Genomic DNA, 72,089 nt, shown 5'->3' with positions numbered 1-72,089 from the left:
GGGAAGAAAGAGAAGTCCTTGTCTTAAGGTTGGACAAACAGACACATTAACCAATATATATATATATATTCTACTAATCATCCATATTGCAACAGTGATTCTAATTATATACAAATAAAGAAAGAGGGATTGAGTATGTATATTTAATTTTATAGGTTTAGATCCATTCGATTCACATCAAAAAATATTTGAATGGAATAAATAATTTTTTGTGTAGAAAAATATTTTTTCCAATTTTTCTTAAAAAAATTCCCATGTTGTTCCTCACAAATTTATTGTAAATAAGGAAGAGTTAGAAAAGCCTCCATCAAGATTTCACAATCAACACTTGGGTATTTCCTGTTCTTTGTCTTTCCATTCCTAACACTTCTTACTGTCTTTGCTTTTATCTTTGTTGTTTTCTTATAAATTTAATAAAATGCCTTGCAAATAAGAAAGAGGGATCCTTGTCTCTAGGACAAACCCTAGAGAGGTCCTTGTCAATAGGCATCGAAACATTATTTGTCTTTGATTAGTTCGGACATAGCCTATGTTTTTTTGCCTACAATGTATCGTTGTTGATTTTTCGCTTGCCTATATATGTTAGGATCCCTGCACCATTCACATGCCACCATTCTGTGTCTCTTGTTCCTTGTCTTCTCATTCCTAACTTTTTCCCCCTTTTTTTATTCTTATTTTCCTTGTTTTATTTTCAAACTTCATAGCCTCATGTGTAGGAAAGAAAGATATGTCCTTACCTCATGGTCAAATAAACCCACACATTAACCAATATAATATATATATATATATACTATTAATCATCCAAGATGCAATAGTGATTCTAATTATATACAAATAAACAAAGAGGAATTGAGTGTGTATATATATATAATTTTATAAGTTTTAGATCCATTTAGTTCACATAAAAAAATATTTTGAATCAAATAATTTTTTTTTTTTGCATAGAAGAATATATTTTCTAATTTTCCTTAAAAAAATTCCCATGTTTTTCTCACAAATTTAGGGGTTTTTTTTTTAAGAAAAGGAGAGAGAAAGAAAAGCCTCCATCAAGATTTCACAATCAACACTTGTGTATCTCTTGTTCCTTGTCTTTCCATTCCTAACACTTCTTACTCTTTGTTTTTTTCTTCAATGGTTTGTTTATAGATTTAATAAAATATCTTGCAAATAAGAAAGAGGGGTCTTTGTCTCCATGACAAACCTTGGAGAGCTCCTTCTCAATAGGCATGGAAACATTACTTGTCTTTGATTAGTTAGGACATAGCCTATGTTTTTTTTACTACAATGTATAGTTGTTTTGTTTTCCCTTGGCTTATATGTTAGGATCCCTGCACCATTCACATGTCATCCTTGTGTATCTCTTGTTCCTTGTCTTCTCATTCCTACTTGTCTTTTTCTTTGTTTTGTTTTCAAACTTGATAGCCTTATGTGCAGGAAAGAAAGAGATGTCCTTATCTCAAGGTCAAACAAACCCACACGTTAACCAATATAATATATATAAATATATATACTAGTAATTATCCATGACGCAACAATGATTCTAATTATATACAAATACACAAAGAGGGATTAAGTATATACATTTAATTTTTATAGTTTTAGATCCATTCAATTCACATCGAAAAATACTTGAATGGAGTAAATAAATTTTTGCATAGAAGAATATATTTTAAAATTTTCTTAAAAAAATCACATGTTTTCCATCACAAATTTAGTGTTTTTTATCATAATGTTGAATAATTAATCCATTATAACTGTAAAGAAGAAAGCAATATATTCACCAATAGAATGTATAGTATCAACTTTGTATTAAGTGCAATATTACATAAGAGCTACAAATGAGAGGAAGCTGAATAGAAAGCCTATTTTTTTTCTCTAATTTTCAATATCTTATTCCTATCAATGTCCATAGTGCAACCTTTCAAAGTTCCATTCTTCTAATCTCCGGTATATGGCTAGAATTTAAATGAAATCGCTCCATGTAAATTTTTTTCATTTCTGACGCTACTATAGAGCTAAAGTCATGGGTATTTATGCTCACTGCTAAATAACTCAGTGCACATACACATGAAGAATAGGTTGGTCATGAATATTAAGCTCTGCATTAGACTGACTTACCGACGATGAGGAAAGGGATGCTTTTGTGGTAGCTTGGTTGTCAAGCTCTGTATTAGGTAGACTTGCTAACGGTGAGGTAAATAATGTTTTACAAAAAGCTTGGGCTTCCATTGCCTCTCCCCTTCTCAACTCTTCCAAAAAATACATGTCTACTTTCTTTGGATTATGCCTTAGAGAAGTTACATCACCAAGTGGACACATTGAAGTTGTGAGAGTGTGAGTAAGAGATGGGAGGACTTTCATGCTAGAGGGGTATTTAATTAAGGACATCTAATCTAGTGATTAGAATGTTCTCACTCTGCACGGACCACCTAAGAACTAAACAAATAATGCAATCATTCAACTTCAAGTAGTTACAAATTTCCAAAAAATAAAATAAAATAAAATAAAACTCAATGCCGAGGGAGGAAATGGCCGGTGAGAAGAAAAGGGAAGCGGCAAGGGAGTTTTTATATAGCCGATGGTGGAAAGGAGAGTGATGGAGGAGATATATATAGCCGATGGTGGAGAGGATAGAAAAAGAGAGGCGGTGGTGGCTGGAGAACAAGGAGAGGAAGAGAATGATGTCGGTGCCAAAAGGAAGGTCAACAAGAGGGGCTGGGTTTGGGTTTGGATTTGGAATTGGATGGGCAACCAAGAGAATGGTGAGAGGGATTTGATTGATGTTTGCTCTCAAAAGTCATGAGCATTATGTTGGAAATTTCTCATCACAATCAACGACTTTTGATTGACAACTAAGCCAAGGATCAACGGAAAACATCCATAATATATGAAGTATATTGTATATCGATATAATGAATGGAGTTACCTCGCACAGATGGCGAAATAGGGATGGAAACCGTTAGAGACTAATCTTTGTTCCTCCCACGTGGAACTAGAATCTTTGCCATCGGAGGTATCCTGCAATAAAAACAAGAAAGGCGGAGCTAAGGTTCATTGAATCCTTTCTCTCCAACTTTTCACACGCACACACGCATCCCACCACAAACACATCATAAGCATATATTAATATGCCCCATTTTGGGTGGACCCAAGCCCAATGGGCTGACTTGGGAAAGTTTGGAGAGTGGATCCAAGGGTCCATAGCATGGTTAAATAGAAAAGCATTCATCCCATAAATGACCCAATATGTCACATGCATTCAACAACGATGTTAATTGTCTTTTAGATTATGTTGGTCCATAAAATAATCCAACACATTAAACATATAACCAATTATAAAACGCCAAATTTGATGTTTGCTCTCAAAAATCATGAACATTAAACATGTAACTAATTATAAAATACCAAATGGCCTTTCAAAATAAAAACTTTAGAAACAAATCTTTTTAGGAGATAGAATTAAGAGTAAGTATATATTATTTCTACTTCTTCCAAGTTATTCACCTAAAGAAAACAATTTTATACAAGAATAGATATCTTTACAAAATTTAATTAAAAAAATATTAATATTACCTAAACTTATATAAATCATTAATGATAACTTAATTTTCAATAAAATATGAATTGAAATTTTTTGGTTTAGTTAGTATTAAAAAGATAAATTTTTTTATTTATATAAATTTATTATCAAAACATTTCTTTGAATTATTCAAACATGAATCAGTCATACATAATGAGGCTCGAAGACTATAAAATATTAATATTGTCATTAACTAAATATAAATCAAAACATTGATTATAAATTAGTATTAATTATTTAGGTTAATAAAACATGAATTAAAATTATTAAATGTACTTATTACTTAAACAATAGTATTTTTTTATATTTATCTATATTTAAAAACATTTCTTTGAATTTATTCCAACATATTCAAACTATAATTAAAAATACCAAAGTGAGGATTGAAGAATATGAATTAATGCACCTACAAATTTGCTAAGCTTTTAAAATTCAAAATAAAGCTCCCAATAGTCAAAATTATGTTCTAAAAGAATATTTATAATAATCTTGAATACTTGATGAGTTTTCTAAAAAACCTAAGCTTCTCCAACCTTGACTAGGAATGCATCCAAATGGCTTGGAAAGGGGGCTACCATATCAATCAAAACCATGATGATTTACAATAGCTAGTGTTTTTTATCTTCTGCATAATATATTTTTTGTTTAAAAAAATTCAATGTCACACACACAAATTTAATATGGTAAAATAAATTTGGTATTTTGATTATTAAAAAAAAATATGTTAAAGCAATCCGAACAAAATACTGATAGCTCCATTAAAAAAAAAACATAAACCTCTTCATATTAATTTAAGCAATTCAAGTCACTGTAACTTAATGTGTTGATGCCCAATGTTATAATATATATATTCTTTTGCATAATTTACTTATTTTAAACATAAAAATTAAAGGGTAAATGGGATAAAAGGATATTATATTATTAGTGAATGGTTGGATGTAAATTGTTGGAACAGTTGTTCAGCTTTTGGATGACTTCAAGGAAGAATAGAAAAGTAATCCAGGGAGTCCTTGTTGTACTTTTGTCGGTGCGTAATGACGTGTGATCATGGACACTCCAAAAATAAGATTTGAATGAGCGTTAGAAGGAAAAGTATTACTTAGCCTGTGAGTTGTTGGAGGACATTTGCTAAGCTGTCACCACGTGTTGTTTCTTTTCTTTAGATGTTGGGACACAAAAATAAATTAATAAATAAAAAGTTAAAATTTTAATTTAAATTAAAAATAAATAGAAAATAGTTATATATATATTTTTACATAGAAAAAAACAAAGATTAAAAAAAATGAAGGAAAAGATTGAGATTTTCTAGAGGTATATATAACAACAAATATTTCAAAAAATATAAAAAGACAGATTTTTTTTTGTGATTTATACATATTGAGAGACGACAAAAATAAAAGAAGAAGAACACACTGAGATTTTTTTTCCCCACTTTATATTTATGATGTTTTGTAAAAAATATCATGAAACAATAATTGATAAAATATTTTTTTAAAAATTTACCTTGAGTCCAAAATTCCAAATATGTTTTGGACAAATCATTTTAAACTGGTGTTAGATTTTTATTTTTTTATTTTTATCTTTTTATTTTTAGCTATCAGTTTTGTCTTTACAAGAAACAAGATATTAAAAATTTTATAAAAGATAAACCTCTTCTAATATTGAAAGTTTTAGAAAAGGTTTATATTATATAGAATCCTAACTCTCGCCAATTTCACAATTAAAAATTGTAATATCCAAAATGCCATTGACACTTATATTTTATGCCATAAAACTTCTTATACAGTAAACCATTTTTTAATCAGTTGTGATTTTTACGAACGTATCTAGAGATTCTTCAAGGCCAATCTAAATCTTCAATATCTCCCAGTTTCCCTCATTGCGGTTTGGACAACCTAAATTCCTTGTGTCATTTCGGATCTTCTTTCCAGAGTGCTTTTCTAGAACATTTGGTTGGAAAAACATAATCGTATTCTTAACTTCAATATTCTTTAGCCCGTTATCTTAATGTTTAAAATTATTCATATGCTTATTACTTTGGATTTCCATAGCTAAAGATCAATACCAACTTCCCAATGAACTTTTTGAGCGCTAGATCAACAGATCTGGGAGTGATCTCGACTTGACCGTCGAGTCGACCTATAAATTAAATGAATTATTTTTATTTTTACATTAATAAAGGATTTAATAATAATAGAGTGATTTTTAAGAGGCAATTTTGGAATGTACGTTTCAATCAGCGACAAAATCAGGGAAAATCCTATCCATAGTTAATTGGAAGTTCTAAGGATTGAAGAATAAAATTTTTGAAGGATGATTATATATATAAATATATAATTATTTTATAAAACATTACATGTTTTGAAAGGTTCAAAATGGGAATTTTTTATGACATGATATTAGAGTTTGACAATTATCAAACAATGTTTGTCTCTTTTGTTTTTTACCAAAAAAATAAAAAAATAAAAAAATTCAAAAAGCAGTGTCAAAACCATAAACCAAATATACTTGTCAGAAAAAATCAACCAAGAAAATGTCCATTCAACTCTGAAAAACATCCAAAGGACAGAAATAAATAAAACATAGTGCTGTGGAAGAACAAGTTTATCTTCCAAAACAACAGATTCAACAACTAAACTTTTCACCAATGTGCAGCAACAAATTTTGTATTTTCATATCAGTGAAAATTTTGATAAGTATATATTAGAGAGGTTCAATGACAAAGAGGTGCTCCACATAAACAGGCACCAATGAAAGGCAAAACCTCCAATTTCAATTTTAAACACAATGTTTAAAGGTAATATGTCAGCATTTTCATTTTCAAGCCCTGTGATACAAAGAGTAGATTACTTATTTATGTATTCATTGGACTGAATGATCCTAAAAAGTTCATTCAGATTGGGCAACACATGCCGTGGTCCCAAACTTTCTGCGCCAATGTAATTTAAAAGCTGCTCTAAATCCTGCATGGAAATAAAAAAATTCATGCCAGGTAATGAAGGTGTCAAGAAAGTGAGATGATTTGAGCTAAAATCTTAAATACAGAAGTTTATAAACAATTGTAAAAGTTAGTGCAGGTTCATTTTGTGTTTCATCACTCAAGTACCACAAATGTGCATAGATCACTCCTGGCACAGCACTGTGTTCCTTAGTAATTTAAGGACCTATCAGAACTAAAAAGTATGATTGTAAATCACACCAGCATCAATGAGAATGATCAACATTTAATTTACTATTTAATATAATCTAAAACAAAACTTAGAAAAGCTCTGAAATCAGGCAATCAATTGAACTTAGCAAGCAGTTTAACGTTATTAACAATGAAAATCATGTTAAATACACAATACACATCTTGATCCAGAGTCAAATTTACGTGCTTTTTCTGGTTAAATCAAAACTCTCTTATAGCAGTAAGATCCACACAGGAATATCTAAAGTTTTCATGCGCGCATGCACACACACATCCTTGTAAAAACACTAAAATGACGTGTATGCCCTTGTAAAATTACTCTTTTCATATACACCATGCAGACTTGAGATTTTTACGCATATATCTCTCTCTCATGATTTAGCCATGGCACATGGCTTATCTGTCAGACAGTCATTTATCAGCCTGAGTCAATGAACCTTGTGTCCTTTAATATGATACTAATACCTAAACTTAAAATTCCAATGTCTCAAACATCTTTAAATAGGTAATATTGTATGTATAGTGATATATTGTTATAATGTAATTAGTCCATAAGTGGCTAAAACTTAAAATATAAAAAGTCCACGTAAAGAACAAAATATCAGAGAAATAAAATAATATGATATATCCCGAAACTACTCATATTGTCTTGCACATGTGGGTTGAGGGGAGCAATTTTTTAAGGCAACAAGAGAAAATGAAAAGAGCACATGAAAGGCAGACCTTGTTCAACAAAAACACAGCATAAGCTGCCCTTGTGGTATCCTGGCCCTCAAGAAATAGTGGAAACTCCATAGGCTTTCCATTGAGGCCCACAGTCGAACTAAATACCAAGTCAGATGATGCAGTCTCAACTAAAGGCGCATAATCAAGAACATATGATCGTGAGCCTCCAAGACGAACAGGATAACGAAGAGGAACATCCAAGTATGACGCAATAAGCAATACAGCCTAAAATGTCCCAAATGTACAAATCAAACATGAGTAACAAAATCAACAGTACTCAAAACCCAAGAAAGAAAATTACGTAAGTTAGTGATTAAGACTCTAGTCTAAGTTATCGCAATAATTGCTGAGAAGAAAAAGACATGAGGGAAGAAATCAAAAGTCACAGAATATGAAATTCTACTGCTGTGAATTAAAAGGTGTAATACACACTTACATGGGCAACATATCCCAAAACAGTTGCAGACCTCTGAATTTCTTTCTTGTCCCCAAAAAAGCTTAATTTTTTCATGGGAAACACTGTTAATTGCTGACCTAAAATTGTCAAAGATGACTTCCTTGACTGCGAGTCCACAAGATCTTCTGAAAATGAAAAAGTGCTCCTCCTATTAGGTTAAATGAGATCACAAATCATAGTAAAAATAATAATAAATATAAAAAGATACTTCACCACAAAGTAACAGGATAAAAATGGTGCCCATTGAGTTATTTGTTGTCAGGAACACAAATTGTGCGCGTCATTTACATAACTCAGTTCAAGCATGAGTAGAACCAAATCAAATGCACCAAACAACGGAAAGGTTGGCATAACAAGCTGATGATTAATTATAGTAAACACGAAGCTATCTTGTTGTAAATGTAATTATAAACAATGCACATGGGAATACTATTCAAAGGATGACAATATGTAAGTTTGATTCATTGAAGCTATCCAACAATCAATCATATCTAATAGAAAATTAGGGCCTTGTTTGGATTGGCTTAAGAAAAAAGTGCTTTTTTTCCAATTTGGTAGGACTTTAAAAATTGCTTTTCAGAGTAAGTTAAATGTTTTTCTGTATTTTATGTTTAGATAAGTTAATTCAGAAGTACTTTTATACGTGTAAAGTTGTTTGGATGTGCATTCTTAAAAGGACTTTCTTCAATGTCAAATTACTAAAATAGGCCTTCATTGAGTTATTATAATAAACACTAATACTAATACTAATATACTAATAATAATACAAACACAAATATAAATAGCAATATACTAGTACTAATATACTAACATATTAATACTAACACTAATACACTAATATTAATACTAATAATAATACTAACACAAATACAAATATACTAATACTAATACTAATCTAATATACTATTAGTAATACTAATACTAACACAAAGAGTAATACTAATAGTAATTGTAATATAATACTAATACAAATACACAAATGTACTAATACACTAATACACTACTACTAATACTAATACTATCTAATAATAATAATAATATACTAACACTAATAAACAATAAGTATAAAAACATAGTCATTCCTCTATTTGATAAGGATAACTTAGTAATTTAACAACCTCCATAATAGCTTTACACTGCTAGCTTTTGAAAAAAGCTGTTTTTAAAGCTTTTTTATCGGCCTTTCCTTCTGCCAAAAGCCCAAACAAACATGTTTTTTAAAACCCAGAAGTGCTTAACTTATAAAAAACACTTCTCGGCATAAAATAAGCCCATCCAAACAACCCCTAGATGCCAGATGTTAATTAAGGTGTCGCAGCAAACAAAAGGATGTACATTACCACTCTAAATTCCTACAATTATGTTGGCTATCCAGTTCAACCTAGGCTAGATGTTACTTAAGGTATCGCAGGAAATAAAAGGATGTGCATTACCACTCTAAATTCCTACAATTATGTGGGCTATCTAGTTCAACCTAGGTCTTTTCCACAACAAAAGCAAGAACGGGAGCTAGAAACAATATTCAAAATAGGCATGATTCCTAAGAGGAATTCCTTCTTAAGCAAAAAATTAGAAAATACCCAATGTTATACGTGAAAGTTGGCTAAATTACGTGATATAATCTAAGTTAAATCTCCAAGTTGGATAAATGTAAATGAAACATTCTAGTTTAATATAACAAAACTGTTGAAGGTTCTTTGATCCATATTTTTTAATATATAACTTCTGGAGACCAGAAACAAGATTTTCCATGTTTCATGAAAATTCCCCCACTAAATTGTAGTCCAAAAATGGTATAACTTCCTATTGGTCTGCAAATCCTTCATTCTACCCCCCATTCAACGAGGCATGATCAAAATTTTAATAGTTAAGTTCTAGCAATTTGATTCCTTTTACTCTTTGTTTTGGTTTTTTGTTAGAACAACATTCTACAATTTGCTTTATTGGAGTTTCTGAAGCACCTCCTTACATTATTTTCTTCATCCAATAGTATATTGAAGTTTCTTTCATCAAGCCTTCAAGTTTCTATTATTTGCTAGAGATTTTTTTTCCCTATATACCTTCGCAAATTCACCTAATAGCATGTATACCTCCCAACAAAATCAAACGCAAAGTATACTCCTTAAAATTTGATTTGTTTACATATATTCCCCTCTACGTCCACATACATCATTTAAATATATTATTACATGTTAAATGACCAAAATACTTGTGCACATGTACCCTAAAATTTCTAATGCTCATTAAATTAATATTTTTACCATATACATCTAAAAAAATCAACTCATTTTATTTATTACATCTAAATTCTAAAAACTTCTAAACTTGATTAAGTCAATATTTTTAATCCTAAAAAAGATTTAAACTAATCTTATTCATTACATCTAAATAAAAGTTATTATTGGCATGATAAAGTTTGAGGATTTAAATAAAGTTCAATATTTATATTATAAAAAATCAATATTTAAATAATTTATAGTGTATATGGGAATAGAGGGGTATATATGGAAATAAATCAAATTTCAAGGGTACACATGGCATTTGGTTTTATTGAGGAATATACACTCAATTTCACGAATTTTGAGGGGTATACAAGAAGGGAAAAATACATACATGATATTATCAATAGTAAATATGAAGAAAAGAAGATGCGTACCAGATTTGCCTCCATCAGATTGGGGATCAAGCTTATCCCTGGAAATAATATCATTTGATGCCTTCACAGGATAAAGAGTACAAACTTGGCTTATCATATATTGCTCTCTCATTCTTAGCATCTTTTGAAGATATTTAAGACGACCACAACCCTTTTTCCCACTTAGCAATTTATTAGCATCCTGGAATAAAACAGTAAATAAACATGTATACCAACTCATAAACAAGACTAGATACATTAAAAAAGAATGTTCTCCATCAAGAGGCCTGTTTGCAGGACTTTTACAAAATTACAATACATGATCTAGATACAAATATCATGTCCTATAAACATAGTGAGAAAAAGATCAGTTTAAATGTATTAAAAGTAAACCATTAGAAAATATTCCAACCATCTAACATAAGGGAGTACAGAACATACAGGTGATCAACTACTGACTACAAATAGCAGCCAGTTTTATGGGGCTCAAAAGAATATGTCAATAACATAGGGAGCTTTCTATTAGGCCAAGCGATGCCATCCATGTAATATCAAGGGCACAGATGCAGCCTTCAACCAACTAGACCGCCCAACTCTCCATGTTGGAAACCATAAATGCATACTAAAGGAGGACAACTAGGCCTTAAAATTGCAAAAATAAATAAAATAAAATCTTAACGCTGACGATAAAGTGCACTTCAGAATGAACTTATGAAGAATGTATAAGAGACCACAGATGAAACTTGTTTGACTTAACCCGTATAGGGAACCAATAGTTTTAGGATTTACCCACTAACCTCTTCTAGCATTTCCAATTGCTCATTATTCCTCACCTCGCACAACCATTGCTTTTGTTTTTTGTGCCACCCATTAGGTTGCATTCTCATATCTCAACCATTAGATGGATCAAGACAACCTTTACAACTTCCAGTTACCCCTCAAGGTATTGTGTGTTTTGAAAAATGCAATACTGTCATTCTGAGATTCAGTAAACAGCATGAAATCTCCTATTTCATTAAATTTTGTTCAAGATCAATCTCATCGGTTTGTTCAGAACTCCAATGAAATCTTTCAATTATTGCATATACTGATTGTGAAACACCCTCTGCAACGTTAGGCCCATATTAGGTAGCTAGATGTATCTTAAAAGTAAGCATCTTTATAATGTATGATTTATTCAAGAGTATTTGTTGATCATGTACATTAACATTATTCTAGTCAAGAGTTCTGCTTAATTACTCCACTTTGTACAAATTGAAGAGAAAAGAATGATTGTGCATTGTTACAAACACAGATCTTCCAATTAGTTGACCAATATATACATGAAGAATGAATAAAGAAGGGCATGAAATACCTGAAGTTGTTGATCAGCTGCTGAAAGGGTCTTGCCTGCAAGCAACAATGATCTGATCTCAAGGCCAAGTTGCTCTCGTTTTCTCTTAACATCCTCCAATGATCTCTTTGCATGCATTGACAGATCACTGAGTGCAAGCTTCCGAGACTCCAATTTCTGCTTCATCTCCTCCAGCTCATTAGATTGAGCTAGTGACTCTGTCCTAACCTGTCCCCCCACTAACCAGTGAATTAATCAATTAAAAGCTCAGAATAACATAATTTTGACAAAAACCAAAACAGAAGCAAATCAATGCCAAACAGTAGCCATTTGAGAAGAGGTGTGTAAGGATTAGAACAAAGAGAACAAGGAAAAGAAATCCCAATCAGTAAGTGCTTCTTCCATTTACTTATCCTTCTTATTTTCCTCATTCAAGCAAACACAAGAAAACACATTTCTTTCTTGTTTTCTTCCCCTTTTCCATCTATTGCCTAAACCAATTTACATACCTGGAATCGAGAAAAATGAAACAAATAGACATTCAAACACAAAACAGGAGCTTGATTTTTCAATAAATCATACAAAATGAGACCTTAAACATGGATATGAATTCCTCAAGCATTTATAGGAAACCCCAGTTTCCAAGTACTCCAAGCCTAAGGAATTAAAACTGAAAGTCATTAATCTTAATCCAAAATAACAACATCACATACTCAAAAAGCATAAAAAGCAGCAAAACATCAAATTTTGGAGACAGTGCGAACATCAAACTTATCCTTAACGAAATCTCAATCAAAGACCTAAACATCATAATCAAATTACAAAACAAATCCCCAACGAAACCCTAGAGCTCATCAAGCCCTTACCTTGATTACGGATTCCAAGCGTTGGGCAAGCGCCTCCTTGCGCTCCTTAGCACTGTTGAGCTCCGAAGTGAGGCTCCAGAGCCGAGCGAGCTCCTGCTGAAGATCATCCCACTCGATGACTTTGGGGTTGTCCAAGCCATTAATCCCCTTGTCGACTACATAAAGCACCCACTCTTCCCCTTGCATCGGATTCGGTGCGGACGGCGAAGGATCTGGTGCAGCGGCGGCTGTTTCGAGGTCCATGGATCGGCATCATCGTCTGCGAGAGACTTGGAAGGACCCGTGAGAGCTCATGGACGCGTGGCCATGGCGGGAGAGATGCCAAGCCGATGAAGGGAAGCAAAATCACGACGAACGCCGATGAATTCTTCGACCAAATCGCGTGTGGACGCTCTCGCTCGCTCTCTCTCTCTCTCTTCAAACGAGGGGTGAAGATCGATGGCAACCGATAGACACTTCTCTTTATTTTTTTTATTTTTATTTTTTTAATTTTTATGTTGTTCTTTGAAAATTTTTATTTTTGTTTATCAGATTTCATGGAGTTATTAGACATTATCTGAATTATTTTTGTTTGTTGGCAATGTATCTGAATTATTTTTAGAATTATTTAGGCATTATCTAGATTTTTTTTATGTTTTTTTGGAGTTATTTAGAATTATAAACCATTAATTTGTTTCATGTTATTTAAAAATTTGTCTAATTTGTGTTTAGACATATACCTAAAGCAAGAACATGGAAGAAGTGGTACTTGGGTGTTATGAGCAAGGAAAAGATAATGTAGAAGTTGGATGTTCAAGTTATGAAATACATGCCAAAGAAAAAATTTGTAGATTTGGATTTAGTTGAAAATATTGTGCCGGAGGCCGGTATGTATAAATTGTATGTCCAGTATGCGTGGCATGAAGGGATTGGCATCACCAAAAAAAGCACGAGATTAGGTGATGATGGAAAATGGAAATATTGCATGCTAGTATGTCCAAGAGGTGGCAAAATGAATATCTACTTCAAAAAACTCCTTCAACCCAAGACTATCCACCAAAGTAAATTGTCCGGCAAAGATTAATGACATTGTTAGCAATGATGGACGATTTACCATTTCTAGTGTTAATTTGGAGCATAATCATGCACTTAGCCCACAAAAAGCTCGTTTCCAAAAGTGCAATAAAAAAATTGATGTATATGTCAAAAGAAGGCTTGAATTAAACGACCAAGCAGGGATAAGCCTAAGCAAAAAATTTTCATTCCCTAGCGGTTGAAAGTGGGGGTTATGAAAATTTGATATCTACATAACAATCACAGTCACTGAAAAGGCAACAGAACAGAATTCTACAAGAATTCCAGATTGCAGTGCTCAAACTACCTCTCAGCTCTGTCCATCTATTAGATAAATTTGATATGTGCAACTGTTTACAAAAATTCCATCTAATCCTCAATCTGATTTAAGGTTGAGTGCTTTTGCCACTTGCACCATGTTAATATGAATCAACTGAAGTCTTCTGATTTCCAACTGTGTAAATTCAACCGGCAATCAGGATTCCAATTGTGTAAATAATAATGCAGTGATTGTAGAAATCAATCAAACATAAAAATTAAAATACATAAATAAAGAAATATAACAAATACGAGAAGACCTATAATCAATTAGTTCTGATTATAATGTAATTGGTCTTACACATATGGCAAGCATTGTAGTAAAAGAAAAAGACGTCGGACCTTTGTGGAAAATTTCATGGCTTCCACTTGCATCAACCTTCTCATAAGAGGTTAAACAACCCTGAACATAGATCATGTCATTAGGTTTCAAGTGTTTCAGTGATATTTCTGCCAACTTCTCTTTGAACTCCATTAAAATCCTATCAAAGCACATCAAATCCATCTAATTACTTCATGCAAAGTTAGCTAGTACATAATACCAAATATCAAATAATAATAAGATAAACCCTCCTCAACCCTGTTATGCCATGCATTAGATTATAGCATCAGACAAACTTCAGCATAAAACCCTAAGACATAATCAATGAAATCCCTTGCAATGAATGCTTATTCTAATTTTAAAAAAAACCACCTTTACATCTAGAACCAATTCTTCATAGTGAATCAATGATTGTAGATAATCAACATCTAATTCCAAATACCATATTTGCATATTCAAAGCACAAAACACTAGGGAGAAATGCAATTCCAAATGGTGAACATATTCTATCCTCATGATGATCCATAATTCGATGATGAACTTGAGATTTGGATGTGTCTAATGCAGGCTGTGATATTTCCAATCCTTCCTTTTCAATGATGGATAAATAACTTGCAAGAGTTAAAAGTTGCCTTTAAAGTTCTGTTAATAAGATATAGATCATGATAAAAAGAAATATATATACAAATAGAAATTTTTCAACATAACCATATGTGTTCATAAGTTCTACAGAAACTTAAACAACAAAACTAATTTTTCCAACATTTAGTTTGCCAATAAACCCAGAAATTCTAACAACTCTTAATTCTAGCCCTTGAATCAATTGCACAAAATCCAATAGAGAAACACATTTCATATCTTCTGCACAAATAATTTCATGAATTAAAATGAAATGGCAAAGCACATCAAAGGGGGAAACCTGAAATCCTAGAAATTGCTTTATTTCCTCCAATGCACAAACTTGAATTAAGGGCTACAACCAAATAGGGCCATATGTATAATTCACATTTCAGAAAAAATTCAAAGAACAAATTTATGTTTCATCAAAGGTGTAGATCGTGCCCCTTTATTCTTTCGCATGGATAAACATGAATCAAGGCTGCAACTAAAGTTGCTACGTCACCTAATCTCTATACTCTTTTATAGGGTAAATCATCATGGCCGCAAGAACATCATTACTAAAGAGTAATGCTATATAGAGCGAACCAAATACATAAACCAGCCACGTCAACAGAAAGAAATACATGATGCACCAAAATGATTCATGTTGAATATACATAAAATATTAAGCAACAAAATCAAAAAAGAGGCTTAAATTCAACAGTTATGATTTTCTCCCACCCTTCTCCCTCCCTCTACAACAATAGGAGTAGCGGTTTCCTACTAGGCCATCCAAGCTACTACGCCATTGTTGTAGAGAGACGAGGGCACGAGAGAAATTTTTAAGACATCATCATTGTCTCTATACCTGATTTCAAGGAGAGGAGAGCGGCGGCCGGGCTTTTTTCCCAAGAACCAGCCACACGAGAGAGAGATAGGGGAAGTGGAAGCTATCGCATGAGAGAGGAGAGAGGAGCGGCGGCCAGTCTTTTGTCTCTCTCTCTCTCTCTCTTTTCTCCCCTAGCTTCTCGTGCACCACCAATCCGCCCGCCGCTCCCCTCTCTTGTGCACCACGGACCTGTGCCCTAGCTTCTCTTCCAATCCAAACGAGAGAGAAGCGACGGTCGAGAGCGGGAGAGGGAAGCGGCGGCCGGGAGCACAGACACAAACAAGTGAGAGATAAAACCACAGGAGAGAGACGATAAGAGAGAGAGAGAGAGAGACAAAAGGCTCTTTTACTTTACTAATTTTTTTAAATATATAAAAAAATTAAAATCATTTGCCACGTCACCAGCCACATCAGTCGTGTGGCTAGTTCGTGTGGTTACTTCGCTCTATATAGCATTACTCTATATACTAATAAGGTGGCCTATGCTAATGCTAGGGTATATTTAAATATATAAATATATATATATAATATTTTTTTTCATAAATTAGATTCAATAAATATAAATAATGTCTAACAATAATAAAATTTAGTATGTATTGTATTGTATTTCAAAATAAATACATATATAATTTTTTTTTTTTTGACAAAGGCGACAAGCGCCATCGTACAATGGGGTGTCAAGGGACAGACAGGTACGGTGGTGCACCAGCTATGATAACTTAACGACCCCCTAAAGATTTATTAACTCGGCTAGACATCACATGGGGCAATTAGATCTCTACCATGTGCACATCTAGAAGATATTTCAAAAACCAAACCAAGTTAATAAATTCCCCTTGCCTTGCAAATATGGAGGGGAGGAAAACGACATCCTCCGACATGTGACCTATGAACAGTGAATGAACATTGTCGCTATAGTGTTTTTGTACATTATCTTCAGTATATGTATAGTACTGTAGCAATACTGCCGACCTAGAGATTCGACCTTGGGTGAGCTCATTTCACTATCCAAGTAACATACTACTACACTAAGTAATGGTTGTTATATATAAAATTCAAACACTGTAATATATAAAGTTTTTACATAAATAGGTTTTAAGATAATATTGGAGAAGAAAATTCAAACATTGTAATAATTGACAAAATACTGCATAAAAAACCATATTTGCATTTTTCATGAAGAAAATCAAACAAAAAAAAATTAAAATTCCTCTTCACACATAGCTTTTAATATTCTTCTTCTCTTCATCTAAATAGTACAAACAAAACACTAAAAAACTCAAATTTTAGATCAAAATTTAAGCAAACATATGTAAATTTTTTTAAAAAAAAAAATAGTCCTGCAACTCTTCTTCTCTAAAATCTAATACTTGTCAACAAAAACAAAACAACAATATCAAATATTGAATTCAAATTCAATTTGGAGAAAAAAAAATTGAACTCTTATATTATCTAGTCTCAGACCTCTTATTAAAAAAATTTTAAATAAACAATCAATGGAAATTAATGAAAGAAAATATCAACTTCTCCCTAATATTTTTCCTATTCTTACACTTATATCTTCTTGAAATAAATTTTCTACTTCTCCCTTTCCTTATCCCTTAAGATATTTTTCCACTATTAATAAATAAAAAAAACACATATTTGTTATCTTCAAATGCACCACACTAACATACTTACTGGTGAGCCTAAATATGTTCGAGCTCAAACTCAAGATTTGATTCTAGCTTTGATTGATGTATTGATTCTAGCTTGAAGTCTACATAGGCTATAGGATCTTTTGTGATGATGATAATGATGAAAGTGGAGAGAGTGGTGATGCCAAGGTAGGCGGCTGATCTAAAGAAGTCAAGGTTGGAGGAGAAGATATCAGAGACATCGAATGTATGGACACCATCAGTGATGGCGAAGCCGACTCTCAGGGGAAGGATGATGTTCCCAGTGGCAGAACCGAGGGGACGAGCGGGGGCTTCAACCCCCTTCTTGGAGCCGGAAAAGTCATTGTTAAGCTAGCCTCACCGAAGTTTGAAGGAGAAAGAAGCCTCCCCATCTGAGAAGAAACTCCATTGCATAGTCTGCACTTCTTGAAGTTAGTTGAGTCACCGACGCGATGACGACGAACTGCCAGAGTCACCGGACTGCCGGAGTTTAAAGAGGAGAATGAAAAGTGACTGAGTGAGGAGGTGGACCTCTAGACAAGGCTTTAGGCTATGGTTGCAAAGTAGAAGCCAGTCAAAGTATAAAGAATTAAAAAGCTCAAGTTAAAGAGAGACGAATGGCAAAATGGGATCAGTCTTCTCTTGTGAATCTGTGATATCATGGCTTCATTGGCTTGGTCTGGCTTGGGTGTTTAAGTTTAGAACCAATAAGATACACACGTGACACATGTGATAAATTCGAATCCACTCATTCTCATTGAGTTATTGTTATCAAGTTATTGGATTTAAATTAAGATCCGAATCCAATACCCTAACTTTTCATTGGTTGCCCTCAACAACTCAAATTTAGCCTGTTACCCTTGCTCAAGAGACAAATCAATAGATCAAGATTTCTCCTCTTGCTAGTTGTTGTCCAGCCTATCCCCCAGTTAAAGTTTCATTGAAGCCTCAATTGACAAGATCTTGGATCCTTGAGTCTTGAATCCTTGATTCTTGGTGTTTCTCCAAACTCCAAAGTGTAAGCATTATGTGTCAGTGTGTATAATTTTTTTTTTGTTTGAATTGACTTTTATAGTTTTGAATCTTTTGATCATCATTTATCAAATTCATGAATTAGCATTATGTTTTTTTTCAGAAAATCTCATACCCAAAGAATTCGGCTTTGACTCTTTGAGGATTGAATTTAAAACTTGAGAGCCATTTTTGTAAGTATTTGTTCATTTACTTTAGAATTTCATGAGCTTATGACTTTTGTTGACATGTACTTAATTTAGCAATTAACGTGTAGATTTCTGTAAGACAAGTCCATGGAGATGCTATAAAAATCGGTCAAATTAAGATACATGATTAATGTGAATGATTAACTGATTGATCATTGATAGTTACTTGAGTTTAATATATGAACAAAGCACTTAACAACACCATAATTTTATATTCTCCAACTTAATAAGACAGAATTCATTATATATTGCAAGTATGCATCTGCATCTAAACACTTTAACAGGAAAAAGAAACATAAATGTTCAGATTTTCAGACTATGAGATATAATAAAGATCAAGGATTGATATTTGATAATAACCAATAATTGAATTGAAAATTTTTCATTTAATAACATCTGAGCATGTCACAGTAACAATTGAATTGAAAATTTTTCATTTGATAATATCTGAGCATGTCACAGAAATAATTGAATTGAAAATTTTTCATTTGAATAACAAGGACCAAGTCTGAGTTGATAATGAAATCTTCAAATCTCATACAATGAACAAAATATATGGTGTTCAATCAACATACAAAAAGAAATGTTCAAAAATCTAAGAACAAGATACAAGATCCAAAAAGAAAATTTATGTCTCACTTTTCATATATCTGAGAAGAAAATATATTTGTCTTAGAATATTTATATCAAACTTTTTCATAGATCCAAAGTAGTTAGCTTGAACTTGTGATATACTAGGCTAATGTCTAATGTTCATTTAGCCCATCATGCTCATTCGTTTTCAACATTATGCTTTTATTGAATGTGGTGGTCAACTGGTCATGATAAATATTTAATTCCTATCACAAAGGACTTTCCAAGTTCATCCATAAAAATTCTTTTCTTATTATTTTTTATTAATTAAATTTCCTTATTTGTTTGATCTAAATTAATTATAAAAGCTGATTAATCCTAATCATCACATTATCTTAATCCTATGCTTTGAAATGAATAACAAATATTATTGCCTTTGAATATTTAGCTACTATTTTCTTATCAATTGTATTTAGGGAAAATTTCAAAAAAAAACCTTGTGGTTTCCCACTTTTGCAATTTAGGGACAGAGAATTTTGATACCTTATGGTTTCCCCAGCTAGCAAAAAGAAAAAAATCCGTCAACTCCGTTAACAGCTGCTTACGTAGGAAGGGTATAATAGTCAAATCCCATAAGTATGGCTGACGTGGCGAAAAAAACTATTTTTTTTATCATATCTTCATCTTCTCCGATTGAATTATATCTTTTTCTTTTCTTTTTTTTTTCTTGTCTTTCCTCCCTTAATCTTTACAATTTTGGTTTTTGAATATAAACCTCAAATTTCTATCCAGAAAGAGCTAACAAGAAGAGATGGCCTTAACAACAAGAGTTTAACCCCTTTATCAAGTACTTGATTTTCTTTTGATATGCTCATTGGTAAGCAAAACAAGAATTGAATGGGGTTTTTAATTTCTTTGTGTTCCCATAACTGGTGATTTCTTCCACTTTTGTGAATGCATGTGGTACAAGACATTTGGTGGATGGGGCAAATATTTGTCATTCTTGTAACAACCATAATACCAAAGAATGAAAGTTTGTAATTATGGCAAATTGTAATTCTAAACTATATCTTCTTTAGGTTCAACTTGTAGTCTTGTATGATATGAACTGTAATGACATTGAAAATTGAAGAAAATGGTGAGTAAATTTTTTGCTTGAAAGGTGTTTGTGAAAATGTCTTTTGTTCATCAGGGAATATTTCTCTAGATTTCTATTTTAAAAGGCATAAACAATTTAATTGAGCATGGTCATTGCATTTTATTTACATTAGCTACCAAATCTTAAGCAGTTTAAATAAGCATACACCACCTAATAGATCATAAGCAATTTAAAACCATATGAAAGATTATATAAAATTCTCTAAGATCAAACACTATTTAACATAGCAAAAAAAAATCCCAAATAATTTGCTCATCTATGTACAAAAACAACATAAAAAATGACACAAGATCTTGCCCAATTAAAAAGATCAAAAACTAATTAAAGAGCATCAACATTGCTCTAATGTATATTAAATCCCAAATATTTTAGTCAACTATGTACAAAAGATCATGCCCAATTAAAAAAAATCAAAAACTTGGTAAAGGAGCATCAACATTGCTCATCTTTACATTCAATCCCAAATAATTTGTCCATCTGTGTACAAGAACAAAAAGCAACAGGACATACATAATCCACCAAGCAAAAAAATAAATAAAAAATAAGAGAGCATCAACATTGCTCTATTTACTGACAACAACTTATAGTATTACATTTCAAAAGAAAGCCACATTTGACAATCATATTAAAAAAGTCTTAAAATTCATCCCAAAATACATTGATCTACATTACATCCCAGGGTACCATACAGAACATATGAATGAACTAAGTTGTCTTTCTCTTGTGCATATGTTCATCTCCATGTTGGACTGCAAAAACTGGGAGTTGTCTAGGCCTTTTAAAATTGTTTGAGCTTGATGGTGGGTTAGGTGGCCCTTGTGCCCTGTTAATGACCATTTTCTGTACACTTGACACAGTATGTGCATGATATGTTGAGGTTCTGCTTGCCATAGATGCTTCATTACCTGTTGGCTGCAGTGAAAGGATAAAGGATCAATTTTTTTTAGAAGTGCAAGAACAATTCACAAGCACCATCCTCCAATCATGCAACAAAAATAAATTAATGATAAAAACAAAACAATATATATATAATAAGTATATATGTATAAAATCATACTCTGTCCACTCCAAAGTCTGTTCTGAGAGGTGGCTGGGCCATTGGATTAGCTTCTCTGCTTCGTATTGAATTAGATGTTGTGTTTTGTTTACTCACTGGGTTTGTGTTCTTCCTTGGTCTTCCTCTTTTTTGTGGTAGACTCTAAAATGAAATACAACAAAAGTAGATTGTAAACTAAAAATTTGAATAAAGAGGATGCAAGGAAAAAAATTTGAATAAAGTTAACTGAGAAATAATTTGATTTGTTATAAGAACATTCTATTGAAAAATTAAAACAACAAATAATCTTAGCCTTTGTTTACTTAAATAAATTCATCAACCAATCATTTTTTGCATCTTATACATGAATGTTCTCCTAATACATTAGCACTAGCATTATATGTGTTCATATTAATTTTACACTATCATTAATTATGATGATCTTATATGATTTGCTAGAAGAACATTCTATAGAAAAATTAAAACAACAAATAATCTTAGCCTTTGTTTACTTAAATAAATTCATCAACCAATCAACCAATCATTTACTACATCTTATACATGAATGCTCTCCTAATACATTAGCACTAGCATTATATGTGTTCATATTAATTTTACACTAGCATTAATTATGATGATCTTATATGATTTGTTTTTAGCTTGTACATATACCAAACACTAACATAGTCAAGTAAACAAAATCTACATGGCATTCATGCCTTTTGATTAATAGGTTCACATGGACTTTGATGAGTCAAATTTGGAAATAAATTGGGATTGTGCTAACCAAAAAAATAACAAGTGTTTCATCTTGAATGCATTCAAAAGAGGCCAAAATTAAAATTCATAGAAAAATAGAACATTATATGGGCAAGATAGTTAAACAACTAAAATTGAGACAAAGTGTTTTATTAAGGTGTAGACTAAGTAAGCCTGGTTTCTTTGGAAAGAATTAAAGACCCAGATACGTTCAGTCTTATTTCTATAAAAGCATTGCAATGAAATTGGTTTAATCCCCACTTAATTAAGAGAGATGATCCTTTCAAATAGGAATATATCAGGGTGCTACGGACATTTGGGTTTAAAGAGAAGTTATACCGAACAAAACTTAAACAAAAAAGAAATATCCCATTGTCTACATGCAACTTAGATTTTTTCACCAACCTTCTATAAACAAAAATTAAATTTTCCTAAACAAATCAATATTAATTTTTTTTTTGTTTTACAAAACAAGGCATATACACAAGAAGGAAGACATAATTTAGCACTAGAAGATCCCCGCACAAAAATCACAAGTACTATATATAACAGTATTTACAAGTAAATGAGAATATGTGTATCCAAAAGAGAGGGAAAACTAACAAAATATAAGCTCAAAGTTTAAAGTTTGACAAACCAGGGAAGTAAAAGCACCAAATAGATACCTCCACCAAAATATAGTTTGTTATTTTAAGGAATAAGAAGAATGAAATGCATTAGAATCATAATAAAAAATAAAAATTTTGTTAGAATAACTTCATCTGCAAAGGCACTACAACAATAAACAATTCACTAATCCAAAGCCTGAAAAAGAAAAGCTCCGGACATGAAGCCTGAAAAGCTAAGGGAAAAAAATGGGTGCAAGCTAATAGAAAAAAAAGCAAATGATGAAGCGAAGAACCCAATATTGTTTGTTCAGCTTCAAGCATAATTCATCAGAAACAAGGATCTAGATTTTTGAAACCAAACATCAAAGCATCTGGATTCTATAGGGTTTAAGAGAAATTAAAAAAAAATTGAGAAAAAATAACTGAGAAGGAGATCAATACTCAATGATTCATACCTCTTTTTCTGAGAAAATTGGAGTGCTAGTGGCTCAATTCAACAATTCCTTATCCGAAGAGGATGCAAAACCCTAGCAATATTTGTCCAAAGAGGGCAATCTTAGTTGTCTAAACATTGATGCAATCGAGGCAAACCACATTGACAAAAAGGGAATTGGGTTTAATTAATAGGTTGATCTCTTATAATTAATATGATAGGCACATAATATGATAAAAAATAGTTTTTTTTCTCCACGTCAGCCATACTTATGGGATTTGACTATTATACCCTTGCTACGTAAGCAGCTGTTAACGGAGTTGACGGATTTTTCTTTTTTGCTAACTGGGGAAACCACAAGGTATCAAAACAAAAAAAAAATTTCTCTATCCCTAAATTGCAAAAGTGAGAAACCACAAGGTTTTTTTTTTTGAAATTTTCCCTTGTATTTATACATGTTTACTTTGGCCTTTTGGATAATGGATAGCATTATACACTTTCATAGCCAATCGGACATGAATAAATTTTTAATTAAACGACCATGGAGTGAAGAGTCATCCAATTGTCCGAAAGCACCACCGAGCTCCGGATCAAGCGAGAAAAACAATGATGTGAATTTCCATTCAAATGACATCGTTAGTGATCCGAAAACTACGAAAGCCTATTGAAAGACTTTGATATTGGGATTAGAGATCAAGTACGAAGGAAATATTTAACTAGAGGCCCCTGTCAACCAACTAGCTACAGTTTTCCACAAAAGGAGCACAACAAACAAAGGAGGAGTTTTCAAGATGCATGGTTTAAACAATATCCATGTTTGGAGTACAGTGTGACCAAAGATGCAACACTTTGTTTTTGGTATTACCTTTCCACACCAAGTAAGGGAAATTGGAAGATACATTCACTAAAAAAGGATTCAATAATTGGAAAAAAGAATTAGAAAAATTTTGTAGAGCATGTTGGTGTTGTGAACAGTGTGTATATCAGAGTCAGAGCGTGTCACACCAATTGGCTACACATTCACAAGAGATGGAGGTTAAATACCGTACTCATTTAACAACTATTTTAGATGTGATGTGTTTTCTATTGAAGCAAGGTTTGCCTTTCCGTGGACATGATGAGTCCTTGAGCCCATTGAACAAGGACAATTTCCTTGAGCTACTTGAGTGGTATAATCTCCGAAATGATAAGTTTTTCAAGGTAGTCAATCAAAATGCTCATGCAAATAATTAAATGACTTCTCGAAATTCGGAGGAGTTAGCAAATGCTTGTGCAGCAGAGATTACATGTGCTACTGTTGATGATATTGGAGATAAGTATTTTTCTCTTATGATTGGTGAAACCCAGGATGTATCAGTGAAGGATCAAATGGGAGTTGTTCTGCGATATGTGAGTAAGAATGGGTATGTGATAGAGCGGTTCCTTTGCTATGGTTTATGTGCCACATACATCATCTATTTCATTGAAGAATGCCATTGATTATCTATTTGTCAAACATGAGTTATCTCTTTTTCAGAATGAGGGGACAAGGATATGATGGGGCTTCAAATATGTTGAGGAGAATTCAATGGTTTGAAGGTACTAGTCCTAAAAGAAAATCCATACACAAGGTATATCTATTGTTTTGATCATCAGCTCCAATTAGTGATTGTTGTTGTTGCTAAAGACAAATCAAATTGTGAGAGATTTTTTCTAATAAGTTACTATGATTGTTAACATGGTGGGAGTATCGTGCAAAAGAAAAGACCAACTTCGGCAACATCACCATGATAGGTTGGCTAAGCAATTGGAGGGGGTAAAGATAGCCAGTGGTAGAGAAGAAAATCAAGAATCCAGCTTAGCAAAACCGAGTGATACTTGTTGGGGATCACATTACACTACCATTCTCCGGCTAATCTCAATGTGGACTTCAGTGTTAGATATCCTTCAAAATGTTCATGATGATGGTGCGTCTAATGATAATAGAGGCATAGCGGCAAGTTTGATTGAAAAAATGAGGAATTATCAATTTGTGTTTGTGATGTATTTGGTGAGGCGTTAGTTGGGAATAATAAATAAGCTATCACTTGCCTTACAACAAAAAGATCAAAATATTGTTCAAGCAATGCGTTTGATTGAAGTTGTAAAGGCTCGGCTTCAAGACTTGAGGGAGATGGGATGGGAGGCATTTTTGGAGGAAGTTAGATTTTTTTTGTGAAGGAAACTCTATCCTGGTGCCTAATATGGAGGATAATATGTGAATTCGTGGTCGTTACTCATTTTTTTTGTGAAGGAAACTCTATCAAGGTGCCTAATATGGAGGATAATATGCGAGGTTAGTATTCTTTATATTTATTATGTTTTTGTAAATCTCATTAATTTAGTTTTTTTAGAAATATTTGTAATTTTATCATTGTTGCAATGTTAGGTTATTGATTTGATTGCACAAGAAATGCAAAACTGCTTACTAGAAACTAGCACAGAGTTTACCTCTTCTTCTGTCATGCCTTGATCCAAGGGACTCATTCTCCAAATTCAACATCCACAAGCTACTTCATCTTGCAGAACTTTATCCCGAAGATTTCAGAATGACTGAGCGCATTATGCTTGAGGATCAACTTGCTACTTTTACTTATGATGTGTGGCATAATGCAGATTTTATAAATGTTGGGGACTTAGGAGGTTTTGCTAGGAAGATGGTTGAGAGAGGAAAAACGTATTATTTTTCCACTCATTTATCACCTTATCGAGTTGGCATTGGTTTTACCAGTTGTGACAGCTAGTGTTGAGAGGGTGTTTTCCGCGATGTATATTGTGAAAACTGACTTACGCAATAAAATGGGAGACGAGTGGATGAATGATAGCCTGGTTGTCTATATTAAGTGGGAGGTTTTTGCAACTATAGACAATGAAGTGATTCTACAACATTTTCAAAAATGCAAACTCGGCGGATGCAATTACCTCCTCTTAGTCTCAGCCACATGCCTCACAATTCTAGCACTAACGCTAGTATCGATTCAAGTTCAAGCATGCATAAATAGCTATTGTATGCTTTTTCCTAATTATGTTTTCAAAGTGTGGTTGTTTTAATCAAAAAATTTATTATCTCATTATTTACATTTCAGACAAATGCTTATTTAGATTTATTTATATATATATTTTTTTTGAATTAGCCCCCTTACTATTAAATCCTGGTTCCTCCACTAGAAATTCTAATGGAGTTTCTTACATTTGTTCTCATGTTTACATTTTTTTTCCCAGGTGTATTTTTATTTAAAATTATGAACAATAGTGTCAGCATCATCTCATGCATTAATTGTATTATCATGTATTTTTATTTTCTTCAGCATTACTTTAATTACACAATAACAATGACATGATTTCGATATTCCATTTTCTTTAATTTTTACCTGCATATAAATCCAACTATCACAATGTTATAACTATTATAAATGAAAATAAATAATAATAATGTAAAAATATTTAGGTTTTTAACATTAAAAAATAAAGAAAATATCTCCATTTTAAACTATTTAGTTTAAAAAAATAAAAATTATTTATAAAAAAGTATCTAAATATAAAATCATGTTTTATAAATTGAAAATTTTAAACTAACTAAGAATATATGCAAACATGCCTTAGTATTGTTTTTTAATTTGTTGCAAAATGATGAATGGATTCCTTGATTATATATATAGAAAGATTTGATAAGTATTTAATCATTAAGTTTTTAAATAGTATCACTATTTAATCACATGTATACATTTGTGTTAAATTATTCAGAATAGTCATCTTGTGTTACATAACTGATGACTTTTGTAACGTATATTAGTAAAGCCAAAAAAAAATAAAGAAAATATGTCCATGATTAAACTATTTAGTTTACAAAAAAATATAAAAATAAAAATATTCCAAACAAAAATATATCCAAATATAACATAGGTTTTATAAATGGCTTAGTAATGTTTTTTAGTTTGTAGTAAAGTGATGAATGGATTTCTTGATTATATATATAGAAAGGTTTGGTAAGTTTTTAATCATTAATTTTGTTAAATAGCATCATTGTTTAATCACGTGTGTACGTTTGTGTTAAATTATTCAAATATAGTCATCTTGTGTTACATAACTGTTGACTTTTGTAACCTATATTAATTAATCCAAAAATAAAGAAAAATACGTCAATGTTTAAACTATTTAGTTTACAAAAAAAACAATAAAAATATTTTTTTAAAAAAATCCATCTATAACATTAGGTTTTATATATGGAAAAATTTTAAACTAACTAAGAGAATATATGCATACCTGACTTGGTATTGGGTTTCAGTTTGTTGCAAAGTGATGAATGGATTCCTTGATTATATATACATATATATAACAGGAAAGTACTCAAAAATCCCTCCACAGTTTATACAATCCCAATAAATCCTTGCAACTATTGGGTTTCCTTATAGGTCCCTTCTTTTTGTTATATTTATTTTTTAGTCCATTTGCACTTACCGGAGACAATGGAGACGTTATGTGGGATAAAAAATTAAAACAATGCCCTTGACCTCAGGCACATGAAACCGTGGCTTCTCCCATCCTGTCAACATGTTGAAATGATGAAAATAACCCTATAATTTATTGTTATTATTTATTTATTAATTTATTTATTTATTTATTATTATTATTATTATCTTGTTAAAAATTTGAATTTGAAACTTTGGTTTTTTTTTATTTTGAAGATAATAAATTTAAAATTTTATTTTTATAAATTTATAATATTTTAATTTTCTTTAAAGATTAAGATAGTTTTAAATAATATTTAATTATAATTTTATAAGTAATTAATGGAATGGTTTTTAAGTTGTTAACAAAACTTATCTTATTTTGTAAGAATACCAATTACTATTAATGATCTATCCCAATTTCTTTACTTCTTTCTTGTCATGCTACCTTGTTGTTTTTTTTGTAATTTTTTATTAATAAAACTATGATTTACTCAACTTCATAAAAAAAAAAAACTTCATTGCATACCAAACAGTTATTCATAAAAAATCCAAAATATATATTAAGCTTTTCTACAATTTTGAAGAATTATTGAATTTGTAATTTGGTTTTTATTTTTTTATAATTTTGAAAAATTAGTCTATGCAAATATATATATATATATATATGTTTACTAACTGTATAAATTAGGTTTTACTTAATTTTAATGGTGTGTTATACATGATGGAGGAGACAGTTGTAGACTTAAACACCGAACCTGAGATAAATCAGTACGTAATGTAAACATTAACATTGCAAGAACTTCAGTATCCATATTATTACTTGTCATTTTTTTTGTTTTTGTAAGTGACTAATATTGTTGTTTTTAATTACAAAATCGGTCGTAAATCCGAAATATACTCAGCATATGATGCACATCAAATGAAATGCATAACAGGAAAAATACAAACAATACATAGGAAACATAAATAATACACACCAAGAGAAGGTAATACACAGGAAATAGACTCAATACACAGTAAACAGAAATAACACACACCAAACGGAAATAATACATAGAAAACAAAACTACTGCACGCTCAATATAAATAATACACAAGAAATGAAATTACTACACACAAAATGGAAACAATACACAAGAAAGGGAATTAATACACAGGTACCCAGTCAACTATACAACAACATCAAAACATACACAATTCGTGGCAAAAATAAAAACAAATAACATCCACTCACATTATGGATAGCCCACTTAGTCCACTATAACTGCATTACATGATCTACGGTTATGACCTGGTTGATGGCACCGGCTACAATATAAATTGCGGACATCGAAGGTTTGTGAAATCGATTCTCTTCCTTCTTGGACGCCCAGGGCGTTTCTTTGAAATTGGCAGCCGAATTCGTTGCTCACGCTTGTCGTCAAATGGCTTGTCACTATCTAGAATTGGGTATATTGGGTTGGCATACGCACACCGATACCATTCGACAATGAAGTTTTTACGTAACAATGCACATTCGTGTTCTGTTTGCATGATCGCAGCACATGCATGCTTGCTTGGTAGACCATGTACTTCCTATCTTCTGCAAGAGCAACCCCAGAACTGAAGACTGACTGCACTGTTGTGGTTGTCAACGACTTGGTACTTGTCTTTAGCAGATCGACCCATCCTCAGAAAATGATTGTCCTCAACAATTTGTTTAACATTCTTAAGTATCTCAGAGCAGAGGTGTGTATCCCACCTGTTTGATTGTTCGCGCCTGTCGGCAAACATATTCATAAGTTTAAACTTGCGGATGAACACAATACACATCAAATTTAATACACAGTAATGCATATCATACACAAGAACAAAATATATTTATATAGGAACGTAAAAAAAGTACACGCAAACACATATAAATACACAGCAATGAACGACACTACACGGAAAATATTTGTAGGTGTATATGGAGAACAACCTTATGGAGCATGCAGTCACCATTGGCATTTCGAAGCTGAGGACTCCGTACATGGCAATAAATAGAAATTACACAAAATACACAGGAACATTAATTAATACATAGTAACAACTAATAATACACAAGAAACAAATTTAATACACAGGAAACAATAATAATACATAGGGAATGATTGTAATGCACGGGAAAAATGTCTAATATACAAGAACACATAAATGAAAAGTAACCAGTAATTCTAGTCATTGTTGTTTTACGATGAGAACAAGAAGCTTGAGTTTCCATCCGCGGACCAACTCACATCCTCGATGGTGATGCCCATGACAAATTTGTTGAAAGTATGGTATATATGGTACATGCATTGAAGCCCGCGTCAGACTCAATTGAGCAAAACGTTTCCATGAGTCAGGCATCACGAACTTCACTCTCACTTGAGAAACATCTAGGGCCCAACACACGCATATCTCACCCATGACTGTCTCCTATGAGTTTAAGACCATGAATTGAATCACATGTCCTTCTCCTTTGTATCACGCAACAGCATAGGAAGTTTTCATTGTTGATGACACCTACATGAAATTTCAAATAGTTTGTAAGATTCCACAACTACGAAAGAATGAAGAAGAAGAAGAAGAAACAAAATAACAAACTTACATGTTGAAAAAGAAGATGAAAAAGAAGAAGTTGAAGTGTTGATATTCTTCACCGGCAACCCAAACAAGATGAAAAGAAGAAGTTCAAGAGTTGATATTCTCCACCGACAACCCAAACAAGATGAAAAAGAAGTTCAAGAAGAATGAGAAGAAGAAAGAGTGAAAAAGGCAAAATTCTGACAAAGAAGCTTTAAACAAGACACGACCACACATCACATTTAATGTGACAAGCTTGGAGAGAAACTCCATCTACTTTTTGTTTTTTCATCTCACATTGGCATTTGTAGCATCTCCCACTCACTTAACTGACGGAATTAACACTAGGGACTAAAAAGAATTTGACTTAAAAAAAGACGGACCTAATAGAATATGGAAAAGTCAGAAGGACTAAATGAGAAGTTTGAAACTTCACAGAGACTTATAAGTAATTTCCCTTATAACAGGAAAGTAATAAGAGGGACCTAATGGAATATGGAAAAGTCAGAATGACTAAACGAGAAGTTTGAAACTTCATAGGGACTTATAAGTAATTTTCTCTATATATAAAGATTTCGAAGGTTTTTAATTATTACTTTTTAAAATAGTATCGCTCTTTAATCGTGTGTGTACCTTTGTGCTAAATAATTCAAAAATAATTATCTTGTGTTAAATAGTTGTTGACTTTTGTTACCTATATTAATAAAACCACCCTAACCCATATTAAGTAGCCTCTATCATTATTTTGCCATAAATGCATCCTTAGTCATTTATAGATTTGATCATGCTATGCATGTAAATGTGACACTCCATTATATATATATATATATAAAGCCATCCTAACCCATATTAATTAGCCTCTATTATTACTTTGGCATGAATACATCCATGGACATGTATAGATTGGACCATGCTTTTGACACTAATACATTATATACAATAATAAACTTACAATTCTAAATGCATCCTTGACCTTTGTTTAGACTATGCTTTGATATGTGAATGTCATACTTCATTATATATATATATATATATATATATATATAATAATTCTTCAGTCCTGCAAAAAGAAAGAAAAACTAGGTGTCAATCATTGGGATTATTATTAGGGGATATGATTAACATAACCGTATAGATATTAGGTTAATAATTATTTTTAATTTAGTATTTATTTTAAATATAATATTTGGTTTTTTTCAAGGGTAAATTGTGGGTTCTATTTTATACCTAGACTCGAAGATAGCTTGACTGATGATAATAAATCCATTTGTAGATAAATTGAGTAATTGTAATGATTGTAAGTGAATTAACCCCTTTAGTCCTACATCGGCTATGAGATGACCCATCTATGCGCATATAAGTGGGGCAACCTTCCCTACTAAGCTCGGGTCTTTGGAGTCCGCCTCCCTCCACTTGTGTGCATTACATCGTGCCTTTGCGTAGTCGATGTGGGGCACGACTCGTCGAGGTTTGATCGGCGACCGCCACGTAGGTTCTCGACCAGGGCCGGGCTGCACTACCGGGTCCGAGTGAAGTATCGCTGGTCGCGCCCTAGATTAACCTGGACCGACGGAGCGCCAGTTGTCTCGATCGGTGAGAATGTAATGACATAAATGAACTAACCCTTTTGACTCCCACATCGAGCCATGGATGGACCCTATCAGGTGCATATAAGTGGAGGGCAACTTTCCCTACTAGGCCGGTCTTTTGGGGTCCGCTCTCCCCTCCACTTGTGTGCATTACAGTAATACAATACTTATTATATCCGACCTTGTTTTTATTTTAAGAGAGACAAATCATAGATTCTACAACAAATGATCACCCTGACAACTTATCTTTCACAAATTAGGGAGGATAAATTCAAAGCATTCTTGAATTTTGAAAGAAACCACTTATTTCTATTAAAATATATCTTTTGCTGTTAAAAATTAAAAACAAATATTTTTTACTTTTAAAATCAAAGTATATATTAAGATGCACTCTAGCAACCAAAAGTACTCTTATGCCTAATTTTATCAGGTAAATGAAAATAAACTGAAATTACTAGTTAACGCAAACGTATATAAAGGGACACTTGAAGCATCAACGCCTGAGGATAACAACAAAGATGAACACAATCTTCTTCAAGTCCAGATATCTGTCAACAAATATCTGTCTCCTCTTTAATAATATAACACCACATGATCACCCCAAGTTCAGGCCTAACTGTTAATTTCACAGACAATCTAAAAATGTTTCTCTGCTGAAGGGAAAAAAAAAATGGAAAAACAAGTTAGGGCATTGAAAACAAGTCTCTTCAAATATTTTTTTTATCCTCAATTGGTAGCATGCACTTGACTGCACAAGAGTTCTGTTTAAGATCTAACTCTTTAGCCCTCAAATGTTCAAAAAAGTACTTATCTCCATAGCCTGCCAAATAATCCTTTCTTGTCTTTCTTCATTCTGTTTTCGAGAGATGGGAACTCAATTGAACTGAAGACATTGTCCAAAATGATTGGATTGCAGGGTACTGACTGGAAAGGCGGAGGGAAGCGTTCAATGTGAGGCGGTGCTTTTGAGTTGGCCTCGCTAATTGCAGATTCGTATACATCAAGCAAATCCACAAGGAACTTCTCTTCCTGCAGAATGTGAATAAGAAACATTATGTTACATTTCTAAATGCATGCACATGCAAGTCATCCAAACGTTTACAATAACTGCATCTATTCAAAGTATTTTTGCAAGTAATTACGAATCTGCTGCCATTATACCTTCTTTTGTTGTCCAGTCAATGATATGGTGGAGACACCCTTTGAAAGTCGTTCTGGAATCTTCTCCTCCTCCATAATCCCTGTTGCATGCTCTATACAGCTATTTGATCGGCAGTTGTAGGATAAAGCTTTCAAATCTTTAACCAATGCCTGTTGGAAAAATGGCACAAACATTGTACCAATTGCATGATCAGGGCTTAAATCAAATATATTTTCCTTCTCCATTAAGTTATTTCAAATTCCATTACACCCACACTCTAACAGCTTGATAATTCAAAAGGTTAAGAAACAAATGGCCTACAACGTCAGTATGCAAACTTAATGCTTGACCTTACAGTTTTTCCTTCTCCATACAATGTTTCAGTTAAGATAATTCCCTGATTTGATTTTTAAACCCATATTTCCTATTTTTGTGCCCATTTCAAACTGAGGCAAAAAGCCATCTTTCCTACTTTTTGCCTCTTCTTGAGCAATTGGTTTTGCATCTCTCATACTGACAAATTTCAACGCACCTCTAAACAATCTGCCTCATTAAGTTAGAAGATTGAGTTAGCCCTCCCATAAACATCAGATTACAAGTTCTCCACTGGGACCAACAATTGAGCAAAAAATAGACAGATTTTAGCGGGTGGACTGATCTACGCTAAATATGGTATACCAAATGAAACCAATAAGTTCTTATTTATCATTGTTATTTTCATTATAGCGAAAAAAGAAAAAGTAATTTATACACTAGAAAAATTATTGTCAGATTATAACTTACAAATATTCATTGATTTCCTAAAACCTTAGGTAATTTGCAAGTTTCTGGACAAATTACAAAGCATAAAAAGTACAGGTCACAGAAGACAGAAAAGATGAAAGGTACATAATAAAAAGAATTTCTGCCCCAGACCTGCAACATAGCTGAAAATAAGATATATGTACTAGAAAGGCATAAAAGATCATAAATACCTCATCAGCATTATTAGCCAATTGTAATTTTTGAATTGCAGTATCAGCAAGGGAGCGAGCATGGCAAAAAAGTACATAAGCTTCAGCTCTTTTACCAGCTGAACTGTATGATTTAGCCAAATAGAAACACCTGCATCACAATATGAAAAAAATCAGTTAGAAGTTATCAAGAATAATTCACCAGGGATGACGAAACTAGCCATATCTTCTAGATCACAGCCAATCAATGAGAACAGAGTGAGCAAGAAAACAGGTTGCAAATCAAATAAAACATAAACAACTAGCTTTATACATCTGGGGCAAAAGCACACAGAACAAATTACAACTCTTTAAATCTGAATGCTAAAATCCTCAAAGTTACTATGCTTCCCAAGCAAATTCTTTTTGTATCTCCCAAACTGAAGATTTACAAGTCACAGTCTGAGCAATCTGCCTCATTAAATTAATAGACATCTAAGCAATCTGCCTCATTAATTTAGAAGACAGAGTTAACATTCCCACAACCATCAAATGGCAAGAACATAGTTTGGAGCAACCAATGCATAGAAGAGACAGGCTGATCCATAGTATGAACACACAACCACATTGCTACAGCACATAAGCCTCGTGGCGATCTCCAGTCTACATTGTAATAAGAAGTTACACGCTAATAACCACTCATATCTTCTTGCAAACAATCTAGACACTTGCATCAAATGCAAGAAAATATTTAACTGGGTTCATCAAGAATCAGATTGAAACTCAAGCGTATAAATTGAAATATATATTACCACAAACTAACAGGCAACCATTAAAGAATAAAGGTTGTATCACAGACCTTTCAGCTCGAAACACCAAAATCTTAAGGGATAGCTCTTCAACAAAAGCAACCTCTTCTGGTTTTCTATCCCTCCCAGAACTGACTAAATCAGATAAATCAGTTGAATTCTGCAAGATAAAAAAATATACTCACAAAAAGGAAATAGGATCCACAGATCAATGAATACGTATATACAAAAACTATTTTAAATAACTAATTTGCAAATTTCAGGTCACATAATACCTGTATTAAAAGATCATACAAGCGAACAAGCTCTTCCGGTTTTGTGATCTTTTCACCCTTGTCATCTCGATTCTTGGTGAATTTACTTTTAGCAATGGAAACCAACAATTGGTTGCGTTCTATCGTGCGCTGTCCTAAGACAGCACTAACCGCTTTATCAAGGCCATTCAAGTCATCTTTTACATTTTCCGCATTTCCTGCAGCAGCCTAAAATTCAGATTTATTGTCAGGATGCGTCAACATAATTAGCAAAAGGTCAAAACCATCAGCTAACGTCTTCAACACACTTCAACCGACCATGAATACCAAAACAATTTGCTCCTAAATAAAACATGTCAACAAAGTAAAGAAGCAACAGCAAATAAATGGTACAATAACATACCAAATCATTGCGGATACAACTTCTCGCATCATGGTACGCAGAAAATATTTTATCAAATATGCCTAGCCGCTTCTCAGCAGAAAGTGAGCCTACTACTGGACCATTAAGGTCTTTCTCCAGCTCCTGAGCTGATGAAATTTCTCAAGGTAAAGATTTATACAAAATGAACATTTCAACAAACTGAACAATGGTCCACCGCAAACTGGAGTTTACAGAAGACAGTTTGATAGCATGTTAAAACCACAAACTAATGTTTGCATGCAGCAACAGAAAACCAGTAATAGGAAACATGAGGTGCACATCAAATATAATTTGCTAGCACAGCATCACTGCATGCATCTATGGGTACTTAACTTACAAAACAAATAGAACCAAAAAATGTATACGTTTAACATGCAGAAAGAAATAAGACAAGCACACAAAACATGTTTGGAAAAATAGATGTTGGTCATAGACTGTTATGACAAAACCTGTCCCAGAGGGGAAAAAAATTCTCAGGGAAAAGACTAATTTTTGCTTTTTTTGGAGGTAAAACAGGTAGAAAAGCAAAGTACCAAAAGCATACCTTTGAGAATGAAAACCCGAGTCTTAGAGTTACTGATAGGAAATCTATGGCCATGCCAACAGAACTCTGTCATTGAAGCTGCTTGTTGTGATCTTTCCTCAGCCATAACAGTCTAAATATCAGAATTATTGGAGAACATTAAAACAAATATTGATATCATGACAAAAAATATAGCCATCAAGTGAGTTCAGCAGCATCACATTGGAGAAAAATAATAAGGGAAAGAACGCGTCACATTTATTTATAGCACAAAAACATCACGTGCAAAAGCCAATAACAGATAAACTTACCTGATAAAGGTTTGTTAATTAACTCATCAAGGTAAATTATTACTTTTAGTGGAGCCAAATAAGATAGGCTATATATATCAGGACAATTAGCTGACAAGTACAAAAGATAAAGAAGTGAGATATATGGAAAAGGGGCATAGATTATTAGACTCGGCATTTCTTTGAGCAAAAGTTGCAATCTTCAGGCTGTATTTTTCATGGAGAAGAGATTATTTGGTGATGTTGTGACATGGTCATCTCACCTTTTGGAAACAGGTCTATCCATATTAGATACAATCAGTGCATCCCCATCTATGTAGAAGTAAAAGGAGTCAGCTTCTATCATTCATTCAAAATCATGTAAATTACATACATGACCTGATCAAGACAAGCAAGTCATGTTTAGTGAATCATTAGAAAGTGAACATAAAAGGAGACAAGAGAAAGGAAACATAGAAATCCTGAGGGCTGCTTTCTCTCTTGAATTTTCCTTCATTTTTACATCATGCTTCTTGCTCCTTTTTTCTTATACTTACACTTTTTTTGACTTCTTAGAGCCACTTATTTGCCTTAGTTGCTGCATTTGTATTTCCACCATAACTCTCTTCTTCAATGTAATTACCCTTCTTCACGACACTCCTTGATCCTTCTTTCTTATACTGCCACTTTTTTTGACTTTTCATTTATCTGAATTTCTACAGAACCACAGCCCAAAATTAATAATTCATGTTTTATTATGCCCATTTATTTATGTTATTATATTGTGTCATGGGATCCAATTATCATGATGTTTTTCATCTTCTAAAGACATGATCAAAAGATGTTTCATCTAGCTTGGACATATGTAATAGTCGCAGAAGAGAAGGAAAAAGGTTTGATACAAGACTGCAAGTTTCATGGGTTAGTGTAGCGATTATAAAGTTGAAGCATCATTTAACACAAAGCAAGAAATTATACTTCATTCGATGTCACTCAAAATGATGCAACAATAAAAGGAAGCCTTTTAATGCATTCAAAATTGAAGATGGAAAAGCACTCACAAAAAGAACAGGAATGATGTGGAGCTGATGATCATATGTACAATAGCGGTAATTATAGTTGTAAAACGATAACAAATACAAAGCTATAACTTGTAAGAGGAAAAGACAGCATACAAAGTTAAAGTATAATGGGGAGTTTAACCACAATCATGGTAGGGAAGAAAATTGAAGTACTACTAGTGGAATTGATACTAAAAAAAAATATCAATGAAACAGAAATACAAGCAACTGAAGTTGCAAACTAAGGATGAAGGAGAAGCCTGTGATGAGATGTAAAACAACATAAAACCCCATCAATAAGACAAAGGAATATATAGGCAAATGAATAGCGATTAAATGATCAAGGAGCCCCTACGCAAATGTGTACAGTTCTCTTGAAGATTTTCTTAATCATGATATCATTCTTTCCATTTGGCACAATCAACCTATTTCATAAAGACGCTAGATGTCAGTAATATAGAGAATAAGAGCAAAAGCCTCCAAAATGAAAAGGGATTGTGCATAAGTACTTGAAGAATGATACCAACAAAAAAAGTCATCTCAAGCCTCCAAAATGAAAAGTGATTGTGCATAAGTACTTGAAGAATGATACCAACAAAAAAATGGAGTCAACTCGAGAGCTCAAGGCTTAAAAGGAAAGTGATCCACAATTAGGACCAGTGGGTATAGGCAACCAAATAATAAATAAACAAATAAAATAGAAATCATACTCGGAATTCATTTTACTATCCTAGTCGAGTTTATTTTGTTTCTTCGACAGAGATTTTGGCATAATGGGCACCACATTGAATCTGGTCCATTAATTTAGTAAAATTATGGGTGAAGTCAAAACGAAATCAGCACTGAATTGGTAACAAATAATACCAAACATCAATAAGGCCCTCAGGAAGTTATTGGGGTAAAAGTGCAAATGTTTTGGGTTCCATATTTGGAGGAACTTGAGTTCAAAGAAAAGGTGTTGCATGGCAAAGAAGGCATAAGGGACTGCCAAATTTATGAGCATACTTTATATTTAAATTTAAAGAATACACTAAAGGATTAGATTTTATAAGATCAAGCATGGCACTGTTCAAATACAATTTCTTACCTTGAGTAGGATACTTTGGCAAAAATTAAAGGCAGGCATTTTTATTGGATGAATGGGGAGTTTTAGTTACATGAATTCAAGATTGTAGATTGTGAGATATGCTGAAAAAATCATTGTAACCAACACATCTTAGAACATTATGCTGTATGTTTGACGCCCTTGTCTCCATCAATGTCCATTTTGTGAATTAATGGGAACAAAAACCCAATAATCCATGTTCTATGATAGCATCAAGGGTAAAGAATGGGTAATCAAGAGTCCAGTGGCAATGCATGGAAAAGAAAAAAAGAGCACAAGCCATTTTGGAAGAATAGTGCACAAGATGCAATGAACAGATTATTAACCTGTGCATGTAATTGCATATTTTAAATGCTTCAATACAAGTTGCAGCTTTCTGGTGTTCTAATCATATGCAAAGCATAATGTGGCCATATAGTGCCTGCAACCACAAAATAGAAGCAGCACCATCTTAAGGGGGAATTTTCAGTTATGATTAGTTATCCTTCTATTATTAAGAATGTTTATTTCAAGGGTAGAGATCCTGCCTTTGTTTTTGCTAAGCAAGATTATCAGAGGGATCTGCCATTGCTACTATAATACAGCTCAGATAATACAGCGATTAGAGGAGGAATATTGGTCTTTATAGTCATGAGATATCTATAACCTCGCCCATAAAATATTAATCCAAGCACACAGTTCTTTGTTGAAGGTGAGTAAAATTAGAGGTTAAATGGTCAAATTCACACCAGACCATAATAATTAGGTTCAGGAAAAATTACACTAAATAACACCCATCTGTAGCACAAAACTGACTAACTGTTATATCTTTATCATTGACACAAAATCACTCACAACATGATGTCAGAACATCGTATTTGTTAAATTAGTCAATTAGTTATTTTAATTCAGTTTAATTCTTATTTAGTAGAAACGCGATTATATGTGACTAAAAAATAGGAAGGCTAAGATTAGATAAAGTTATTTACAACACAGGGATGAGATTAGGGTTGATGTAGCCCTGGCATGAATAGTCTTTAAGAGTTAATGAAAGATGAAAATTATATTTCTTTTCTACAGTTAATTAGATCTCTAACAACCAAAATCCTTTAACTTCGTTCCTGCTTCAACTTTACTTCATCTTAGCATCTTTCTTGGCCACAACTATTGTATTCCTCCTCTATCTAGCACTTCAATCTGGTACTAGAGCAAAAAGATCCTAAGATTATATTAGGTTTAACCTCTAAGCAAGGTTGCATGTGGTGAAGATCTTCGAAAAGGCATCCACGCCCTGCAAACAGAATTGGTTGAAATGTGGCATATAATTAAAGATCTGTCACAAGCCATGCAGCCCCTACACTGACAGGAACCAATGCAGAGATTTCAAGAGGTGCCCACGATCGTTCGGACATAGATGGTGGCTTGGAGAATGAGATTGATGATGAATATGATGAAAATCCTTTTCATAATGTTGGAACCATAATCACAGCAGTTCAAGGTGGATTGGTAGAAAGGATAGTTCATGCAGACCAAGTTCGTCAGTTACCAAAGTGCAGCCAGATATTATTGAAGATATATAGAGGCCAAATAAGTAAATTCAAGGTTTGACAACAGATATGACAGATTTTTTATTAACTGGTTGGGAAAACAGTTGGAAAAGCACGTGGATGGCAGAAGATGAATTAAAGAATATTGATCCAAACACGTTTACTGGCAAAAACTTTTTCGATGAAGTCAAGCTCACCAACCAGGGAAGATTAATGCAGAATCATCATATTTTTTTATTAGTCAATTAGTTATTTTAATCCAGTTTAATTCTTATTAAGTAGACATGTGATTCATGTGTGACTGCAATAAATTGGATGGCTAAGACTAGACATTAGACAATAGTTATTTTTAACATAGGGTTAAAATTAAAAGGCCAATGTAGCCCCGGCATAAATAATCTCAATGTGACAACTGATGATATTATATTTCTTTTCTGCAGAAGGTTAGATCTCTAGCTGTCAAAATCCGTGATACCCATAATTATTAGTCACACGCGAATCACATCACAGCAGATCATCAATTTCATAACCAACTTGATGATACCAATAATTTGATAAGTCCAACATCAATAAATCAAACATTTGGAAAGGTTTTGAGTGATTGATGATGCACGATAACAAAAATTTGGTAAGAAGATGTGCAATAAACAATTAAAGCATACCATCATAAGTGAGGCATGAGCCAAATATAAATTTCACCCATTGCAAGGTCATCCTCAACCTATCAATAAACCAACAAAGAAGCAACATCTAGACCATCCTATGGGAATAAGTTGCCCAGAGTCAGTAGGTCAATTTGCCAAGGAGATTTCATTGATTCTACCAAACAAACAAACAAAGAGAACTAGAAAACTTAAGCTATTAAATAGAACAAAAAAGCAAAAATAATTAGATACATTTGTCAATATTTTCATCATAGGTTGATTTATGAACTGTTTAAGAAAAGAAATAATCATTTATGAGATTTGAAAAGGTCCACAATGCAATCCACCATAACTAAAAGAAAAAACATGCCTTCCATGACAGTTAGATACTTTTAGTTTAAGAAGAGGGAAATGTTAAATCATGAGAGCAAAACTTACCTCTAATTTAGCTCTGAAAAGGTCTAATGCAGGCCCGTCCATTTCTCCAATACCTAAAAATTCAGAAGTTTGTATGCTTGATTTTCCGACTTTGTGCAGGCAATACCTTATGCTTGGCTCAAGTTCTTCAACTCGCTCACGGCACAAGATTTGATTCTCTATACTGCCATATTTCCCAAGTTCTTCATAGACAGCCCTACAATGTTAACATTTGTTAACTTCAACTGTGGAGAAAAAGTATACAATAGCTAGCGGTGATACCCCAGTGTCCAGGGACACAAAACCATGTGCCACCAAATAAAGGTAGACATCAAAAGCAAATGAAAACAAGAATATGAAGACAAATTTAAGCATACAAAACCAACAAGAATTTTCATTTTGTTAAACAGAAACTTAACAGAAGACATATACAAAGAATAAAAGCTACAAAGAGTAACAGGAACTTTCAGAAATAAAATAACTTTAAATGCTACAGTATCATGTTTCCATGATAAGAAAAGTTAAGTCATGCTTTAAGCCTTCAGCTATGCAAAATAATTAAATTTATTAACATGTTTTAAAATATTGAATTTCACTTAGTTAAAAAGGATAATTATTGAGAGCAATGAATTTTACCAAAATCTTAAAAGTCAAACAACAGATTCTATTACGTTCTAAAGCTTGACTTAACTTAAGAAAAGTTAAAATATGCTTTAAGCCTTCAGCTATGCAAAATAATTAAATTTATTAACATGTTTTAAAATATTAAATTTCGCTTGCTTAAAAAGGATAATTATTGAGATCAATGAATTTTACCAAAATCTTAAAAGTTGACCAACAGATTCTATTACTTTCTAAAGCACACCCAAACATATAAAAACAAAAACTATAGCTTCCACATTGCACAAATGCACAGATTAACAACCTGCCAAGCTTACCATTGATGCCAGGAATTAAAAGAAAGGCATCAACATCTCCAAGCAATACTAAAGATGGTAGTATCTTTTTTATAGGAAAAATATACCTAGCATTCTTGAAGTTCACTAGAGCAGTTTCCCAATTCTTATCTTGCTCAAACAATAAAGTACCCTTCATATAAGATGCATATGCCTGCAAATGGAAAATAATTCCGCACATTAAAGAGCAATTTTCTACTGCAGAAGAAGTTCAAAAGAGACAAAGTTAAGAGTACGCAATAAATTTGATGGCCAATCAAAGATAAAAGCTATTGAAATATAGAATAAAAATATGAGACACCGAAAGAATACTTGAAAAGTTAAAATTGAATAAATATCAACTGTGAAATGAAAACAGAAGCGAGAATGAGATGAACTGTTCTATATGTCCTATTCACATCAATTCACCTCTAACAGTTCAGTTGAGCACTTGTTTCTTTAAAAATAAAAAAAGAAATAACTCATGCATATAAAATACAGAAAATCTCCAGTCATTTCTGCTAACAGTGTGAAAAGCCCAAAATCTGAAGGGCCCCGGCATAAGAACATGATCTTATCTGATTCTCTACAACTAATGATTTGGATCCAAGGCATGTTGAACTCCTAATAAGTGACGCTTTTATTTCTTAGAATTGTCTTAGAAAGGAACTAACCTAATACAAAGAGCCATGAGAAAAATTGATAGCCCCATTTATGGGGAAAATCCACACAGCATTTAAGTTCATATTTAAGACATTAAAAAAAAAAGATAGAAAGCCACACTATGGGAAAGTCAGCACAGCTTGTAAATATGTTCAAGCTTGAAAACACTCATGATTCATACTTAAAACAGGAGAAGATATATTTTCAGAAAGCTATGAAAGAAGCAACAATGACAAAAAAGTCAATCATAAAGCAGTAAAAGCAATTTCTGATTAATGGCCCTTGAGAAGAAATAATAAGACTCTCATCAAAATTTGAAACTACAGATTTATTTTCATGTGATAAAAGGTAAAGATTTGAATGAATAATAAGATGTTTCATAAGGCTTATATAAGCAATCCAAATGCAGCAAGTTCAAGTTACTTTTTATTGAAATGTGCCCATCAAAGAATCCTATCAGATGTCCAAAATTTGTACAAGACAGAATAAGAAGATTAGACTACTCAGTTAGATGTATAGTGCAAACTCGTATCATGGCAGAGAGCATTTGGAAAAATAGCACCGAACTATGGGTGTTGATTAAAACACTGATATTGAAGCCAGTAGTAAGTTCTGTCTTTAATCCAAAATAAAAAATCAAAACAAGTAGGCCATGTACCTCAGCTTCAAGAGATGTTCTAGAATCACCCCTTACAGCACACAGTTGTGCAAAAAGAGTAGCCCACTTTACTGCTTTCCTCAACCTACCAAGTAAATAAATACGTTGTCGTCCATTTGGCCCATCAGGCAATTGTCTCTTCTCCATAGCATGGCTCCAAGCTCTTTCTGCCATATAAAGAACCACATGGAGAAACCTATTTGAAGTTGGAAGCATGTCAAATAATCTTCAACTAACGAAAATTGATATTCGTGTTAATATGATTATTGAGATTATAACACTATTAGAAAAGTATGGAGCATTTTTCTTGCAATTAACTCTCTTCACGTTTTGTGAAATATTGAAATTATCACTGGATGAAGCATGTGGAAGCATAATGTACTTTTGTTACAATAATTATTCAATAGTTTCTAATGAAGCATGTGAATAAGCGCTAAGCAATCACAATTCTAAGTTAGTTAACCAGAAAATACATGATAGGAATAGAAAAGCAATGGACAATGAGCCCTCATGAAATAAATCTTAAGCATATTTCACATAGGTCATATTCAGCTGGTTGAAGGTGTGCATGAATCCTACCCCCAACCCCAAACAAAACATACACACACACACACAAACCCAACACATGCAAACATACCAAAAGTAAATATAATCAACTAATGGAATCTAACATCAAGCAACCAATTCAAGAATGGAAGGAAGATTTGCAAACCCATAGCCACTACCTGATTAATATACTGCCCTCTCCTTCATTAGAAACAAAATCTAGTTTCTACAGCTCAATTCAATACCTAATTTTCTTTTGATCATTTATGAAGATCTACAAAATGGCAACAATAAAAATTACACAACTTTGGGTGATCCATGAGCAAGAAGGATCACCATCGCAGAAGAAATGTAATTAGATATTATCCTTATTGTACAGTTTGACATCGAATTGGAAGATAATAGTAAATTATTATGTTTTGCTCCACAAGAATTTGCCATCTACCATATGCAAAAAGGAAATCATAGAGTTGGGATCTATCAATTGTGCCCTGAACTCTGAACAGGCATAAATGAAACAATCCATGGCTAGGTTTTCTCTTCAACCAGGTTTTTCAGTACAGTAAGAGAAACCAGACAAACTTGATGAATAAATTGCAATGTTAGAGTCGATGGAATTGCCTCATTTTAGAACATACTCCAAAACATGAAAGGAAATCTAGGCTTTGCTAGGTTTTTCTTCTTCTCCCTTTTTTTTGACATTCTATGATTAGAAAACTAGGCATCCTCCATCCTTGACAAAGGCATCAAGCAGAATTACATCAAATCATATGTTTGAATTAAGAACACAAAAATAATCCAAAAGTGTTCATCATGCCTTCTTATCAACTAGCTAAAATCAAACCATGAATGTGTGAGAGCATGCCTGACTTCAGTGACAGTCGATTCTGTTATCGCCCTCCGTGTAAATTTCCCACGCCCATGAGTGAACTTCAATGACTTGTAAAGCCTCCTCAATCGTGCAGTACAGTACCTCCTGAACACCATAACACCATCGCATCCACTCATATCAAACCCAGTCACAAAGCAACACAATTTCAAAATAATAAAACATCACATTCTAAAAAAACACCCCAAAACAAGGAAACCAAAACGAACACTCACCGATATCGAGCATAGTCCCTATGACGCAGCCCATGCTGCATCTGAGCCGACTTGAGGAGCTGAAGCACTGAAATCCAAGAAAAACAAGACCAAAACATCAAAATTAAGCACAAAAAGCTGTTCCAGATCAAAAAGGAAGAGAAGAACAACCATTAATGGAGAACTTAGGATTGATTCGCTCAGCGTTGGCAGTATTGTCAATCTCCATCGCCAAGGCTTCGTCTCCTTTAACCATGAGAGAGCAAAGGTTGGGCTTTGGATAGACGATCGCAATCAGAGAACAACATACAAATCAACAAAGCACAATACAAATCAATCCAATTCATGGCAACAGCGAGCAAATCAATCAACCAGATTGAATCAAAGAGGTAGAGAGAGAGAGTGACAGAGGCCGGAGAGCTCACCGGAAGAAGGAAGAGCAACCGCGATACAAATCCCGTCCGCCGGCTCTCGCTTCAGCCTTGATGAAAGAGCTTCAATAGGGTTTTCATTTTTTTTTTCCGAAAATAAAAAAACTTTTTTCAAAACAACCCCTCCGACAATATTATTTTATGCCCCTTTGTCTTTTGTTTTTTTAAAATTAAGATATATATATATTTTAAAATTTTCCTATTTTTTAAGAAAATATTTTCAAAAAATATATTATTTCATCCTTTTATTTTTTACAAATTTATTTATGTAGCATTAAAAAACTTATTTATATATATATATATATTTGACAAAATCAACAAGCGACGAAGCAAAAAGCAAATGGGTATAAAGGTGCATCACTTAGAATGGCATGACTGACTTTCTAAAAATAAATCACAGCCATGCAACCCTGAAGGAAGAACAAAAGATATCCTCACACAGAACTCCCACATAGATATTTAAAAGTGAATTGTAATATGAGATCACAAGCACGAGTAGTTACTAGTGAGCTAGTCCACAGTCCCTATATATATATATATTTATAAGGGAAAATTCTGTTCACCCATCATGAATTTCAAAAATTTCTAAACAGCCCCTCCAACTTTTGCACACCCCAGACAACCCTTCAGTTTTAATTTAAATTCCCTTTTACCCCCTCCCGGTCACTTCAGTTGGGTTAAGTTTATGAATTTCCAGTTTTGCCCTTGCAAATGGTGGGAAAAAAACCGCCCAATCACATCATCTTTTGCACTTTACGCAATTTTTTTCCTTCCTGTTTTTTTTTTCCAGGCAAAGTTTAGAAGGCCGCGCACATCTTCTTCTTCTTCTTCATCTTCTTCTTCTTCTTCTCATTTAGTTTGTTCTATTTGAGTTCTGCTGGTTTCACGATAAGGTGAGAATTTCTTCATTGCTCTCTCTCTCTCTTTGATCATTCTGCGCGAGGGAGAGAGTAACACAATTTATAAAAATGTGAGCGATGGGGTCTCGATGTTTCCCGTGTCAGGGTGAAGTTTATTACATTTGATGAATATAAAACGGTTTGTCCAATAAAAAACGAGATTGACTTCCAGCGGATGTGCCATTGTCAAATCCTACTAAAAACTAGTTCCTTTCATTGAAAAGTTCTTCTCTTTTATGTTTATCTAGTTGTATAAGTTAATTATTGTTTAATTGTGCACATCTTCGTTTAAATATATTACATTTCCATTTAAGTATTGTCTTCTCCGTTTAATTTGTTTCGTCTCTGTTTAAATATTTGTCTTAACGTTTAAATATTTGACATAACGTTTAAATTTTTAATTTATCATTTAAACACTTTATGTCTCTACTTAAAATATTGATCTTTTTCGTTTAAACTGAAGTGTTGGCAGGAATTCGGATTCTGCGAGCGCTCCAGTCCCACCCCATGGCGACCCTGACGGTGTGGAATGCCTTCTTTCCTCGTCAGATCAATCCGAAGTGTTGTCGTTGGAATTCAGAAGATCAAGGACCGCCTCTTGTACAAGGCCGCAAATGGCAAGTTTATGGTATCCCATGTACAAGAATTAATGATGCCATTAAATTTTCTAAAATTTAACATAAATATCGGAAGACCCCTTCCTCGTTATCAGTCAAGCTCAGACCACTGTGCGTTTCCCTTTTTTTTCTCGGATCTGAAGCGTCAACCGGCTTGTGGACTTCACACCATAAATGAGAAGGAAGACCCCTCCTCCTCCTCCTCTGCTTCTACTCAGATAAGTTTCTTCTTCATGTGTCCTGGATATTCGCTTCAGTCAGACCACATTTTTGATATCAACTCTATATTAAAGGATGTGTCATGATCATCCTCTTCTGGAGAATCAATCTCGCAATCACGCAACAAGTTAAAATATTTTGTCCTATTCAAATCGGAAAGCCCGCGTAATTGCCTGAATGTGGAGGATTCTCCAGCGGACGATGACGGGCAAGCAATTAAGCGGGCATTTCGACTTGGTTAGGAAAGAAAGTTTTCACTTATTGCTTGTTGCGGAGGATTCTCCAGAGGAGGATGACCATGACACATCCTTTAAAACAGAGTTGATATTTATCACTTTAGAATTGTTCTTATCCTTTAAAAACTTTTCCTTACTGTGCAAACATCATTATCTGTGTTTAACTGTCTGTCTCTTCATTTAATTTCTAATCTTACTGTTTAAATATAATTTTTCCTATTTAAGTGTTTGTGTTCTACATTGTATAGGTTCAAGTTGATGCACATGTTATGCAACCGCCATGAGCAAGCAAACAAATGGGAGACATACTTATCCCCGGACATACATTCGAAGGTAGAGATACTTGTTGAGGAAAGCCGAAATCTTCATGTTGGTCATTGTTAGTCGTTGTGTTGATGATCTTAATAGACGAAAGAAGATCGAGTCGCAAGTGTCCGAGGTCCGACTAGGCATTGTAAATAAATAAATATTTTAAAAGAAACAAACTTATTTGAGTGTCAACTTTTGATATTTAAACAGAGACAAAAACGACATTGTAAATAAACAAAAAGTTAAACAAAAATGCTTAGTATTTAAACAGAGAAAATGGTATTTAAACCAAAAACAATGATATTTAAACAGTGAGACAATGTTGTTTAAACAGAGAAACTTAAAAATTAAACTACAAAAATGATATTTAAACAAAATCAGTTATATTTAAATGAGTTGCAATGTTATTTACACGGTAATTCTATTTTACATAATTACATATTAATCTTTTTCACCTCGGTCGAGGAATCCCCTTTCTCAGTGATGTCGGGTGCACTCCATTCCTTAAGTATGCGGGTAACATATTTTAAGCGCTAGTAAGGGACGTCTACTTGCGGTAGTCGTAGCTTTTCACCATTGAGTAGTTGTTCGATAAACCGCATGACATAGACGGCGCAGTCGACACTTCCTCGTTTTTGCCTTGGGGTATCAGTGTCGTGAATAAAGGGGATGTTGCCGTCGAGAGCGGGGGTGTCATTAAGTGAACGGCGTCGAGGGCGCATTCAATTTAAACAATAACAAATAGTTTTAAAAAGTTAACTCAAATATTTAAATGGTTTACATATGTGTTTAAACGATATTTAAAATATTTAAACAGTGAACCTATAATTTAAATACTAAATCACATTTTTTTTAAATATAAAAATTTGAAATTTAAACAGAGACTCATGATTTATTACCTCCTTTCCTTCGAGTGATGACAATATGGCTTCTATCGTCGCTTGTTTTCTTCCTGACGTATTTCGTTTGCACTCGAGCGACTGCTTGTGGGACGTCCTCCATCAGTCACTTGTGCGTCACTTGCGCCCATGCATATCGTCCCATGGCAAGTAGATTATCGACATAGTCAACTATCCAGTTCGGAACCGAGAAGGACGTGTTTGGGAAAAGGATTGTACCCATGAGGTACACCATCAGGAGCTTGACAAAATTTTCTTCTTCTCCCCTCTGCTGAACAAGCTGCTCAAGTGTTCTCTTGATGGAGTCTCTGTGTCTCTCGTAGGTTTTGGAAAAATATCTATCTTCAACACAATGTGACTGAAAACATTCAATTTAAACAATAACAAATATTTTTAAACAGTTAAGTCAAAATATTTAAACGGATTACATATGTGTTTAAATGATATCCAAAATATTTAAATAGTGAACCGATAGTTTAAACAATAAATCACATTTTTTAAACATAAAAGTTTGAAATTTAAAAAAATACTCATGATTTATTCCCTCCTTTCCTTTGAGGGATGACAATATGGCTTCTATCGTCGCTTGCTTTTTTTCCCAGCGCATCTCGCTTGCACTATAGAGGCCGCTTGTGAGATGTCCTCTATCAGCCACTTGTGCATCGCTTGAGCCCATGCATATCGTTAAATCAGTTTGAAAATCTCTTTTTCTAACATAATCGTTTATAAAAAAAATCATAAACACAACTTCTTCAACGGCGTCCACCTCGGCTCAATACCTCACACTGCAAACTGATGAAATGCCGAATACTTGAGCCAGAATTCTTCTTCGAGACAATGGTGGAAAGCGAAGAAGAACTTCGAGACAAGGATGCCCAGGCGAAAAGAAAAGCTGAAAAGGCGAAAAGAGAAAAAAAGTATAACCGGCACCAGTAATGGTTGTCTCTAGGGATTACCAAAAAAAAAAAAATAACCTCCCACTTCCTCTCAAACCGGAAACATGATTGCACTGCCAAACTTCTCATGCAAGGGGCAATTTTGTCCATAAAATTCAAAATTAACTCTGTTAACGCCGGTTATAACCTTTAGGAGTTTGAAAATCATTGAGTTTAAAAAGAAGGTGTTTTTAGGGATACACAAAGTTAGGGGGTGTTTTTGTGCATATTGCAAAGTTAGGGGGTTTTTCTGGTAATTTTCACTATTTATAAACATATATTGTTTGACATGTTTTTTTACAAATTAGTATATAAAATATTAAAAAAAAATTAAAAATATTTGTTAAAATTTATTGTTTTTGCCCTTCACTTTTATTAGAGTTTCCTAAAATTTCCAAAATCAACTGGAATAGATTTATTTATTTATTTATTTATTTATTTATTTATTAGATTTTGAATAAAATTTTATAGCGGTAACTGATTTGCTAATGAATATTGGAATAGGTTTTTTTATAATTAATAAAAAGTTGAAATGAAATGAAAAAAAAATCTTTATTTATTGATGTTTGGTTTAAAAAAAGGAAAATACACTTTAGGTTAGGATTTATTTCACAAATTTTAAATTTTAATAACTGTTGTAATTTCTTTATTTTTTTTCTCTGTTAAGTTATAGGTTTAATTATTAAAGCTAGAGATAATTTGATTAAATAAATTAAAAAAATCTTGGTATTTCTGTAAATTTCTATTTTTGGAAATTATTTTAGAGCAAAATGATGGGCAAAATGACATGTTGTATAAAATTTTTTTAACCCTCGGCGCCCGGTTTGACAAATTTAATTGTATGTATATAATTTTTCTATTACTAATTTGACTCTTTATTTTATTCCCATTTGTTTGATTTAATTTTTTTTTTTTTATAGCCAATCGTGTTTTAATCACAATTTAAAATTTTTTTAAATTTCAATTTAGTTTTCATTTGATATTTTTATGTTTTTGGCGTTTTGTAAATGGTTCATGTTTTCGTTTATTTTCTTATAATTGTTAGAAGGCCCTAATGTGGTTTGCTCAATCAATATACTCCAACTTAAATTGAATAATATATTTTTTTGGAATAAAGTAGATAAATCACAAATTTATTAAAAAAGATGCAGTAACAGACAAAAGTACACCAACAAAAGCACAAGAAAACGAAATAAAGCATACAAACAAGAGGCTAGACCCACTCACTAGGAGTGAAGCATGCCTCAACAACAAACAACTAACAAACACTTAAAAAAACAGAAACACAATAAAGACAGCTGAAAAGATAAAGTCCACCCTCTGGTATCCGAGACCTCCTCAAGCTAACAGAGGGAGTCGATCACTCCTGAGCAGTGTGTGGGGTTGAAGCACCGGTCTAGTTGTCTGATCTGTCGCTTTGGAAAACAAGGGAGCGGACGAGCTTCTGTAATGGAATCACCTAGGAAGCACTGACTAGGGTCTCTAGTGCGGAAATCCAAATAAGTAGCATATAAATAATTTTAGCAATAACAGAATGAGGGGCGAGAGCAAGTGAATTGAGAATACTATTGTTTCTTTCAAACCATAAATTCCAGAAAATTGCTCTAGAGAGGAGGTTCCACAATAGTCGGTGTTGTTCATGTAAGGATGTGATCTAAAAGGTCCATACATCGAAAATGGATTGTGGTTGGGAATAGAGGCCTAAAATTTGTATGAAAAGTGCCAAATACTGTCAGCAAAGTCACACTTGAGCAAGAGGTGATCCATAGATTATGAATTTCTGTGACACATAACACAAGTATCCATTACATGATGAATATTACAACCTATCTTGGCTAGGTTGGTTAGGGTTAGAATTTTGTTATCCCATGCAAGTTAGCAAAAAGAGTTATTTTATTAGGACAACCCACTTTCCAAAATTGAGGATAGAGGGATGAATAAATTCCTTCATCCACTATGAACCGCTAGAAATACTGTACTGAAAAAGGCCTGTTACTTTCTAGAGTCCAAATTCTCAAATCCTCTTGTTCACTAATTTAATTCAGAATTACTGCCAAAAGGGCATAATTGAATCAAGGGAAGCCGAGTAGAAAAGAGACTCTAGAGAATGAAGTTCGGATGAGAAGTTTCTTATAGATGTCCTGGGGATGATGTAGTCATTATAAAGGTCAAGCCAGAGATCTTTAGAGGCTCTGCCATCTAGCCAGTTATCATGCCAAAGTAAGGTGTCTACATCGTTCTTCATAATCTTAGAAGTACAGAATTTGAATGACGGAAGAAGTGGTGTAATACCTGCTCAGAAAAAGGATTTATTTCTAGGCGGTGTGTGAAACAAAGGTCCTAGAGTGCCTTCGAGTAAGTAATTGAAGTTGATGGTTTTAAACCAACAACTATTAAATTCTAGATAATTTTCGACCACCACTTGCTTAGAAGGCCTTATTAAATTCTTGGATGTTAAGGATACCCCATCCTCGAATATTGCGAGGTCTACAAATTCTTTTCTAGGCAATTAGGGGAATACCTTTGGGCCCTAATTCTGGTCTTTTCCAGAGAAAATCCCTATGAATCTTATCTATCTCGTTAGCAACCCAAACTGGAAGCTTGAACTCTATCATCCCATAAGTAGGAATTGAGGATATAACAAAGTTTATAAGAGTGAGAAGGGAGGCTGGTGAAAGGTAATTAGCTTTCAAGGAGGTAAGCTTAGAACTGACCTTCAAAATAAGATTCAACCAGTCTTGTCATCTCGGTCATCTCCCTGAGAATGGGACCCCCAGGTATGTAAGAGAGAAACAATCCCTGGTGCAGTTAAGGATAAACAGTTGAATTTGCGTTAGGGCGAAAACCATAATTGGTAGAATACAAACAACTTTTGGAGTAGTTGATTGTAAGGCCAGAAACACCTTCAAATAGTTACAGGTAGAGGTGCAAACTGGGTCAACCTGGCCCGGGCACATCACTGTAGCGACGGGGTAGGTCAGGCACGACCCAAATCCCTAGGCTATGCTAGGCCAGGTATGCATGCTTTATTAGATTTTTAGAATTTTTTTAGAATTTTTTGAATGTGGCTCTACTAGATTTGATATAAATGTTTTGTATATTTTTTTTATAATGAATAAACTTATATTTATAGTTATTTAGATTTTTTAGATTTTTTTTCCTCAACTTTTAGTATTTTAAAGTATTTTTTGAATAATTAAATTTAAAATTTAAATTAAAAAAGAAAATGGGTCAACCAACCTGACACGACCCCAACCCAACTGCGTGAGCTATGCCCTGGGTTGGGGAGGCCCAATTTACACATCTAGGTACAGGGTCAACTTAATCACTTGAAAATCCTCGTCCTCTCACAGAAAAGATAATCAAATCATTTGCATATTGAGGATGACTAATGGTCCCTAATTAACCAAGTGGATCCCCTAATAACACTCTAGATCAAAAGTGCATGTGTGAACATCGCACTAAAGGTATCTGCAGCTAGAGCAAAACCTAGGGGTAACATGGGGTCTCCTTGTTCTAGTCCGTGTTTCCAATGAATAAAACCATGTAAGACCTGTTAATTAACACACAGGCTTTGGCAGAGCTAAGAAGAGTTTAAACCCAAAATATACAATGGGAACCGAATCCCTAGCAGCTAAAATCTCCAGGAGGAAATTATAGTCAACAGAGTCAAAAGTTTTTGCGAAATTAACCTTAAGACTAGACCTAGTAGTTTGCTCTTTTCAAGATTGAAGACGAGCGCTTGTGGAGCAATTAAATTATCTACTATGCATCTTCCTTTAATGAAAACATATTGAAAATCATCTACTAAATCATTGATGACTCTACTCAATCTATTAGCCAACAATTTAAAAATGATTTTGCAAGTAGAGTTAATGAGACTGATTGGTCTGAAGTCTAAGACGTTTTCTATGGCATCCTGCTTGTCAATTAAGACTATACTAACCCAGTTCAAGCGTTTAAGATTTGCTCTTCGTTCAAAGAAATCCAAGCAAAGGTTGGTGAGATCATCTTGCACCAAGGACCAATGTTTCTAAAAGAAGAAGAATAGGAATCCATCTAGTCCTAGAGCCTTGTCTGCTCCTAAAGCAAATATCGCTTGTTTTATTTCTTCTAAGGTAAAAGTGTCTCGAGAGAAGAGAGGTCCAATCTCTCTTTATGTGTGAACAAAGCTTGCCAATCAAGAAGGAAGTGATAAGGTCTAGGGGAACCAAGCAGAAGGCGGAAATGGTCTATGAATATCTTTCCCAGCTTATGGTCCTCTTCAATCCATGACCCATTATGGCTAATATGAGATATGAAATTCTTGTTGCACCTACCATTAGCCACTAGGTGAAAAAATTTAGTATTAGAATCTCCTTCTTTGAGCCACGTGATTCTGGAGGATTGTTTCCAATGTATTTCCTCTTGTTGTCGAAGAGAAGACAACTCCAACCATAATTAGGAAAGAATTTGTAGCTCGGAAGTGGAGAGTGATTAACTCTCCCTAGTGGTATCTAGAGAATATATTTCCAATAGTAAGGAGCTCTTCATTAGGTTAACGGAATGAAAATTTTTAGAGGCCCACTTGAGTAGCCTTTTTTTAAGGTTGATGATTTTTTAGAAGATAAAATCATCGCTTCCAATAGGTGTAATTTCCAACCACCAATCAAGGATTAAGGTATCCACTTGAGAGTTCAAGTACCAAGATTTTGTAAAACGAAAAATCATGGATCGTGTGTGATGAGTGCCAAAATCTAGGCAAATAGGGTTGTGATCAGATCCAAGTCTGGGCAGAGAGAATTGGCATGCCCTAGGGAAAATAGAGTTCTAAGTATGGGAAAGAAGAAGACGATCTAAGCGTACCCACATCGGATCCAATTCACTATTGGTCCAAGTGAACCCTCTACCATGTAAAGGCGTGTTTATAAGCTCAAGATCTTGGAGAAAATTCTGTGAAAGGAGGACATCTCATAAGATAGGAATATCCTTATTTTTGTCTTGCGAAGAAAATACTACATTAAAATCTCCACATAAAACCCAGGTAGAGGTGCACAAGACTCTTAAAAGGCGTAATTTAGACCAGAATTATTTTTTAAGTGGTCGTGCATTGGGCCAATAAACTGTAGTGCAATTCCAAACAGAGTTCTTAAATCGGTTAGAGAATTTCACTGATAGGGAGAAGGATCCCATATGTAATAGGTAACCACTAACTTGAGTACTGTCCAAAGCCATAATTATACCTCCAACGGAACCCAAGGAGGGTATACAATTGAAAGAATCTAAAGAGAGATTGCCAATCGAACTCCAAAAAGATTGGTGCACATGTTGGAGTTTGGTCTCTTACAAATAGACTATTACTACTCTAGTAGATTTTAGAAATTCTTTTACAAGGAAGCATTTGAAAGGTCTTTCTAGTCCTCTAATGTTCCAGGCTAGAATTTTCATGGATCAAGATTAGGGGTCTAAGATGCAGAACTTAAGGAGGTTTCAACTGGAACTGTGTATCGAGAAGCTCTACTAGCTTCTAGATTATGCATGGTTTAATTTTATGATTAAGGGATCCCAAGAATTTCACACCACAAGACATGCTAAATTAAGGAATTTGAGCAACCGACCATGAATTAAAAATCGAAGGGTTTAAAGAAGTAATTTACCTGCCTCTTCTGAAATTTTTTTCTTGGCTAATCTTGGTGGCAATGGTATGAAGCTTGCATCTTTGTTCCAGCAAATGGAAGGTTTTTTGGCTCTATCACTTCTTCGAATTTGGGGAGGTCGACCCGCTTGTGGCATAGCTTGTGTCGCACTGAAGTTTGCTCCTCATAACCTTGATTCAGCTTCAATAGGGATAGATTGTAAGTCTATAAAGAGTGGAGTGAGTTTGTCTAAACGACGAAGATCTTCCAGGACCTCTAAAGGTCTTTCATTTGCTTTGAGGATAGTTATATCTTTTGTGAAATCTTCTATCATGAAGTCTTGGTCATCATCATCTCCCCAGTCTACTAACTCCTCATTAGAGGGGTCCTCAGGTATGGGATTGGGTAGAGTTAGTTCTAAAAGGTTGAATTTCTCTGAATTCACTTTTGGGATAAGGGTCCCTCCCCCATGTAGAACTACCCATTTATAACCTTCAAGGATCTCCATAGGTGGAGGAAGATATTTCAGGTGATTGGGAAGTGGGTTCAAACTTTCAGAAGGTAATAGTATTCTCGGTGTTACTTTCACTTTGGGAATAAGGGTGATCACTGGACAAGAGTGATCATCTAATTTGTGCTAATCTTGAGATAAAACAAGAATCTGATGAGAATTTGGGATTTCAGCATCAATTGAAACCATTTCACGAGATGAATAGGGAAAGTGTCATCAAAAGAATTAACCTGATCCTGAGGGCATTTGAATTGGAATTCTATCCACAACTGTATCCTTATCTAAAGGCGAATTCAGAGAGCAATCAACAAAAGACTCCTTATCTCAAGACCCTTTATCTGAGCTAACATTGAACTGACAGTGTTGATATCAAGGTGAGGAGACAGTTTTTAAAGTGAATCCAGTTAATTCTCGTGCTGCACTCAGATCTCTAGGAGGATCAGCAGCTGAAAAACTGTTCATTGAGACAACATTGTCTCTTGAGATCACATCTTGAGGCTGATCAATGGTCATTGAGTGGATCAAAGGGACAGTTTTATCTTGTGAAATCTAATCTCGAGATTGATCAACGGCCATTGTACGAGGGGGGTTACGTGATCACTGTGAATGTCACCCTCCTCAGCATTTAACTAGTCACGGGTTCCTCCAATCCTCGCAGTTACCAAAGCTTAAGCCCTTCACGATGATTGTTGATGGAACCGTCGTCTCCAACCCAGCCAAAGGTGTTGGAGCGACATTGATCTCTGCTGATAGGCCAAAGCTAGAGTAGCGCTCCACGGCCTTGCTAGAAATCTCGACAGAGGTAGTGCCAGTCATTAGGTCTTTTTTCCTTCATCTCTCTGGGGATTTGATGAGCACCATGGGAGGTCGGGCCACCTAAACACACCTTCGAGATACCGATATCACCAGAATAATCCTTCGAAGATGAGGTAGCGGGGGACTTAACCATCTGAGAGTGAAGCACCGGTATCCCATAATCTTCAAGCAAGACAACGAAACTTCTCATTCTCACATCGACAACAATACTCATCAAAAAGTTGATAAGCTTTTTCATCCTCGCTAAAATCCTTGGATATTTTAGTGAAGTAGCTTCATGTTTCTGTACATAGATCAGGACGGTGACTATTGAGTCCTAGTTCCAACAGTGGAGGGGTATATTGGACATCAAAATCCATGGTAATTTCCTATTGCCAGATCATACCATCCTATCTTTGGCGTCCAGTGCGAAAGACTCACCGAGCACCGCCATAATGAAGAGTCAAAGAAGACTAGGCTCTTCTTGATGGCAGCAAATATGGTTATCACCAACGGTAGTGGAAGCAGAAAGATGTCATCAAACGGCCACAAGTTTTCCACATTGAGTAACTCCAGGAGAATGGACGTCAGTTACCTCACATTTGCATTGCCAGAGAGAACCTTGGCCATAATCATCTTCTTAAGCTCTTCCTTAGATTTTATGATCTCCTCAAAAATAGGGAAGGAAACCTACAACAAGGAAGTCTCCGAAGCAGCTGGCAAGAATCTTGAAGCAAAAGAAGGTATATGAAGGAGAGGCTTAGCTTTAGAAGAGAATCTCTTCGATCTGGCTTTCTTCCTCTCATTCTTATTGACATTGTGAGGTGGTGTTCTTAATGGAATTTAATTGCTATATGACCAGCGCCAATATACCTATCTTGTGTCTAGTTCTCAGGCAATGCTTGCAATTGTCTCCGGACTCCGGTGAACGACATCATTTCAGGGATGCTTCAACAATTTTCTTCTTCGCATATAAAGAAGCTGAAAACTGTGATTTGCCCACAGTTTGCCATTACGATGGATCATTTGAAGAAGGACATAGATGGTTTTCAGGATCCAGTGAAAGTGTTACAACCTAAATGTAAGTTGTGCCTTCCCGAATCGGCGAGCCAAGCATCTTCACATGGGGATCAATAGACTGCTAGTATGATGAAGGTCTATGAACATGATGAGAAGTGGAGGGTCTTCCTCGCTCGCCGCCATAAGCTCCGTCATAGCTACCACTTGCACCACTCAGGAACCTCATCTGTTACTATTCATTTTTTAGTACAACTAACTGATTCATCACAAACTTTTGTGATAATGATCTTAAATTAAAAATATTTCATCCCAAACTTATCAATTTATATAAATAAATTGATTGGACAATGATCTTAAATTAAAATTATTTGCTCTCTTTGCTTGTTAAATTTTTTTAAAAATTTAAAAGTATTTATTTTAATAAGAATTCAAATGAAATTTTACTATTAAAAAGCTAAAGTTTAAATTATTTAGGATTAAATTAGCAATCTAAACCGGAAACTTTTATCCCAATAAAAAAATGAAACATAACACAAAAAACTAATAATTCAAAGATGGAAAATAAAATTTTAAATGTGTTCTTATTAATTGACATGTGGTGCATTCTTAGCAAAAGGTGTGGTGTCCTGCATGATCATTCTAAGGTTTTATTTCTCCGACTTTGTCTCCAATCTCCAAACCCTCATCTTCATATCTCTCTCAATAATTCCATAGTGAAGACTATACCGATGTTGCCTTCCTCAAATACCTATCTCCAATCCAACCCCTAAATGGTTCCCGCACTGTCACAATTGCAGTACCGGCGCCGCAAAACCAGTAACAACAAACCCTAACCCAAGCCCTCCCGATCCATCTTCATCCTTAAGAGAGGACTGCTGGAGCAAGGGGGCGACCTCAGCTCTCATCGACGCCTGGGGAGGATGTTTCCTCAACCTTTCCCGTGACAACCTTAATCAAAAACACTGGCAAGACGTCGCCGATGCCATGAGTTCCCACGATTACTATACCAAGACCGCGAGAACCAATGTCCAATGCAAGAACCGGATCAATACTCTAAAAAAAGTACAAAATTGAGAAATCCAAGATCTCAAACTCACATGCATACCAATCTCCATGGCCCTTTTTCAATCACCTCGATCTACGCCTCCGTCTTACCCACAAGCTTATACAGCCAAAGTCACTCCGTAAAAAGACCCCCATCATCATCACCACTCAGCAGCCTCCACCGTCTCCCAACAACTCGAGATCTCTATAATCTCTCTCGCTCTCCATCTTTGATCCAATGATTTTTGAAAATATCTGAGAAGGGGGGTTGACGAGGAATGTAAAGCCAGGGATCTAGTCATTGCTTGCCATGGCTTGCCCTGCGATCATCGATCTTCTCTTTTATGCTCTCCATGCTCGCCACCACGGCCTCTGTCTATGGATTTTTTTTTATTGGTTGATTTGGTTTTTAGGTTTTTTAAGAATTGATTGATTAGGTGGTGTAGATATGGCTTGTGAGTTTGTAAGAGAGAATGGGTTGGATGTGGTGGTGATCAACCCTGGGACTGTGATGGGGCTGATCATCATTCCGCCTGGAATCAATGCTAGCATGACTATGTTCCGTCGACTTCTTGAAGTTTAAAAGTTTGATTTATTTATTTATTTCCCCTTCTTGTGAATTTGGGTGTCATTGTGATGAGATGTTAATTCTTTTAAGCTTATGGGCTTTAAATCTCTTTTGTTCTTCAAAGTTTGTTCAGTTTTTTTTTCTTTTCTTTTCTGAATTGAACTGTGATGGTGATGAGATGATAATTATCTTTTTTTTTAACTTCTGGTAAATCTTTTTGTTCTTAATTTTTTTCCTTCTTCTGAATTTAAGTGTGAACTTGATGGGATGCTATTTTTCCTTTTTTGAAGGTTTTGCGCTGTCTCTTCTATTCTTACTTTTTTCCTCCCTTCTGAATTTAAGTGTAATGGTTATATGATGATAATATTTTTTAGGTCTATCTGTTGTGCTTTAAATCTTATCAAAGAACTTGATCGGATAACTGGGAAGGTATTTAGATTTTTCGTTATATTCAGTTTGGTTTTGTTTGTTGGAAAATCTGAGATTCCAAATTTGAAATTTATTTGAATTGTTTGTTTTTTTTATGGAACTTTATTTGAAGTTCAATTCATAGCCACTCTTTCATTGTAAGGTGTTGAATTCGCTGGTTCAATGTACGACGATTTGGGGGAAAAAATAGCGACCTTTTTGTATAATTTATTATTTAGGTTTTTAAGGGCGATGTATCTCGGATGGTTCATCCAAATATAATTGATTTGTTTAATTCACATATTTCAAAGGTGTAAGACTAAGGAGAAAATACTACAAAGAAGAGTATTATTTTACTTCTTTATGTTCTTTTGAATTTTGAGTCAAAGTTCAAAAAATATCCACTTCAAAACAATTTTGGTATATATATATATACATATATAATCTCTTTAACAAATCCTTTACCCGGGATTGACAACTAACACCACCATTGGCCCTTGAAATTTAAAATATTATATTCTTATATAAAACAATTTACATAATTAGATTAAATTGATAACGTAAATTATAATAATTAGAAAAATTAATTTGAATTTTGAAATGTTAACAATGCCCCGGGATAAGAAAATGAAACTAAATAAATGTATATATATATATATACATATATATATTATGACCCAGATATATTAATAGTTTTTTAGTTTTTTGTTAATTTTATTTTTCATACAATATTTGCAGATACTCAGAATAATCAATAAAACTTCCAAAATACATGATAATAAAAAACAGTATTATGTGTACCGCTCTTTCACATCTTTTTAAAACACAACTAAAGTATTGTAATAATAAAACTAAAATAATAAATATTGTAACTAGATTAAATTAATAACATAAATTATAATAATTGGTTAAATTAATTTGAATGTTGAAATGTTAAAAATGTCCAGTGGGAAAAAAATGAAACTAAATAAATAAATAAATATATATATATATATTATAAAAATATCATATATAAATGAAACATATAGAGCATGTTAATTATGATACAAATAATTATTTCCATATTGATAATTTAGTTTTTTAAATCATTACATAATTCATGGTTATTAATCTTATTATATTATTATTTGTTTGTCTTCAAAAGACATTATATGAAATGTCTCCATGAGCCCAATGTGACCTTTGCATAGACTAGCTTTAATTTTTTTTTTTTTTAAGGTTGGTTGTAGAGAATGATATTTTTCATTAAAAAAAGGGAAGTGCAATGAAGGTGGCACACAATTTTTTTAAAAAAAATTAGAGTTAATTCATGTTAATTGTATATTTGTTTTTATTCACATGCTCTGATAGCCTTTTTTTTCTTCTTTATTTATTACTCTTTTCCATGTGCACCATGCTCTTTTCTCAATGCAAGTAAGGACTTGCATTCAAATCAATGGCTTTAGACTAGCTTTCATGCGTGCATTGTCACAATCACCGATTCACATGCAAATACTTTGAACAAAATATTGCAAAGAATTTCAATGTCAATGCATTATACATCGATAAAGTTTAATAAATGTGTTAGGGTGTCTTTAATATAGGTTTAGAAAGTCAAAACCTATTTGAATCATTTAACATAAACTTAAACCTGTGATAAAACAGTTTTATTTTTTATTTTAAAAAATCTTTACAACTGCTGAAATCTTTCTATACACATGCAACGAACTTTAACATTAATAGAAAGGCAGGTATGTATAGATTCTTCGTTAGTTTTAAATGTTGCATTTATAATATCTATGTCATCTTTTTATTTCTTTTTAAATAAACAGTTCAAACATGAACAACAAACTATTTATATGTATGTATATATATACAATTTTTTTAGTTAGTTTTATTTTTTAAAATAAAATCTAAGTTTATATTTGGATATTTTATCTGAGTTTATATTTGGATTTTTTTAGGAATAATTTGTTAATTTTTTTAAAGCAAGTACTTTAAAAGTAAACATATTATCTTTTTTTAATATGTAAAAACCTAAAAAAAAAATCCTCTGCTTTATTATTCTTAGTTTTTCATTTATATATGTTTATAATATTATGATAATTGAATTTATTTGTAGGTAAAATTTTTAACAAATGGAAAATCAAAAACCCATTGTTGTTACCGCACAATTTAAAGTAATGATGGTTTTATTAATATAGGTATATGCATATCCATGGATGCATTTATGATAAAGTAATGATATATGCTGATTAATATGGATTAGGATGGCTTTATTAAGATAGGTATATGTAATGAAATTAACAACTATTAAAATTGGATGGTTTTATTAATGCAGCTATAAGTAATAGAGTCAACAGCTATTAAAATAGGATTCTGACTTTATCCGTGTAGATATGTGTAATAGAGACAATATCTATAAAAATAGGAATACTATATTAATATAGGATGTCTTTATTATCATGCAAAGCATGGTACACGATACATCAACATCAACATTATTATGACTATTTTTAAATAATTTAATATAAAAGTATATATGTGACTTAACAGTGATGTTATTTTAAAAAACAACAATCAAAAGCTCTTTGAATCCATCTCTCTCTCTCTCTATATATATATATAATCAAGCCATTCATCACTTTGCAAATAATTGAAAATCAATATTAAAGCAGGTATGAATTTATTCTTATTTAGTTTAAAATTTTACATTAATGCTTATCCTTATCAATTTTTTTAGTCTAATTTCTTTGAAAAACTATTCCATTATATATCTTTATAAAAACTCATAATTTGCATTGTGGTTCTTGCCTTACAAACATTAATGAGATGAATTGAATATTACCTTTTTATTTTCTAAAAAAATAATTATAAAAATTTATAATTATATATATAAAAATATTATAAACGTACTAACTTTTAAACATTATAGATTGATAGAGGTTAATTAATATGAGTTAGGGGTCTTTAATATAGGTTACAAAAGTCAACAGCTATTTGAATAATTTAATATAAATTTACACATGTGATTAATATTTACTATTTTATGGTCAGCTTGGGAGATGTGTGACCATGGTTTATATTTTTTTTAACAAATTTATTGAGCCATATTTCGTTGTTTGTGCCAAGAAAAACATTATTTTTTGTTCCAGCTAAAAAAATATTTGAGATTAACGTGATGAAGGGATTTAAACCTAACCCTATTTATGCTATCCTATTAATCACTAGTAAATATTTTTTTTAAAACCCAAATAAATGCATACTTTCCTCTAACTATATATTAAGATTACCTCTTATGCTTTTATGATTAGGTGTTGGTACTCACGACCTACCAGTAGCCAAGAAATCTCAAGACCGGAAAGAACCCTCTTGATGGCAGGAGGAACGAATGATAGGCTAGACCTACTTTATGAGCAATTAGAACAGCTTGAATGTCGCAGGGTGATTGGAGTCTTTTATCAATGCATTTCTAGATGATGAAAAATACAAAGACTGTACCAATCGTGGTGTCAAGCCAGACCCTGTCCATGAGTTGGTGGACTCACGATCTTTAGGAGCGCGAGAGGCGCAAAGGTTTGGAGACATGCCAAGAAAAAAGAAGACTATGAGAGCCGACGTGTGGAGGACTAAGATGCAGAGGCATCTTTGCCACAAACTTGATTGTGGGCAGTCTCGCAGTGTGGATGACATTCGAATGGAGTCTTTCCAGTCAGTGGTAAGGTCCAATTCCCCAAATTGCTACCCTTACACCGGTCCTTACTAACAAAAATAAATTATGTTATAATTTATTCATATATGAATAAATCCATATTAAATATATAGATTTTATTATTCAAAATTACTATATTTGTCATAAACAATATAAATTTTAAACAAATGAAATATTTATTACTTTTAAAAAAAACATTTACAAAAAGTATTTAATCGAAAAAATACAAAAAAAAATTATGAATAAATAAAATAATATAAAAAATATAAATTGCATATATATATATATATATATATCAAAACTTCATCATCACTCTCATAGATCTAACATGGTATATAATTCCTCAAATATTTGTAAATTTTAATACACCCAAGATCCCATTTTGCTAATTCTTACTAATTATTATTATTTAATTTTCAAACAATTTTTTTTTTTGCAATAAAAATGCATATCATTCTTGCAATTTTAAATGGTCCTTTCTCTTTATTATGTTTATTTCTCCCATTTAGTTTATGATATATATTAACTTCAATTTGCAACTAATGCTTGATTTTTTTTTGCTAATAAGCCAATTGTTTCATTTTTTTAATCATTAAATTATTTAAATATATTAAATGAAAGTACCAATGCTTGATTTTTTTTTTTTTGCTAATAAACCAACTATTTCAATTTTTTTAATCACAAGAATCAATATTTAGAGAATAAAAATATTAATTTTGATTATTAATAATTTAGTTTTGATTATGACCATAATATCCTTTTTTTTTCTTTTTTTTTAAATATAATGGATGGTGGATAATTTTATCAAATAAAAAGCGAAAGAACAAATTAAACATATATGATACTACCTGGCCAATTAAGATGCGGGTGTCTGTAAACATATAAATAATTGTTTTTTTTTATAAATTAAAGGAACTAAAGATAGATAGGTCTAATAATAATAAAAGATCACATTGATTTTATTTTAAAATAAACCCACACAAATTTTTTACAAATATTTTCTCCCTAAGATCAATTTTTTATAAGAGAAGTTTATGATGGAAAATTAAAAAAAAAAAAAAAATCAAAGGGCATCCCATAGATAAATAAAAATGGATCCAAATATTTTTCATCTAGCTATGTATATCTTTAGATGATCTTCTCTTCAATTCTTGAGATGCACTGGCGTATGGTTCTCTTCGGCCCGTGTTCTCCTCTGGATCATATTCTATAACTTCCTAGATGTACACAAACGTGTACATCATATACATGACCTTGTTCTTCTCAGTATAACTTTGGGCTGGGGAGTGCACAGTCATATACATGGTCGTATGCATAGTCCGTGTATTTCTCTAGATGCTCAGCTTATTGATGCTCTGAAAGATACACGAGTAGGTACATAAGCGTGCACCTTGCCTATGTAGTTCTCTGTTTCATGTTTTTAACCCCGTTTTGCTTCTGATTTCATTCCTTCAGCTCTAGTTGTGCTTATTATTACATGTGAGTATAAATGGAATAAACTAAGCACCATATTATTCATAAAAACATTCTTGAAGACCACTTAAGTGCAAAAGATAATCAGCAAAATATGTGTAATAAAGCACTCATCATGGAGCTCAGAAGGAGATATGGAGTTCATGAGGATATGACAATGACATATGATGATGCCAAGGCAACCTTGCTTTACAATGCACTATGAAAGGTGTGGGAAACCAAAAGATGAAGTTTTGGGAGTTTGTATTTAGTGTGCAAAGTGTGCATTTTTTGGGTGCCCATATTTATTTAGGAACAACATTATTGATAAATTACTAATTTTATTTGTAACAATAATAAACACATGACACGATCTCTAAACAAAATTAGTGACGAAGTCTCTGTCAGCAATAAAAATATTACTTTTGACAAAAAAAATTGTTACTATTTTAAATAATTTTAGTGTCAACAGTGTTATCACAATAAAATGAACTATTGTAACCACTTTATTCGTCACTATTGTGTATTTTTGTGTCAACAAAATTATCACAAATAGTAAAGTATTTGTGATAATATAATTTTATCATAAATACCAATGTTTTTAGTGACTACAATTTAGCCACAAAATTATGAGTAATTGTGGCCACATAGTTTTCTCACAAACATTGAAGTTTTTAGTGATAATAATTTGGTCACAAAATTTTTGTATAATTATGGTCAAATTTCTTAAATAGTCACTATTGTATTTGCTATGGAAGTTAGGGCTGTTCAAAAAAACCGTTTAAACCGTAAACCGGACCGGACCGGTTTTTTTTTAATCGCCGGTCCGGTTCCAACCGGTTTTATCATTAACCGGTCCGGTCCGGTTTTGGAACCGGTTCCAGACCGGTCCGGTCCGGTTCCAGTTTTCGGAACCGCGGTCCAAACCGGGCCGGACCGGTTTATTTATAAATATGTAAATATGGTTTTACGTTTTAGGGTTTATTAAAAAAAATGATTTGATCTCTCGTGTGAAGAGATCAAACAGGACAAATGCGAGGATATATAGATAAGTAATGTATATTAATTAATTTAATTTTAATTTATAAAAACCAGGACCGAACAGGACCGGCCCAAAACGGTCTAAACCGGAACCGGACCGGACTAGACCGGTCCAAAACGGTTTGGACCGGTCAGGGTTTCCTTGTTATCTGGTCCGGTCTGGTCCCAATAATAAGGAAACCGTTTAATCGGTCCGATCCGATTCTTGACCGGTCCGGTCTGGTTTTGGACCGTGCACAACCCTAATGGAAGTATTTGTAACAAGAGGTGACGACCTCAAAAATTGACCACTATTAACAATAGTGACAAAAATTTCTATGTTTAATAACGACTTTGATTATCACTAAAAATATAATTTATTGTATCGCCTTCCAGGCTTGAACTATTCTTTTAATATGGCTGCCAAAAACACAGAGGTTGGTTTGGCCTTGGCTACCCTACCCTTGTCCCGGAATACTCCATTTGAAATTTTAGTAATTTACCAGGTAGTAAGTATTATTAAATAGATTATGATAAAAGTTGTTTGCATTGTTTACATAATCCACTTGCTCAGCCGGGCCAACACTTAATTCAGTAATTGGACACATTGTACTTGCCTATCTCCTATAAGTTTCATAACTCATAACTGGAGCTTGTTATTGTGGTAATGTCATTCTATCCAAGCGTTTGTTAATCGCTTCCGTCTTGCATGGCTAAAGTCTTCAAGGCATCAACTTCATAGGTATGGTTGCCTGATTTTGCTTGTTTCTTTTGAAACTCCACTGATAGCCATTTGTAAACATTTCTTCAATCAAAACTTGGGAAGCGTTAGGATGTTTGCTTCATAAAGAACCTCATGCCGCCATATCCAATATTTGCTTAGTTTTAACATTGAGTCCATTGTTGAAAATTTGCACTTACATCCAATCAACAATGTCATGTTATGCGTATTTCCACAAAAGCTCCTTGTATCTTTCCCACGTACAATGTCTTGATGTCTAGTTTTTTAAAAGAAGAGAGGTTGCTAAATAATTTAGTGATCTTGGTCGCTCAAAAGTATCGCATCAAGAACTTCTAGGCTAATTGAGACCAATTCATGATGGACCTTTGTGGAAATGATTTAGCCCACTGTTTGGCCCTCAATTGCTCAAAAAATGGAAAAAGATGATGGCGGATTACATTTGTAGAAACTCCATTAGCCTTGAAAGTTAGCCTTGAAAGTATCACAAATCTCCAAGAAATTTGTCAAATGAGTGTATGAGTCGTCACATCAAACTGGCACATCTACTGAACCATCTGAACAAAGTAGGCTTCAACTTAAAGTTATTTCCTTAATCAATGGTTAAACAATACTAGAGGTAGTGCCTCAATTATGTCTTTGCTGTAGTAACTCAACTACAATAATCTGGTACAGTATGATTATCACACCCACCTCTTCTACTGAGGTAAATATGGCACCCATCAGTTAAAAACACATTTTAACTGGAAAACTGACACACCTGAAAAACTAAATCAGACTTACAGGGCACAATACCAATTTTACACAGTTACAGGGTTCAAATACACGTATACAATTTTCACGATTAATCCAACATGTTGGTACAACCGCTACACAATCATGACACTAGCAGAAGAAAGAAAAGGGATCCACTATAACCCTCAACTCAGCCTTGACTGGCTCTATACTCGCACAAGCAAGCTAGTAGGGTCTTGTTCCTGCAACTGCAGCACATTCAGTTGGTCGATAGTGGCTCAATAATTCCAAATAATTAAATATAGTGTATATAAAGTACATAAAGGTCAATTTTCCCAAATAACTTTCAAACTTTCACAAAGACCAGAAATTTGACAAAAATACCACTTTAAAGAGCTTTTGGAACATAAATTTAACAGAAATCAACACCAAATCAATTTCTCAGAAAACACACATTTTTGTGAGAAACTACCCTCCTAAGAGCGACAACTGGGCTTCACTCCCTCATCACAATGCAAAATAACATTCCCCAGAAAAATACAAATTTTGTGAGAGATTGCCCTCTTGAGAGCGACAGCTAGGCTTCGCTCCCTCATCAAAATTCAAAAATGATATCAATATTTGCACAACTGAACGATAAAATCAATCTCAAGTCATTGGCCTGAAAACACTCTCCGACTTAGCCACCGTCGCGACTAGGTTGAGAGCCATCGAGGTATTCATAACCTTGATGTTGTCCACTGAGATCCCCGTGTGGTGACCTCGGGTTTCTCACATAAAAGAACCCCCCTATCAATGGCTCCGTACACCTCTTAACCAGGGTAAACTCATGCTTGATTACGCCGCCTCCCATTAGGCCAAATCGTGGGACCCCCCACTGTAGTGGCGGACTAAAGTTCATGTCACCATCAAAAATCCAAATGCCACGATGCAATTCTTCCCAATTCCAACTCGAGGAATTAAGCATACGATGTTTAAATGCGGAAATATACATCAAACCATATTCCATTTGCATGTAAATACATATACATGTAAGCATGCTTCTTCCAGGATAAATGCGTATAGGTATACTAGAATCATTTTGCCAAATAACTCATTGCTCAAAATATCTATATATATATATATATATCGAATGAAATCTGATCCATCATCAAATTTATGTTATAAAACACATAACTCTAATACTCTTATTAAATCTATGCAATTAATAAATAAACCTCTCATAAAACCAGACGTCTCGCAACAAGGAGTCCATAACCAGAACAAAAAAATCAATATCCAAAATATCTGTCATTTCCCCACGGAAATGATAAACGCAAGCGTGTACAAAGATTTTAACATAAATCAACGCACAACTTTCAAATCAAGTTACAATCCGAAAATCCTCTCCTTTGAACAATAATGCTTTTCAAGTATGAAGCATACGTAAATAACTCATTTCAAATCCAATAAAATCTTAATGGCAGAATAAGAACTAATAAAACTTTATATTAAGCAATATATAATAATCATAGGCATTCTCTTAGAAGAATTGTGCATAATTTAATTGTCAAAACCAGATATACTCATACGATTGCTAAAAGCATAGCGAACTGCAAATAAATATAAGTAACCTTTAACAATATAAATCATTAAATAATATAAAATGGAATAATTAAACAATTATCTCCAAATAGTAGCCATTAAATAATTTTTCCAAAATAGTATCAATTAACCAATTATCTAAAATAATAGCCACTACCAACTCACCTGGTCTCCCTTGGGTTTCTAGCTAGACCTGGAACTTCCTCCAAGCCTGAACAACACCTAACAGGAAAATGAAATAAAAATAAATGAAATGCAGCCTATTGACAGAATTAACCCAAAAGAAAATATAAGAAATAAATAACCGATTCTCTAATCGGGCCTACTCACTCCAACCGGTTAAAACCTGACCTTGCATAATTAAATCGGTCTCCAATTGCACTCAAACCAACTCAATTTAGGCTAAACCATCCTGAACCAATCTCAATTCCAATGAACCAAGTTCAATTGTTATACAAAGTCTCTTGAACCAGCTTGGTTCAACTGAACTCCAATTCTTCTTGAATTTGCTGACCACAAAGTCATTAGCCCAAAATCTCAACAAAGTCCAAATCAACCTCAACCAACTTAACATAGCCAAAACAATTCAAGCCCAACCACAATTCATCTTGATTTGATCAAACCTAGACCAAATCAATTCAATTAAACCCAATCACAACAATTCTCATCCAACTCATCTTCAAATTCAACCAAATCAATTAAACCATCCACTTAATTCCCAACCAATTTAACTTGATTTGATCAAACCAACTCAACCAAACCAATTTAACTCAACCAACACTTTCCCAACCATTATCATCACCATCTTAATAATTATCATCAACTTAACCACCATCATCATCAACTTAATCACCCAAACAAAACCCTAATCTCGGTGCTACAATAACACTACAGTAAAAACCGAGAATTCGTCCTCTATTCCATACAAAAATCCATCCCCAATACAAATATTTTTCACATAAAATCATCTAATATCCATTCTTCATCCTCTCCATCAACCTTTCTTCCAAACCCTCATCTTCTTCATCAACTAATGACACATACAAACATCTTCTTCTTCATCAATCATCTTCTCCTTCATCAACCAACAACACTTACAAACATCTTCTTCTCTATCATACATCTTCTTCTCCATCAACCAACCACACATACAAACTTACAAATCTACACCAATGCATCTCAAAACAAAATTATTTAAAATCCTTACCAATCAAACACCAAGTTCCAAACCTCCAAACTCCTTCTTCTTTCTTCTTCTTTCTCTTTCTTTTTCATTCCTTCTTCTTCTTCTCCTCTCGGGTTACTGTAGAGCCATGAACAAAGAAGAAAAGCCACAAAAACTAGAAGATTCCAACCTTATCTCTTTATTTAAAAGTCCGCCGAAATTCAGAGTCATTCCCTAAAAATAAAATTTCTTACAAAAAAGACACTGAAAAGTCACCAATGGTTCCCGAATCATACAAATAATATTTCAAAAAGGTCCTCACAAACTGTCCAACAGTCCCTAGATTATAACACAGTAATACAAAAATGTCCCTACTGCCTTCCCTTCTAGTCCTTGGTTTCTAAAAACATTTCATGTCAATCCTTTTTCATTACTCATGAATTCAAAATCTTCTAGAAATTTGCACACTTAGGCCCTTATTCTTTCTCCTTGGGGTTTTTCAACAAAATTGCTCTGCAGAAAAATCTTATTGCAACTATGATAATACCCTGAATATAATTTCCTACAGGTATCCAAAGGTTCATGATATTACAATGATCGTATGCCTGGGTGTGTGGCTTTCTGGCTCTTCATACAGTTGAAATCCCTTCTAAAAATCATACACTGGCTTGTACAAGTGCATATGACTACCCTTGTGTCCTTTTGCCATGTCAAAATGGCTCTTAAACTCCCAAAAGTCCCATGTAGTTGTTACGACCCATTTGTTTCCCTCTATGGCTCCTAGAAGAACTTCAAAAATCCTTCACACCCCTATCTTTGCTTCATTTCCTCTCAAATCACCTTCACATACCTTGATTGCACAAAAAAATACAAAATTCATGATATAAGTGACCATACCTAATAAAAATCATGCTCAATATACATAAAGTGATGCGCTAAAATATGTATAAACAATCATTTATTAGAGATATTCATATGTATTCAATGGAATATGCTATTTTTATAATTTGACTTTTCAATAAAAATGTGTGCATAATCTTGCACGTGTCTAGCATTTTTTTGGTGTCGAATGTTGATTCTTTTGTGGCGGGGATCATGTTGCATGAAACTGACTATTTTTAATATTTCACATATATATATATATATAATTAGTTCTTTCTCATGGATTAACTAAGGCTGTAATCTAGGCGAGCCAAGCTGAGCTTTGATATATTCAAACTTAGCTCAACACTATTTTAATCTAGTCTGAGCCCAAGCCAGAGTTGAGCTTATTTCAGGCTACATTTTTCAAGCTTGAGATTGGCTTATTAAAAAAAATATATAAATCTCGGGATCGGCTTGCTAGCTACAATAACATGTTTACAGCAACATTGTTACAATAACTATAATGCACACATCTATAGTATAGATCATATATTTAAATTGCCAGAAGATTGATGTGCTATAGTATTTAATTGTTCACAAGACTTAATGAACTAAGTTTAAAGGTGTTCAAACTCAACTCTTTTATCTTATAAACTTAGAAATTAAGCTCAAAAATCATTCTTTTAGCTTACTAAATGAGTCCATCCAAACCCTTAATAAGCTAAAGCTCTAGACTTTTAACCAACATATTGGTTCATTTATAGGCTTAGCATTATCTGAGAGAATAAAAATATATATGTAGTGTCTCTCTTTAGCTCTTTGACTTTTAATTCTCAACGTGCAAGTTAACTCAACAATAATAATACATTAATAAAAATTAAAAATGAAAAGATGTACATGGACCTTAATATGCATCCAATTAGCTTAACAAACATTGTAAGTTAAAGCCCTGTTAATCCATTATTTGTTATGTACAAGCTTGTATTATCTATATTATTTATAAAATAAAATAAAATAAAATTCATGTTTATTTAAGATTTCATAAAGAAATAAGAAACTTCATTAAAATAAGTTAAAAAACTTGATAATATCATCTTAAGAATTAGTAGTTCTGTTTAAAAAGAAAAACATTTGAAAAAAAAAATTAAGAATAAATAATCTAATTAAAAAGTTGCATCACAAAAATACTTATTATAATTAATTAGTTCCAGTGCAAAATAGATACCATAATCAACACCCTCTTCACCTGTTGATACCCAGGGTCCCTTTCTTAGTGGGTGACAG

General features: G+C 33.3%; 2 protein-coding genes across 2 annotated transcripts; both read right to left on the bottom strand.

Annotated features, from left to right (window-relative positions):
- Positions 1-6,230: 6,230 nt before the first annotated feature.
- LOC120269040 (UV radiation resistance-associated gene protein) lies at positions 6,231-13,227 on the bottom strand. The gene is made up of 6 exons (XM_039276331.1): positions 12,788-13,227; positions 11,943-12,149; positions 10,610-10,790; positions 7,933-8,078; positions 7,494-7,721; positions 6,231-6,543 (listed from the first exon to the last, which is right to left on the bottom strand). Exons 1-6 carry the CDS (start codon positions 13,028-13,030, stop codon positions 6,427-6,429), a joined length of 1,122 nt encoding a protein of 373 aa, XP_039132265.1. The 5' UTR covers positions 13,031-13,227; the 3' UTR covers positions 6,231-6,426.
- A 19,351-nt stretch (positions 13,228-32,578) lies between these two features.
- LOC120268796 (signal recognition particle subunit SRP68) lies at positions 32,579-45,593 on the bottom strand. The gene is made up of 14 exons (XM_039276062.1): positions 45,475-45,593; positions 45,221-45,323; positions 45,071-45,137; positions 44,832-44,942; positions 43,421-43,616; positions 42,189-42,274; positions 41,186-41,381; positions 36,164-36,275; positions 35,599-35,726; positions 35,217-35,423; positions 34,992-35,101; positions 34,175-34,304; positions 33,221-33,370; positions 32,579-33,088 (listed from the first exon to the last, which is right to left on the bottom strand). The coding sequence occupies exons 2-14, from the start codon at positions 45,303-45,305 to the stop codon at positions 32,867-32,869; spliced, it is 1,800 nt and encodes a 599-aa protein (XP_039131996.1). The 5' UTR covers positions 45,306-45,323; positions 45,475-45,593; the 3' UTR covers positions 32,579-32,866.
- Positions 45,594-72,089: the final 26,496 nt, after the last annotated feature.

Source organism: Dioscorea cayenensis, chromosome 9 (genome assembly GCF_009730915.1).
Source record: "Dioscorea cayenensis subsp. rotundata cultivar TDr96_F1 chromosome 9, TDr96_F1_v2_PseudoChromosome.rev07_lg8_w22 25.fasta, whole genome shotgun sequence".
NCBI lineage: Eukaryota > Viridiplantae > Streptophyta > Magnoliopsida > Dioscoreales > Dioscoreaceae > Dioscorea > Dioscorea cayenensis.
This window is presented reverse-complemented; position numbering and strand designations above follow the sequence as displayed.

Excerpts from the sequence above, each read along its gene's own strand:
- LOC120269040 (XM_039276331.1), bottom strand. The coding sequence starts at position 13,030 with ATGGACCTCGAAACAGCCGCCGCTGCACCAGATCCTTCGCCGTCCGCA. Across the intron at positions 12,150-12,787 it reads GCTTGGAATCCGTAATCAAG|GTTAGGACAGAGTCACTAGC; the intron begins GTAAGGGCTTGA and ends GTGGGGGGACAG. Across the intron at positions 7,722-7,932 it reads TTTTGGGATATGTTGCCCAT|GCTGTATTGCTTATTGCGTC; the intron begins GTAAGTGTGTAT and ends GGGACATTTTAG.
- LOC120268796 (XM_039276062.1), bottom strand. The coding sequence starts at position 45,305 with ATGGTTAAAGGAGACGAAGCCTTGGCGATGGAGATTGACAATACTGCC. Across the intron at positions 42,275-43,420 it reads GAACATCTCTTGAAGCTGAG|GCATATGCATCTTATATGAA; the intron begins GTACATGGCCTA and ends TTCCATTTGCAG. Across the intron at positions 41,382-42,188 it reads GTGAACTTCAAGAATGCTAG|GGCTGTCTATGAAGAACTTG; the intron begins GTATATTTTTCC and ends TTAACATTGTAG.